The 72,089-nt window shown below is 30.8% G+C and overlaps 5 protein-coding genes across 9 annotated transcripts; 4 read left to right on the top strand and 1 right to left on the bottom strand.

Moving 5' to 3' along the window:
- Nucleotides 1–2,336: 2,336 nt before the first annotated feature.
- On the top strand, nucleotides 2,337–7,794 carry LOC118043560 (type I inositol polyphosphate 5-phosphatase 5). Its single transcript, XM_073410340.1, has 9 exons — nucleotides 2,337–2,405; nucleotides 2,602–2,698; nucleotides 4,309–4,367; nucleotides 4,494–4,624; nucleotides 4,803–5,382; nucleotides 5,758–5,951; nucleotides 6,045–6,153; nucleotides 6,642–6,790; nucleotides 6,878–7,794. Exons 1-9 carry the CDS (start codon nucleotides 2,337–2,339, stop codon nucleotides 7,098–7,100), a joined length of 1,611 nt encoding a protein of 536 aa, XP_073266441.1. The 3' UTR covers nucleotides 7,101–7,794.
- Nucleotides 7,795–16,161: 8,367 nt separating this feature from the next.
- Nucleotides 16,162–26,758, top strand: LOC118043561 (uncharacterized). 2 transcript variants are annotated; one of them, XM_035051579.2, is made up of 5 exons: nucleotides 16,162–17,978; nucleotides 18,136–18,213; nucleotides 18,423–18,628; nucleotides 25,423–25,646; nucleotides 25,979–26,758. In XM_035051579.2, exons 1-5 carry the CDS (start codon nucleotides 16,883–16,885, stop codon nucleotides 26,631–26,633), a joined length of 2,259 nt encoding a protein of 752 aa, XP_034907470.1. In that variant the 5' UTR covers nucleotides 16,162–16,882; the 3' UTR covers nucleotides 26,634–26,758. The 2 variants fall into 2 exon arrangements, with proteins under 2 accessions (XP_034907470.1, XP_034907468.1); XM_035051577.2 differs by having other exon boundaries at nucleotides 16,163–17,978; nucleotides 18,414–18,628.
- A 1,990-nt stretch (nucleotides 26,759–28,748) lies between these two features.
- LOC118043562 (acyl-coenzyme A oxidase 2, peroxisomal) lies at nucleotides 28,749–33,151 on the bottom strand. Its single transcript, XM_035051580.2, has 7 exons — nucleotides 32,641–33,151; nucleotides 32,055–32,170; nucleotides 30,626–31,506; nucleotides 30,131–30,310; nucleotides 29,870–30,036; nucleotides 29,665–29,788; nucleotides 28,749–29,449 (listed from the first exon to the last, which is right to left on the bottom strand). Exons 1-7 carry the CDS (start codon nucleotides 33,084–33,086, stop codon nucleotides 29,294–29,296), a joined length of 2,070 nt encoding a protein of 689 aa, XP_034907471.1. The 5' UTR covers nucleotides 33,087–33,151; the 3' UTR covers nucleotides 28,749–29,293.
- A 5,364-nt stretch (nucleotides 33,152–38,515) lies between these two features.
- On the top strand, nucleotides 38,516–43,702 carry LOC118043563 (uncharacterized). Of its 4 annotated transcripts, XM_073410378.1 has the most exons (6): nucleotides 38,516–38,726; nucleotides 38,931–39,841; nucleotides 39,954–40,007; nucleotides 40,134–40,318; nucleotides 40,577–40,667; nucleotides 43,284–43,702. In XM_073410378.1, exons 2-5 carry the CDS (start codon nucleotides 39,103–39,105, stop codon nucleotides 40,664–40,666), a joined length of 1,068 nt encoding a protein of 355 aa, XP_073266479.1. In that variant the 5' UTR covers nucleotides 38,516–38,726; nucleotides 38,931–39,102; the 3' UTR covers nucleotide 40,667; nucleotides 43,284–43,702. The 4 variants fall into 4 exon arrangements, with proteins under 4 accessions (XP_073266479.1, XP_034907472.1, XP_073266477.1 ...); XM_035051581.2 differs by lacking the exon at nucleotides 43,284–43,702 and having other exon boundaries at nucleotides 40,577–40,919; XM_073410377.1 differs by lacking the exons at nucleotides 38,516–38,726; nucleotides 43,284–43,702 and adding an exon at nucleotides 38,759–38,859 and having other exon boundaries at nucleotides 40,577–40,919.
- An 11,263-nt stretch (nucleotides 43,703–54,965) lies between these two features.
- Nucleotides 54,966–56,930, top strand: LOC118043564 (ethylene-responsive transcription factor RAP2-4). Its single transcript, XM_035051582.2, has one exon. The coding sequence runs from the start codon at nucleotides 55,488–55,490 to the stop codon at nucleotides 56,601–56,603; it is 1,116 nt and encodes a 371-aa protein (XP_034907473.1). The 5' UTR covers nucleotides 54,966–55,487; the 3' UTR covers nucleotides 56,604–56,930.
- Nucleotides 56,931–72,089: the final 15,159 nt, after the last annotated feature.

The raw sequence follows: 72,089 nt of genomic DNA on the forward strand, positions 1-72,089 counted from the left end.
TGCCAATCAATCAACTCCTGCTTGCACTAATATTGAGTTAGTTTATTTATTTATTTATTTATTTATTTATTTATGTGGGTGTTCGGACCAGCTTACGTACATCTCGATTAATTTCACGGGTCCTAAAATTAACGACCATGTAAACCTCTAGTAGCCCTAGAGTTTATGAAACTCGAACTAATGATCTCTAGAAAGTAAAACTAGAATCTGACCAGTTGAGTTACACCCTTTTAATATTGAGTTTATTTACTCCTAATAACGTGGTAAAGATTTTCTTGACCAAGAAATCAAAGTGGACATTTTGGTAGATAACAATGAAGCACAGTGAACAAAGATCACAGCAAGCTAAGCTCAGAAATCTTAAATTTTGTTAATATTATCTGGGATTTTTCTTTTGTCGGGGTACGAAGGAATTTATTAATCCGTCAACAATTTGGTTAAGCAGAAATTAATTGAAGCTGTCTACAGTTGAAATCCATTGACAGGATAGCTGTAGAATTTCTTGCCGCTAGTCACTATGGTTATGGGAGCTGGTAGCCAATTGAAGCCTAACAGTAAATTTATTTTTATTTTTATTTTTTGCCCCGAGATCAAAAATTTGTTAAGCTGCCAAAGGGGTGTTTATGATTTTTCCATGATCCATGTACAGTGAAAACATGTTTTTAACCTTAGAAAAGATTTAAAAAAAAAAAAGAAGTTGTCTATGAGGCTATTTTAGTATTTTCAAATTGGTATTTTTTGTAATTAACATCTTCATGGGTATTTTAGTATTTTTCACGTTTTCTTTTCGAATTTTTTATTCAAAAATATGTTGGAATGTGTTCCAAACGAGCTAGTAAGTGGGTGAAGTCTACGTAATTCAAGTGACACGTGTGACACCATTTGGTAGCCAAATCTAGACATCCGTCATCTCACTGGATACGCAATCATCTTCCCTTCCACATGGTGTAGCGCGTGTAGGAGTATGGTGGTGGAATTGTCGCAATTGATCATTTGTTTTTATTTTTTTTTTCTTTTTGCTCTCTCCTGATAACTAAAGTACATCATTGTCCTTTTTGTTGTTTGATTTTCAATTTCAATCCTTCTTCTTTTAATTTTCTAAGTGATGTAAAGTGTGAGTAGAATACATAAACACCTAAAATATAATAGAAAAGAACTAATAATCTAAGATATAGCAATCTCTCTCTTGTAAAAGGGTTTAAAAGATTTTTTATTAGTGATTCGCATAAATTACTATTAGAGATCGAATATTTAGATGGCTTGTAGTTTGCGACAACTCAAACTTGAAGCAATTATTCAAAACTGAAAAGAACATCTTATCTTCAAGTAATTTTTATATAAACCCTAAACAATCTTAGATTTGTTTAACATGATTATTGGGAAAAAAAATTAATTTATTATTATGTTTCGAAAAATTCAATATGGGGAGTGTCTATGGGCTAAATAAAATTGGATAACATGGAATATTTATGTATACGTAATGCGGAAGGGAAGGAAGAGTACAATGAAATTTGCATATGTTTTGCGACAGACTACACGATTAGAATTTTGCAAGACGCATTTACGACTGAATAATACTGAAGTACTGTACTGTTTATTGTCGCTGGATGTTCAACTAAATTGTTTGATGCTTCTTTTCTTGTAGTTTACCAACTTTGTTCTTCTACTTGGTGGATTTTAAGGTAGTGTTTGTGGTTTTGGTAGTGATTATTTTTTAAAATATATTTTTGATATTAATATGTTAAAATGATTTAAAATTATAAAAAAAATCGAAATATTTTTTAAACATGAAAACAAAACATTTGAATCTGAATCCCACATGACATTTTTTATATCTTCACTGGTCTTCTAGAATGGTTATCTTGCTGACTTTGATTAGTTTCTTCAATAATGAGAAAAGACCACCTCTCCATGTAGCCCAAGACTTGTCGGAACTTTCAAAAAAACAAAACAAAACTAGACATGTAAAGTATGACTCAAATATGGTCTCTCTTTTAGACAGTCTTTTAAGTTCCCCGAAAGCATTGGCGCCAAAATCTCATTCTTTATGCAAGAAGATCACAAAACTTCATTTTGCCATAATTATTTTTTTATCTAAATAACCAAGAATCAAGGAATAAATATCGACCAAAAATCTTCAGAATTCATGATTTTTTCCCCTCTTAGAATCTTCAATCAACAGTTTTTTTTATATATATAAATATCTTTAACTAATTCATATTAGATTCTTGTTATGTTTTAAACGAGAATATTTAAAGACATTGACCCAAAATTCCAATTCGTATCTATGTATTAATAAATGATTCAAAGTCAAATAGACAAGCGCAAAGACAGAGATGAACAAAGCCAAAAGCCCTAGCAATGTCACCTCTGATGATTCTGTCAAGATTGAAAAGAAAAGGACGGTATGGTTTCTTTCATTATTTCTTCTCTTTTTTTTTTTTTTTTTGGTTCCTTGTATTTGATTGTTATTTGTTGATCTTCTTAAGCTTGTTCCCTGTCATAATACATTGCTCTTGTTCATTAATTCTCCAAGTCTTTGAGCAAACTAGAATAAAGGTTTAACGTTTTTTGTTGCCTTCAACAATTCTTTTGTTGCAGTCTATTATTCCAAAGATTTTCAGTTCAAAATGGATCAATAGAAATGCTTCCAATGATGATGATGTAGTTGGATCAGATGGCACTGGTATTTCTCTTGGTATTCTTCTCTTTCTGACAGAATCATATACATGCATATATATATATTCGATTCATGCATATATAAGATGCATGAATATGCTTCATGTCTGCATGCATTAACGTGATTTTTTTATCTGGGTTTGGTGGGTAGATGTGGAAAAGAAGATTGCAGGAAGGAAGAAAACATTCATAGAGCCATCCCCCCTGATGAGAAAAAGTTACACAGGTTTTTATAAAAGTGAAAGATGTTTTAGTATTTACCCATATTTTCCATGCTATATACGTTAGATGCATCGTATTTTATTTCCGGTGCCATAAAATCAATTGAAAGAAAACTTGTATATATTACATTGATAGTAGCTGGCTAGGGTTGTCACTTTTTATTGAATCTTACATGTGATGAGTGGAAGCCACATGCACATCTAAATAAGATGTTGTTTGGTTGTGTGGCTGTTGGTGAACCTCACCCACAACCATATATTTTAATGTTTGGTAAAGAAAACAAAGCTGATTTTACTTGGTAGGGCCCATTGATTTTTGTTGCCCAGCCGCACTTGTGGTTATTTTTAGCTCCGTTGTTCAATGTTTAGTTTTTTTATAAAAAAAAAAAAAACTAATGAGAAAAGTTTAGTTCTTTTTTTCCCGAAAAACCAGTGCAGTTAATCGTGAATAATATTTTAAAAAATATATAGTTTAAAGTGAATTAAATTTACTCATACATTAATCTTAATTTTATTCCTGATAATAATTTACCTAATTTTATTGCACGCTCAAAAAATCATGAAAACTGTAGTTCTTGTCGAATGATTTTGTACATAATGAAATTGTAAATTTTTTAAAAAAAAATTATGTTTTACTCGAAAAACTAGTATTTAATATTATTTAATAATACTACATAAATTAGAAAGATATTGCATGATGATGTAGCATTTGTGGAATTTGATCGCAATTCCAATAATAAAAATATCACATTCTTTATTATTTAATAACACTACATAAATTAAAAAATTCAGTTTTTGCTGTTGTGCACTTAAGAAACCATGAAAAATATAGTCCTTGTTGGATAGATTTCGTATGTAATGACATTGCACATAGTTTAATAGAATAATAAAAAATATTTGATATCAATATTATTTATTTCATGATATAATAACAGTAGTTAAATCTACAATATTTAAATTAAAAATCATTAATATATATTAATTATTTTATAATCTCAATTTGAAAAACATTTTTTTAACCAAACACATTAAACTATTTTTTGTTCAACCTTAATTTTAACTACATTTTTAACCAAATATATATTTTTCAAACCAACCTCAACTAAAAATATTTTTTATAAAACATTTTTTTTAAAACCACAACTACAACAGCAATCGCGATACCAAACACACCTCTCCAAGTTAGCCTTATCTCTTCTTTCACTTTCTTCGTAGCTAACCTAACATTAATGAATTTTGATCATTGGCTAGATATTTGTAAACTAAAGAGTAGAAAATGGTGATACGGGGAAATTTTTCATGTATGATAGTGATCTTCCAGTCCTTATCACAGGAAAACCATGATTTTAAATTCAGGATTTGCTCGAAAAGTAAACCATGGTGTTTGGTATTTCTTATCTACTTGCAGAAAGACGGAATAGTCCAGGGATTGAAGGCCTAAACTTATCAAACTTTGATCACTCTATGGCACCAGAAACAGAAATTAAAGAATTTAGGTGTGGATTCTTGTCATTTCTTGATTGAGTAAATATTTCTTTTACTAACTTCTGCTGCTTTTTTATCAGACTCATGTTGTCCGTGCATATCTTATAGAAAGAGTTGTGGTTGGATTTCTGCAGGATATCTGTTGCAACATGGAATGTGGGAGGCAAGGCACCCAACCCTGACCTCAACCTTGAAGATTTCTTGCAGGTTCAGGGATCTGCGGATATTTATGTCTGTGGGTATGATAAACACATTAATAAGCTCTTTAGCTTTTTTTCTATGGCAAACATGCAATTTAATTTGATGACAACTCCCATTGGAGTCATCAATACATTCTTTCTTTGTGTTATTTTCTGATTCGGAATCATTGAGATGAGATCTATTTGGTGCAACTTGTCTAAAGTTCATCCTCCTCAGGTTTCAGGAAATTGTTCCACTCAATGCTGGAAATGTATTGGTGATTGAAGATAATGAACCTGCAGCAAGATGGCTAACCCTGATAAGCCAAGCACTTAACAAACCACTGCATGATTCTACAAACTATTCTTCTGACTCGAGTCATGGTTCAAGAGGTCTGAACAGCAACGATAATAAAGACTCGAGGTCACATAACTTATTTCACAAGCCTTCACTGAAAGTCCTTGGCAAAAATTACAGAGCAGATAGTAGCCTTCTCAAGATCTGCAATTGTCAGGAGGAGTCCCAAACACGAGACAGGCAGGGAGAAAGAAAGCTTAGGGACCCCATCCACAAACTAGACTCAGCAAAGGAAACAGATCGTTTTCGTCCGTACAGCTCCGCCGATGGCATGCTCTATATGCCTGATATACCCTCCTTCCCTTCCTCACTGACCGACAGGACCTATAACCTTATTGCAAGAAAGCAAATGGTTGGAATTTTTCTCTCGGTGTGGGTTAGAAAGGAATTGGTTCCTCACATCGGTCATCTCAGGGTAGATTCTGTTGGCAGAGGAATAATGGGTCGTCTAGGCAACAAGGTAAGCTGAGTGTAGTAGGCATATTTCATCCTTGAACTGAGTTTCCTTGGCCAAGAATAGCTGGACCAAATTGCAATATGAAAGTTGCTTCAATCATTTTCTTGGAGCTCCATCATAAATTACAGGAAAGAAAACAGAATTTTCCATCTTCATCCAACCCTCCCTATTGTACTAGTTGGACAACTGTCATCGAAATTTCTTGATATTATCATGTGTTCGTAAGCTTGGTAATTTTGATTTAACAAAATGGCACACAGACTAATAGTTTGAGAGGCTTGAACTTGGAAAGATACGGGGGAGGAGAATGAAGTATTATTTTAATGGAATCAAATCTTGACTGTATAATAATTTGATTCATGTGGACCAACATCGCAGGGATGTATATCAATAAGCATGTCATTGCACCAAACGAGCTTTTGTTTCGTGTGCAGTCACCTGGCTTCTGGTGAGAAGGAAGGTGATGAGCAAAAGAGGAATGCCGACGTAGCTGAGATCCTCAAGAGCACACAATTCCCCAAGATTTGCCAACATAGGCCTTGCAGAGCCACAGAAAGAATAGTTGATCATGAGTATGTTATACTTTTTGTATTATTTTTCTGCCTTTCCATTTCTGCAGGTTTACTGATCTTTCCATTTGCGGCCTTCTGTTTTTAATACTGCAGCCGTATAATTTGGCTAGGAGATTTAAATTATAGAGTAGCTTTGAGTTATGAGGAAACAAAGGTTCTGTTGGAGGATGAAGACTGGGACACCCTGCTGGAGAAGGATCAGGTTTGTTGCTTAAAACTATTTCTCAATCTCTTGAAAAAAAAAAGCAAGCAGTGCTTGTCTGTCGTTGTACTCAATGTTCTTGCACCATTAATTTACTGTTGGTAGAAACCTTTACATTGGGCACCTTTTCTTGACTCCTTTCTGAAACTACACGTCATGTTCAATCAGTAATTGATTAATTGCTGGATCATCCATTCAAAGGTTGAAGAAACAATTGGACTGATCTTTATCCTTTTACTCTAGAAGGAATATCAAAATATCTAGAGGTCACAGAAAGAAATCGTTCTTGGTGGCTAGTCGTTTTCCGTTTTGCTGGCTTCATATCATCACTATGCATTATGCAATGCTGTGGGGATATTACGATTGCTTAATTATAAACCTTTTAATAATAAAAAATATTGAATCCCAAGATTATGCATATAGTTTAGTGCGATATTTTTCATTAGTATTTGACTTTTTTAACTTTTTTTTTAATGCAATGACCTCAGTTGAATATGGAGAGAGAAGCAGGGAGAGTCTTTGAGGGGTTCAAAGAAGGAAGGATCTCGTTTGCTCCTACTTACAAGTATACACAAAATTCAGATTCTTATGCTGGAGAAAACGTTAAATCCAAGAAGAAACGTCGAACACCAGCATGGTATTCATTCACTCTTCTAATATTAACAGTATAAACTAAAAATGTAGAAAAAACAGCAAAAATTATTGCTTGAAGTTCGCATTTCAGGTGTGACAGGATACTATGGCGCGGTGATGGCATTGAACAATTGTCCTATTTTCGAGGAGAATCAAGATTTTCAGATCACAGACCAGTTTGTGCGGTGTTTGCAGCAGAGGTGGAAATGAGGAAGAGAACCAACAACAGGTTCAGGAAAGGTTACTCATGTGCTGCTGCAAAACTGGAATTTGATAACTGCATACCACAAAGGCACAGCTTATATGAGTTCTAATGGAAAACCAAATTGTACATTTCATTAGGTTTCTCAGGAAACCACTTGTATTATTTTCTTACCTTACTTGTTTTTGGGTCATTTTTCTGGAAGAGTCGGCCAACATAGAGAAAATTAATGGCTAGGAGTTATAACTCGGAAATTACTAACTGCGCTTCACATATTAGTGTAACGAGGATTTGTTTAAACACATGAACAAGCAAAAGAAAAACAGATCCAATGAATTCCTTAAGAAGCTATCCCCTCGTTATTGCAAATTCAAACATGTTTCGTAGGCTTTTCTTTCTATTTCTTTGTGCAAGAGCAGAGCAAGAGTGTTGAAAAATCATAGAAAGAGCAATTGCTTTGTTTATGCTCGGTTGGCTATCTAATTTGCTTCCTCGTATCCCAAATCCCAGATTGAAGTCATTCCTCGTTAGTTCTCTTGTGGTGGATTTGGATTCAGGTCCATGTTTTCTATATATCTGCCCATCAATATGCTACATCAAGTGCTGCTTCATGAATTCCACTGCACCGGCAGCTTGAGTAGTCTCCTGATTGGTTGCCAGACGCCTCTCCAACCTCTATTCTATGTTGATTTCCATAAAAATTAGCCTTTTGCTAGCTTCATAGTTGCCCAATCAGCTACAAGACTCATTGTCGGTGTTATCCGTAGTTGCAGTTCCAAATATCCGAGGACATATCAAGAGTTGATCATTCAAGGGGAGAATGTTTGCAGAAGAATCAGCGTCTCAATCGATATTTTCTTGGCCTGGTGTATATGACATGTAACTAACTAGGTGGTTGCATGTAGCACACTAGTATTATTTATGTAAAATATATATTTTTACATGTAAAGACATTTTTTTTATTTTTTATTTATATTAAGTTTGATTGATAAATTTCTGGTAAAGACAAAATTTTCGTAACAAAAATAATATTTTACAAATAACATTATAAAATAGTTAGAATTACAAGGATTTATATCGTTAAGACTAGATATCAATTAAAATTATTTAGACTAATATATATTTGGTTTTTTCATTTATGAACTAATAAATAGTTGCTTGTTTCACGTCAAGTATACTAAACTAGCCCATAAAATTTCATATAGGGAAAGTATTTGTATCTATAAAAATAATTACCTGATAATTATATATGTGATCTTTATATTAAAAATTATTTATTATATTAAAAATATTATATTTTGATTCTAACTACACATTACCTTTAATCAATTAATAAATAAGTAAATATTAGATATAGTTTAAACTATATAAAGATATTTAACGCTCCGTTTGTTTGCAGGAAAGTGGTTTCTTTTTAGAAAGTGAATTCGGGGAAAGTATTTTCCGATATTTGACAGTGTTATGGAAAATGAACTGGAAAACACTTTCCAGTGTTTGGTTGTGTTATGGAAAATGAATTGGAAAATAATTTATTAATGAATTAATTTTTTTTTCAAGTTTATCTAATATATATAAAATATTTAATCACTTACAATAAAAAAATGAAATCTAAAAAGTATTTATAATGATGAATTTTTTTTATTATATTTTATATTCATACATAGCTTATTAAAATAATGAGGAACAAATCTTACAAATTAAAAAAGTTGAATGAGAATGAAATTGAAAAAAAAATATATAGTTTCATAAATTATCTCAAATAAAATAAATAATAATCAAAATAATAGAGATTAAATCTAAAAAATTTTAAAAAAAATGAAAGATGAAGAAATTAAAATAATAATAATCAACATTTCATAAATTATTTCAAATAAAATAAGTAACAATCAAAAGAAATGAGGACCAAATTTGATAGATAAAATTTTTTAATAAAAATATGATAAGGAAAAAGCAAATAGCAATTACAAAAATAAGAACCAAAGTTAATATAAAAATAAAATTTTAAGAGATGAAATTGAAAAATAAATATTCAAAACAAAATATATATACCAATCAAAAGTTTGAGGATTAAATTTAATATAATCAGCAAATAATGACATTTCTAATTTTTTCACAACTTCCGGAAAGTGTTTTCCCCCCAAATTTTTCAGGATAACACTTTCCTGAAAACCAAGCCAAATTTTCCTTTTACCGGAAAGTGTTTTCCATTGACCAACTTTCCTGCTGGCAAATAAACACAAGTTGGTCAATGGAAAACACTTTCCAGTAAAAAGGAAAATTTGGCTTGGTTTTCAGGAAAGTGTTTTCCTGAAAAATTTGAGGGGAAAACACTTTCCGGAAGTTGTGAAAAAATTAGAAATGTCATTATTTGGTTATTATATTAAATTTAATCCTCAAACTTTTGATTGGTATATATATTTTGTTTTGAATATTTATTTTTCAATTTCATCTCTTAAAATTTTATTTTTATATTAACTTTGGTCCTTATTTTTATAATTGCTATTTGCTTTTTCCTTATCATATTTTTATTAAAAAAATTTATCTATCACATTTGGTTCTCATTCTTTTGATTGTTACTTATTTTATTTGAAATAATTTATGAAATGTTGATTATTATTATTTTAATTTCTTCATCTTTCATTTTTTAAAAAAAAATTTAGATTTGATCTCTATTATTTTGATTATTATTTATTTTATTTGAGATAATTTATGAAATTATATATTTTTTCAATTTCATTCTCATTCAACTTTTTAATTTGTAAGATTTGTTCCTCATTATTTTAATAAGCTATGTATGAATATAGGATATAATAAAAAAAAATTCATCATTATAAATACTTTTTAGATTTTATTTTTTTTATTGTAAGTGATTAAATATTTTATATTAAATATTTTGTAAATATCAAATAAACTTGAAAAAAAAATTAATTCATTAATAAATTATTTTCCAGTTCATTTTCCATAACACAACCAAACACTGGAAAGTATTTTCCAGTTCATTTTCCATAATACTGCCAAACATCGAAAAATATTTTCCCGGAATTCACTTTCCAAAAGAAAACCACTTTCCTGCAAACAAACGGAGCCTAAAGGGAAAACACTTTCCTGAAAACCAAGTCAAATTTTTCTTTGGCTGAAATTGACTGGAAAGTGTTTTCCGTTGACCGGAAAGTATTTTCTATTGACTAGAAAGTGTTTTCCGTTGACCGGAAAGTGTTTTCTGTTGACCAACTTTTCTAATGACAAACAAACACATGAAAGTTTGGAAAATGGTTTCCTGGAAACTACTTTTCGGGAAACAAACATAACCTAAGTGATCGAAAGAAGATTTATTATTCTATGTAAATTAGAAAAATATATATATAATAAAATTTTTTTTATTAAATTCTGTATTTTTGATATATTTTATATTAAAACTTCAACTAACCATAACTAATTCAGCTCATATCTAATCTATAAGGCCAGGTATGATCACAAATAAAAATGTAAATTCCGATTTCATACACATCTTTATATAAGGGTACATTGAAGAAAAGGAAAATCATATATGTGGTAGTGGATTGAAGAAAAGGAAAGAAAGAGAATTTGCTTACATAGAAACATCATCGGAAAAGGATAATTGTTGGGAGGGGCTCCAGAATGAACTGTACGTCTTAATAGGGGTGTGCAAAAAAACCGGAAAACCGAATAAATCGAGAAAACCGAAAAAAAATTAACCGAAAAAACCTAACCGGAAAAAAAATCCGATTAAACCGATTATAATAGTTAGAAAAAATCCCGGTTCGGTTCGGTTTTCGGTTTTGTAATGCAGGAACCGGTTAACCTGAACCGAACCGAACCGGTTCAAATAAAAAAAAATAGTACTATAAATACCTTCCAAACCCATCTACAGTTCTCATTTCAGTCTCTTCTTCTAAGTTTCTAACCTAGCCGCCGCCCCCCCTCACTCCCTCCTGATTAAATCTTCATCTCCTCTATTCTCTCCCACCTTCAGTCTCTTCTTCTAACCTAACAAACCTAGCCGCCGCCCCCCTCACTCCCTCTTGATCAAATCTTCATCTCTATTCTCTCCCATCTACAGATCTGCTTTGTAGTTTTTTGTTCTAACCCTAGCAAATCTAGCCACCGCCCCCCTCTCTCTTGTTCAATTTCTCGTTTAGATCTTCATCTCTCCCATATAAAGATCTACTTTTTAGTTTATTCTTCCAACCCTAGCAAACCCAGCCACCGCCCCCTCCCTCTTGTTCAATCTCTCAATCAAATCTTCATCTCTCAATTATCTGTCTCTAAATCAAAACTAGCAGTCGTTCCTTCAAGTTCTTTGCCTCTCCAAGTCAGATGAAAAATTTGATGCTTTCTATTCATTTCTAATTTTTTTTTTTTTAGTTTTTATCAGTTTATATTAACCTATTTTGTTAAACTTTTCAGGTGAACTATTCAAGAGAACAAGATGCACTTTTAATGTCCATGCTTGCGCGCCTCAATAGTTGGTTTTTTTCTTTGCAGTTTCTTCTCACTTGGTTTCTGAGAAAATACAAGCAATAAAATGTTGAAGGCATTTGGTTTACTTAACAATAATATTAAAACAACAGTATCTTTCCTTTTGTTTTGTTTTTGTGAATGCCGTGAGAGAGATAGTTGATGCGTTTTATTTCAATTTCAAGGACTCCTGCAGATTGTATTTCTTTAATTTTATCTGAGGCATTGTTTTCTTGGTTTGTGTTATTTGATGTATAATTTTATTTTGGATTTTGATTAGAGTTGATTGGTTTGAGAAAACCACTGGGTGCAAATTAAAAATATTTCTCCAGTCATTTGAGATAAATCCTGGTAAAGGAAAGTAAAACAATGAATATAGGTTTTTTATATCGATTATAAATTTACAAGCCTTTTAAATGACCCCATCAAAAGTTATAAAAAAGCCAAAAAAATTGAACTGGTTTTTCCGGTTTTTCTCTTTAATTAACCGAACCAAACCGAACCGAAACTGGTCGGTTTGAACCGGTTTCGGTTTTTTTTTTTCAAAAAAAAAATATTTGATTTGGTTATTTTTTTAGAAGAAAACCGGACCGAACCGGAAATGCTCACCCCTACGTCTTAAAGATTAAAAGAAAAGACTGCTTTGGCATCAATGAAAAACAAGGGAATAAACAAAATCTGAATACGAAAACCTTGATTAGTCTGCAGACTACAGTGTAAGTCATTTTCTTTCTTAACTTTACCTTTTCTCTTTTTGGTAAAAAGTGTCAAGCATGGAGGGCAGGCAACGACTTCTTTTTACAAAGGAGCAGCTCAAACATCTCAAAGAGGACTCGAGACAGGACGCGGATGGATCCACAAAACGGGACCTTGGTTTGTTCACAAACATTATCCCGCAACAAGAACAAAAGAAAGAGAATCAAAGGGCGCATCCATACTGTCACACTTTAGTGGATACCTTTTTTCTCTTTTGAAGTTGGGAAATGAAGCATGTCTATGGATGATTCTACAGATCGCAGTTCAGTGGTGGTAGGGTTTTCTTTCAGTCATGTCCGGGGAAATATTCTGGCGAGCTTAAGGCGGCGCCTGTGATTGCAGCGATGGACTCATAGTTTCCTTGTCATTGCAAATATTGCATCCCATATTGTTTTCTAGCGTAGAGACATAAGCTAATTACTTTTAATTAGATGCTTGCTGCATAAATTGTTGAGGCCTTGGGGGTCTTCTAAGTTCTACAATGCATGAAAATTCAAAAATACCTTCTAACTTTTCATGTTTGTTTATTTTGCGATTTTTCATTAGTTTATCTTCAAATCAAACTCATCATTTTAACAATTAAAACACTTCGAAGTTCAAACAACTTATATTTGTGATACTAATAATTTTCTTTTATAGATAAGCCAAAAGCATAACTATAACTACAAAATAAATCTAATAAAGTTATTCGAGTCTTAATTTTAAGAAATATAGCTTAATTGATCAAGTATTGAATTTATTTTCTAAAGATCACTAATTCGAGTGTTATAAATCTTAGAATTACTAGAGACTTATATGATCGTTAACTTCAAGACCTTAAAAAATTAATTAAAATGTAAGCTAACTCGAACAAGCTCGATTAAAAAAAAATTATAATGTTTTGTCCTCCAAATAATGATATAATTAGCAAATATTTTAAAAAAAGGCAAATGTTTTCAACAAGAAAAAATTATAAAAGAATCATCTCAATCCAATAACTTAAGTTTTTAGATGATATTCATAATATAATTTATATTATTTTTTAAATTCAAGAGCACATATTTCTCATTAGCTGCTTAAAGTTCAAGCTTGATTCTACTAAAAATATAAACTTAGTTTCGATTATATCATATAAAGTAGACCTTTTATTTTTCTTTTAAAAAAAAAGAAAAAGCAATGCCTTTTGGGTTTCATGGGGATCAATCTTATAGTTATATATGCGAGGAACTCCCTTGAATTATCTTGATCTATAAGTTTTATTTGCAGGGGATCAAAATTGGGAAGGAAAAGACGAGAAAAAGGAATGACAGAAAGGTAAATAATCAGAAGCCGAAGGGATGTTACCCAAGCATCCATTACAAGTAAAAAATCTTTTCATACGAAGAGAAAATATTATATCATTCCTTTCCTTTTCCTTTTCATTTTCATTTAATACCTTCCTTCTTCTTTTTTTCTTCTTTTTTTTTAATTCTCATCACTTATATCTCCAAATAAAATGCAAAAGATAAGTTTAAGAAACTACACCAACCAAAACTACAAACAAATCGTGAATCCCCGTGCGTACACAGATACCTTATTTATTTAGTTTTTATTATAATTTTTATTTTTATGAAACTGATCAAACCAAAAGAAAATATTTGAATAGAATTAATTTAGTTTATCTTATTTACATACTGTTGCAGTCCCCTAATTGTTAGAAACCGTGGATCAAATGAGTTTTTAGTGTTTGATGTCAATGATTATATTAATAATTAATTTTTAATTACTCAAGCATCCATTATCAAACACAAGAAGTGGATTATAGGTCTTAAACTTTTACATAGGTGTCTAGCAGAATGCATGTACACCACGTGCATAACAAGTGTCATCAAACTTTTTTTTTCCTTTTTCTTTTTTAAAATTTTAAAATAATATATTTTTGGCTTATTTGCCGAGGACCCATCCCCTCCTTTTGAACATGTTCTGAGGAGCTAATAAATTTATGCAAAACGCCGCGATTGAAAATGAGCAGAACAATAAAGCCATCAATTGCTAAATGACATTCCATGCCCCCGGACAACTTTCCTGTTCATTAAAGATTCTGTCCCAATTAAAAAAAAAAAAAAAAAAAAAAAAACAGCAATGAACATTTAGACAGTCACTTTTTTTTCTTTTTTATTCTATGTTCTTGAATATTCAGCCACTAGATCCTTAAAATAACAGCACACTGTGTTTTTAACAGTATTATGAGTAATAAACCTAGCTTTTGTTTTTATATTTTAAAAATATTTTTTTAAAAATATGATTTTTTTACTTTAAATTAATATATTTTTTTATATTTTTAAATCATTTTGATTCGTTGATGTCAAAATTAATTTTTTTTAAATAAAAAAATTATTTTAATGTATTTTTAAGTGGAATTTTTTTAAAAAAATTATAACTACATTTTTAAATACCTCCTTAACTTCAAGCCCGATATAGTTGCGGTCAGTTCTTTTTAGATTTGTGGGGATGAACCCATCTTTATACCCATTTTTTCACCAAAAATAAATTACTTCTTATGTATTTTGAGACCCATTATTATTAGCTAGTCAAATGAACCCAACAAAAACCTAAGCAACAAATAGGCAAAAAAAAAAAAAAAAAAAATTTTTAAGATTACTACCTTCAATCCATGTCTAGTGACTCGTGGAGTGCATGATGTATCCACTTTTTAAGATAAAACTATCCGCCATGATTTTACTGCAAAAAATGGGCATATGATGCCCTAATGACTAATCTCTCGCTCCTGCCAAAAAGCACCATAGAATTTCCTTAAAAGAAATCAAATTGTATCTGAAATAGAGCATAGTTTTTCAATACCAATATATGTTTCACAAGGAAAAGGTGAGACAATTCCCTAAAAACCGGTTTTTTAAGGAGCCGTTAGAAAGTTCCTCGGGAAAATCTAAGGGTAATTCCGTTAATATACTTCACATTTTCCAATAAAAAGCAAGAAAATACGGGTAGTTGGATCTATTTTTAAATTAAATTTATATAAAAAATATTTTATTAAAAATTTTAATATATTGATATTAAAAATTAAAAAAAAATATTTTAATTTATTTTTATTCATTAAAAATAAATAAATAGTTTTAGAAAAACTTAAAAATGTCCCCAACTATGGATTTTATTGGGATTAAGATCCTATTTATTTTTGTATTTTAAAAATATTTTTGAAAAAAATTGATTTTTTTTATTTTTTATTTTAAATTAATATTTTTTATTTTTTTAAAATCATTTTGATGCGCTGGTATTAAAAATAATTTTTAAAAAATAAAAAATATATTATTTTAATATATTTCTAAGTAAAAAGTATTTTTAAAAACAATTATAACTAACATTTTAAAAGAACACTCTAAAAAAAATGAAAAATATTTTTATCTGAATGCTTAAAAATTCAAGGAATTCCATTTTAGTTTTTCATTCCATCTTTCCACAAATTTTTAATAGAAAACTACTTTTCCTAAAAAAAAAAAAAAGTCATTTCTTTGTAAAGTAAAATTTGGATGAAAATAAAAATGGATGGAGAGACTCAATTGAAAATTTTTGAAACATTGAAACTGCAATTAAAACCAAAGTTTATTTGTGGACTTATCAAGAATATCTAGTAGGTTTTTTTTCTTGTGTAAACCTATAAATAAATAAAATAAAATAGTAAATGATACTACCATCAAGCTTTATTCTTAATTAAATCTTTAAATATTAAAAAATCCCAAAGTAAATATTCTATCCAAACTCTTCACTTTTTTTTAATAAAAAAAATTAAAAATTTTAAATTAAATGTAATTGATATAATTGTTTTTTAAAAAAAAATACAAAATTTGGATGGAATTCGTTCCTGAAAATTTGTGAATTCAATTGAAATAAAATTAGTTTTTGAGGACTAATCTATACCACCTATAGCCTTGGTTTTCTTTTTACCACCACTAGTACTACTCTTAAGCACACAAAACGAGGCTTGCCTTCTCTTCTTCCCTGTATCAGCTTTTGCAGATTCCTCGCTCTCTGTATTTGCTTTTTGTGCATTTTTCATCATTTCAGTTTGTTTCTCTCTCTCATTCTTACTGTACAAAATCTACCCTTTTTGAAGTTCTGTGACTGATACGCTTCAGGGCCTTACTTGCATTCATTGCTTTCAATAATAATCTTTCAGGTTTCTGTTAATGGCTTGATTTTTATGACTTCCCAACTACTCCTCTTTCCTATAAAACAACTACTCGTCTCTGGTATTACCCTGTTTTGTTTTCTTCCTTAAGAAAAGTAAGTTGAAATTTTTCTTCTTCATTTTCGTTTTTCATTGCCCGGGTCTTGTCTCCAATCTTGTAATTAAAGCTTTATTCAAGCGGGTTTTTCGTTTCTTGGAGTAAAACCCTTTTGTGTTCTTGTGGCTTGGAAAAGTTTTTTTCTGTTTTTGCTCTATTTCTTGACCAAGGCTGTGTGGTTTTAAGGTGAAAGGTTAGCTTTTTCATGTTCCCTCTGTGTCTTTCGCTTCCTTAGATTCTTGGGTCTTTCCAAGTGTGGTTCTTAGATACCGTGTTGCATTTCTAGTGCAAAGTTTGGTTTATGTGGAAGCCATTGCCTCATTTGAAGAGATTCTGTTGACAGGCTTGAGAAATGGAGTTAATTTTATGAACTGGGTTTTAATATTTTGGCTCAAAAATGGGTTCTGCCGGCTCCAAAGTAGACAAAACTGAACCTTTGGCTCTGTGCAAGGAACGGAGGAAGTTCATAAAGCTAGCGATTGATTCAAGGTACAATCTTGCAGCAGCTCATGTTTCTTACATAAACTCTCTTAAAAACATTGGTGTAGCTCTCCGACGATTCGCTGAAGCAGAGGTTTTGATAGAGTCTTCTCTGTCAACAACCTCAGCTACTGAGCTTGACAAGTCTCCATCACATTCCTCGTACCTCTCTCCCTCTCCCTCTCACAATGCAGAGGTCTCAGATTCACCATTGCACTTTGAGAGTCCTATTTCACCACCAGTGATGAACATGAGTTATATGAGAGCTGGTGGAGGTGGTAATGCAGTGACTGTTAAGTTTAATTTGAATAATAGTGGTGGTTTTGTAGAGGATGAGACATTGGGCTTCTCTATGCCAATGCCGCCGCCGCCGCCTCCTCCTTTTGAGTTAGCTGGTTCATGGGATTTTTTTGATCCAAGTGATAATGGTGAGAGTTTTAGATTTGTTAGGCATAGTGAGTTGGATATTGATTTTGATAATATGAGTGAGTGGAGTGAGTTTAGGGGTGAAAGGGTTGGTGTTGAACAAAGTGTGGTAGATGCAAAAGGAAAATGGACAAAAGCTGGTTTAGATGGAAAGAGTCAAGTACATGAAGAAACTCTGACGCCTGGTGTGGAGCAAAAAGGGGTTGAAAGTTCTGGTAATTCATTAACTCAAAATGGCAGTTATAATTCTAGAGTGAAAGGCACTGCCCCCTCGTTTAAATTGAGAGGAGTTGAAGGTTCTAGTAGACAAGCGTTTGTTGGTCAAGTGAGGCATGTAGAAGAGGGGCAAAATGCTAGTGTTTCCACTCTTGAACAATCAGGTTCAAAGAGAGAGAAAGCAGTAGCAGTGAACAATTTGTCTACAGAAAGAGAGGATCCATCGGAGTTCATTACGCATAGAGCTAAGGATTTTCTTGCAAGCGTAAAGGATATAGAGCATCGCTTCTTTAGAGCATCTGAATCTGGGAAGGAGGTCTCCAGAATGCTTGAGGCAAACAATATCAGGGTTGGATATTCTGAGGCAAAAGGTTTACTTCTGACTTTACATGGCTGAGTTACAGTTGGCATGTTTGTTTGTCCACAGCAATTCCAGTGCCATGGATGCTTGTTGGTGCTTTTTTTTTTTTTTTTTTCCAGTTATTGAACATTTCTGCAATCGTTGTGTAACAAGTCCAATTCTCATAGGAGGGTCATCTGCCTCAGCAATTTTGGTGGCTGTAAAATTTGTTTGTTGTCGAGGAAAGACTGCACTTGTTTCTCATGGTAAGATTAGCTTCTGTTCTGTGAGTCAATGTTTAGGAGTTTTTCGTTTTTGTGGGACAATTCAATCTTTAGGTCTAATATTGAGGAAGAATTCACGAATTGTCTAGTAGAACCTGTGGTGATTTTGATGACATAAACAACTCTCTTAATTTGTTTCTCATATTTATTCCCATTATGTTGAATCTCCGATGCTTTTGTAGAACCTGTAGAACATATGACTAAGATCATTACATGGAAACGGACAACATCTTCAAGGTCATCTTCATCAAGAAATCCTCTTGTCACGGCAACAAAAGATGATGCCTCAGATAGTGGTAGTGATTTTGTTGAAGAGTTCTGCATGATTGCAGGGAGTCATTCCTCCACCCTTGACAGACTGTATGCATGGGAAAGAAAACTCTATGATGAAATAAAGGTACTTTTTTAAGCCTTTCTTCTTGCATACAATTTCTTTCTTCTTGATCGTCTTGACTTTGTTTGTAGTTTATCATACATGAAAATGTGTTTTGACAATGTTCAGGGCATATCAATTTAAGGTGTTCATATCATATCAAATTTTTATGGGCATGTTTCCATAATTAGATGCTGATTACCTCATAGAATCTTTATTGTGTGACGTAGAAAATCATTTGAATGCATATGACAATTTTCGTAAATATATGTTCATAGAGTAGTATATCTAAAGGAAAATTGTGTTACTCTATCGATAGTAAATAGGTAGAGAAGAATGGATTGAATATGACAGACAGATGCTTCAAAGATCACTACAAGTTACTCAATCTTCTTTTTTCATAGGAAAATGTCTTTTGTAATTTTCCTCTCCACCCCTGCACCTCTTCTCCCTCCGATGGCTTTGTCTCGCCCTCCCACCTCCAGGGGCGGAACTAGAATTATTTATTAGAAGGGGCCAAATTTAATATAACAAAATATATATTTGTTTTAATTTATTATATATTAGTTGTAAAACAAAACCTGTATAATTTAGTTTTATTCAGATAACTTACTATAAATATATAATGACTTTATTATAATATAAAAGGTTTGGAGTAATACTAAATTGAGTCAAAACAATGAAGTTAATTTCATCTTCATAATATATCCATTACTTTAATGTTGTTGGTCTTTATATATATTAAATAACTTACATGTTTATTTTAATTGTGCTCGTTGTTCTTTCATAAAATAGAAATCATTGATTATCATATCAATTATGAATCTTTCAGCAATTTTTTTTATATATAGACAATCAAATAATTTACAAGAAAATCATTTTTCATCCGATTGCGAAGTCTTATTTTAACAATCTTTATCTCTGAAAAAATTCGTTCAATAGTTGTTGTCAAAACAGGAAAAATCAAAATAAATCAAATCAACTTGTCAACTAGCAGATAAATTATTGATTTTTCTGTTTCAACCAATCTTTGACATAAATCAGTAATCAATGACATGTTTTTTAACTTTGAATGATTGGGTACATGATTGGATGACATGTTCTAAAATCAAAACATATATCGTGAGAAAAAATTGGTTATTTTGGTGGCTTTGCTTAAAACAAAACATATAAAAAAATCTAAGCATAATCAAAACAAAACAATAAAATATATCTAATTAATTAAAAAAATCACCATAACAAGAATTTAAAAACACAATTGGTAGAACTAGCAGATTTGAGGAAAAAAAAGACAAAAATGGTAGAATTATATATATAAAAAAAACTCATCAAATTATTAACAAACATCTCAAAATAAAACAAAAATAGATTTTAAATTTAAGTTACCTTGTTTTATTTGATAAAAGATAAATTAATCGGTGGCTCTACTTCAATCTTTTTATAGAAAAATTTTGTTCATAATTTGTGTTTTTATTGGCTGCAATATTTATATTAGGGCTACATAAGGTAATGACCTTATATTTTTTTCTATTCACTTCGGTCAAGAGTAAATAAAAAATTAAAAGTGAAGTTACATTTAATTATTGTTAATAAGGTCATCTTTTTAAAATAAAAAATTCTATCAATCAAATTTTGTCATGTCATTTTTATTTTTTTTAACATAAAAATAAAATAAATTTATTATAAATGACTTGGAAAATAATTTGTGAGTGTCTGGTTAATGAAAGGAACCATACACGGAACGCAACCACCCGGAAGACAGAACAAATGCAAAGATAAAATTTAAAAAGCAATCCTGTTTGGCAAGGGAAAATTAACACTTCCAGCTCACACTTAATTTAATTACCTAACGAAAAGTTTTAAAATGTCTTGGGGGGGCCCGGGCCCCTGCTTGCCCCCCCTTGCCTCCGCCTCTGCCCACCTCCACCTTTTTCCTTGGTCTAACCCCTGCTTTTGTCCCTAGGAAGTAGGACCTACAGTTTCCCCCTCCTGAATACTATAAATGTTTCCAGTTCTTCTTGTTGTTTTCAAAATAAACTCATCCATTACACTTGGGCTCCTCCACCTTGAAGGGCTATTTGAATGGTGTTTTGACTGTGATAAGTTGTTGCAGTTTTAGGTTGATATATGTATGGCTGTTGTGCATGTCTGAGAGGTCTTGATCTAGGTAGCTTATTGTTAGGATTCTCAGATGTGGGCTTTTGATGGGAGCAATTTCTGTCTGCCCTCGAACGTTCTATGAGGTGGATTTTGAATGGTATAGGAGATGAAGCTGGTGAAGGAAGCTGGCATAAGGCCAAAGGGGTCACGTTTGTGGGTTTAGTGGTTCTCTATGTAGAGCCTGGTTTACCATCAATTTTCTGGTTCTGTCTAGCTCCTTTTTCCTCTTTTGGATTATGGCCAAATCACCATTGCAGTCTAAAAAGATGTGGCTTAACCTCTGGCCCTCCTCCATTGATCATTGATCCCAGAGACTTCTTACTAGGCTGGGCAAGGTGTGGGTTGGGCTTTATAGTCTATTTTGTGGCAATTGGAGACCTTAGTCTAAACTAGCCTTTTGGCCTGCGCAACGCCACGGACTGGTTATTTTTTTCAACATAAAATAATGTTATGATGTTAGGAAGTCAAAAATTTGATGTTTAATGGCTGAAACACTTTTAAAATATTGAAATGGTGATATATTCGACGATATATTTTTTTTGAAAAAAAATATTGAGACAGCAGGCATATTGGATCGACCTGAGCTAACAATGGTGAACTTGTGAAACCCACGATATGAGGTGTGAGATTGTGATAAAACTATAGAGCCCATATCAAAATAAATTAAAAAGCCTAATTATAATGAAACAAATATCGAAAGCTGAAAATAGAAAAAAATTAAATTTAACTTATATCAGTGGCTAGTGCAACGCCATGAGCCATGCCAAAATTTTCGGACATAAAAAGAACAAAGTTAAGGTGATGCTGAGATTTCTAAAGAAGTAAAAGAAATTCGAGACTTCGGTCATTGAGTAGACTGAGTTTAATAAGTTTAATTAATTTAATAACATAAAATAAGCATCTTTATGTCTGAACCAATCAAACCTAGGTGAATCTTCTAAATTTGGGTTAATATTTCAAAATCATAATCCTTAAATCAAAAGGTTCAATCTCCAATCAATTTAATGTTGAAGGGTAAATTTGAGAAGAAAAAAATCAATCTAAAAAACTTGTCAGAGCAAATAACAATAAAAAAAATAAGGATAAAACCCAATGGAAAAATAATGGAGGATAAAATCGGAAAAAAAATATTAATTTTATAAACCATCCTAAATAAAAAAAATTAGCAATCAAAAGAATGAGCGTTAAATTTGAGAGATGAAAAAAGTGAAGGTGGATTAAATTGAAAAGAATTTTTAATTTGAAATAATTTTTCAAATAAAAAAATTGCAATTAGAAGAATACGGACTAAATCTGAAGGAAAAAAGAAAATTAAGGGCTGCTATGAATTTTGTAAGGAGGAGCTACACGCAAATTGAGTTGAAAAGAGAAATGAAGGGAAAAAAAGAAAATACAACCAGTGTCGCACCACTCGTGAAGGAAGAGGATGTCGAGACAAATCAAATGATGTTACATAATAACAATTTTTACCACTAAAGTCAATTGCACTCGCTGCCCGAAGGTGGTATAGTCGCATGCAACACGTGTCGATAGCTTTTTTTGTTTTATTCTATTATTTAAATTACAATATTGCCCCTAGGATCAAATAAATATTACAAAAAAATACCTGAACCCATGCACTGAGAATTTTGTTTCCAAGGGTAATTGGGTCATTACACCAAAAGTGTCCCTAGACTATAGTTAAGTTTTTTTTTTTTTTTTTTTTTGCTTTTTAAGGGTGTTCAAGTAATTTTATTGTACAAAAGAATTGTGAAATGACAAGATACATCCTAACAATTTTAGAAGAATGACAAATGAACCACGTAAAAAGATCATTTTACATCACGGCCAGTTACACTATTTTTTTTTAAGGGCAAAGACATAATTTAACTGTTCCAATCCACATTGAATCACGCCTTTGCTATTGCCACGCCGTTTAGGTTTTTGGTTAATTGGTTAATGGGCTTGGGGTGAGCAAGCCTCATTGCATCTTGCCCGTGGGCCTTTGTATCAGTCTATGAACTACTTTTATTCATCTGGTTGGAAAGGAGTGTGGTCTGCAGCTTATAAAAAAAAAAAAAAAAAAGGAGTGTGGTCTGCATGATGAAAAAAAGTGGATGCAAATGACTAATCCGCTTACCAGTTGGTTGTGCCCAGGTAGTTTGGATTTAATCTCCCACTCTTTTAACATCTTCACATTGGAATAGCTCTGAACTGTTATTAGTTTAACAACACTCTACAATGTTGATAGGTGAGACTGTTGATACGTACTATAAATGTAATTGCATTGTCTCTGGGGATGACGTCAAGCTAGGCAGTTAAGGGGAGGCTTAGTATACTGTTAAGGCAATTAAAATAGATGATTATTTGATAGGAGCCTCTTGGGGACTTGGACAATCATTTCTGTGGCAGTTAGGATCTTCCATTGTTTCCTTCAAATCATCACTATATATGTGTATGTGGTATCATTTAACAACCCATGCACACCTTGGAGTTGTAATAGCAAGTTATTATCTGAACTCTAGTTCTCTATAACTTACAACATGTGAATCCTTCGGGGTCGCATTCTTATATGTGTCTGAGCTACTGTTCAGATGTCTTGAAGGAATTTGGTGCTCTCCCACCAGAGAATGCTGTTTTTCGAAAGGTGACCTCCCTGATAGACCAAGCCTTGTGCACAATTCTAAGCATTATTGTTTGAGAATTATGTTTGTGCATGCTTAAGTGTGCATAAATTAAGGCCCCCCCCAAAAAAAAAAAAAAAAAATTGGGGTTTGCCATAGTATACACCCGACCTAACCCTTTTTCAAATGTCACAAATATAATCTGAAATCTGTCAGCCAATTGTTATTACAGAGCAGTTTAGATGAGGCCAAGAAGAATGGCTAACTTGGCACTAATTTCTTTCAATTATGAGAGAGATAGACACAAGAGTGTCTGTATCCACTGTGGCTGCATCTGTCTTGAAGATTGGGTTGACTTAGAGGATCCACACTCATGCTAGCCAAACCCAATCCTAAGCTATAATAGCTAGTGAAAGTGAAAAAAAGCAAAGCATCATTGCTCTCTACTTGGCTAGTTATTCTAGCAAAATGAAGAGGGAAAGGGTTTACTATGGAAGCTTTGGTGCTCGTTGGGTGTTGGTTTTGGTGTCAGCCTGGAGGCAAAAAATCACTCCTAGTTTATCAATTTGTTAATTTTTTTACCTGAAATTGAGAGAATTTGTTTGGTTCTAATTGAAATAGCTAGAACTTGTAAAATGGTTAGCCTAGGGTAGGAAGAGCAATTTGGGTCGAATTAGCATCATTTACTGTGTCGATCAACTAGATTAGATAGTTAAAAAACTAGGATTTTTTGATAGGGTAGGAAGAACAATCTGGGCTGTATCATTTCAATGTAATCCACCTGAAAATTGGTAGGTGATTAACTTCATTTGATTTTTGTACCAGTTGCTTCCAAAAAGATTTGTAATAAAGTACAGGAAAGATCTCTGAGATACGGTAGTGTTCATGATAAGTTAGTCAAACTAGGTGTTCTGGTTTTTTTTTTTTTTTTTTTGTGATTCAAGTACTGGGTCTCTTCTGTTATTATCAATTCCTCTTTCTTAAGTTCACCAACCATTGTTAAAGGTGTAATCTTTTGGTATAGTTGTTGAAGTTGGATGGTTATTGGGTCCCTTTTGTTTAATGTTCGAGATTGTTAACAAAACTTGTTGAAGTCTAATTTTGATCAGCTTATTGAGTTTGCAACTAAAAAGAAGACTGTAGCAAATGAAGCATGGGCAATGTCACAGCTTCTTATTGAGGCAGTTGGCTCCTACAACTTATGATTTTCAGAATCTCTGCATTCTTTTTGTTATGCTCAAGAATTTGCAGCTTTGTGTAAATGTACTGCTCTCTAAAACCGCATTAGAAGTGACGTTAGTGTTTACCATTTTTTCTTTTCTCAATTCAAATGAAACCAACCTTGGATTAACCAATTACGCCAAAAATACTGACAAGTGACGATGCTAGTCATTGAGGTATCCTTGCTGTTTAATCATTTAAAGGCATGTTGAACTGTTCAACGACTCTTTTATTTTAGACGGTGTTATGAGTCTAATGACTTTGCTTCTGTTAGTTTAATTTTCCTGATTTATCAGTTGTCCATATATTTTCTTTGTCTACTAAAAATGAATGTTTCATCCTAAAAAGGGAAGGATATAGGTTTTATGGAAGGATTTTATTCCAAGTGCATATTTTACAAACACATTCTCAATATTTTCATTGTCAACTCTGTGATATTGCTGGGAACTATCTTTGCCGTGTGACTTTTGTCTACGGGTCATATAATGCTACTGTTCATAACAAGTAGCTGGAAAGTTTGTGATGTTACTGGGAACTATCTTTGCTGTGTGACTTTTATCTATGGGTCGTATAATTCTACTGCTCATAACAAGTAGTTAGAAAGTTTGAGTTAGTGTAGCTAGATTTAGAGAGCATGAATGTAATGATTTTTTTTTTTTATCTAGCTAGCTAAAATGATATTTTAAACTATTTTAGTTGAAATTTAGCTAAAATTTAAAGAGCACGAGTGTGGACGCTCTTAGCTATCCTTGATAGTTTCTTAGTTATTAAGGCTGTTCCAAGTTTACTGCTGCCTCTTTTATGTAAATCTCACTGACAATTCTGTCTCTATAGGCCAGTGAATCTATCAGGAGAGAGTATGATCGGAGGTGTGACCAGCTTAGACACCAGTTTGCCAAAGATCAAAGTGCTAATGTGATTGATAAAACCCGTGCAGTTGTAAAGGATTTACATTCACGCATAAGAGTGGCAATTCACTCTGTAGATTCAATATCAAAGCGGATTGAGAAAATGAGAGATGAAGAGTTGCAGCCGCAACTTCTAGAATTAATTCAAGGGTAAGTATGCATTTAATTTTTTAGAGCCTTTTTTTTTTTTTGCTTTAAATTATTTTTGTGTTTTTAGATTGTTTTAAAGTGTTGATGTCAAAAATAATTTTTTAAAAATAAATAAAAATATATTATTTTGATGTATTTTTAGCAAAAATTATTTTGAAAAGCAATCACTATCACACTCTTAAATACCTCCCAATATAGTTAAGCATGGAGCTTTACTGTAGCCGCATCTCTTGTTATCTTAAGATGTGTAACTCTTGAGATTCATTATGAACTAAATGTGTTGATTAATCTCTATTCTCGTTAATATATTAATGACCAGTGAGCCTATGCAGGTTGATCAGGATGTGGAAGACCATGCTTGAATGCCACCATGCTCAGTACATCACAATCTCATTAGCATACCATTCAAGGAGTATAACAGGAACTCCACAAGGAAACACCCGTAGGCAGATTATGGGTCAGCTCCAGGAGGAGGTTGAATGCTTTGGCTTAGGCTTTGCAAACTGGGTTAACAGCCATGCATCCTATGTGGAAGCTCTAAATGGGTGGCTGCAAAATTGCATCCTGCAACCACAGGAGCGTTCCAAGGGTAGGAGGTCACTCTCCCCTCGCCAACTCTTGGCACCACCTTTATTTGTTCTATGTCGTGATTGGTCAGCTGGGATCAAAGGTTTGCCATCTGAGGAACTTAATAATGCCATCAAAACCCTCTTATCTGATTTGTACCACCTAATGGAGCAACAAGAAGAGCAGTTGCACAAGGAAGAGAAAGTTGTTGATGTAAATAATGGAGAATCAGGGGGGAAAGAGAATGACAGGGATGATGATGTGGCCTCGAACATGTACTGCATACACGCCAGTTTGACAAAGGTTCTTGATAGACTGAACAAATTTTCTGAGGCTTCATTGAAAATGTACGAGGACATCAGACAGAAAACTGAAGCAGCTCGAGTAGCGTACTTGAATTGCAGGCCCCTTAGGTGTTAACTATTATGTAATTAGAACATATAAGCACTTCTAAGTTTGTGGTTGGAAATAGAAACTTGTAAAAATGCAAAGTGGTTTCAAAGCGCTTTTGAGAAGGAATGGAATATTTCTTGTTTTGGAGTAAATTTGCAACTGGAGAAGCGCTTGTTGTTAAGCTCCTAGCAACACTGTTCTGTAGTTGAAGCTGTTGACTGCTTGCAACTTCTTTTTTCTGCTGTTTCTGCCAAGTTCCAAGTTGCCTCACCTTGGTTGAGGGTGCTAAAAGAAAGTGAAGGTTAATCAAGTTCATTGCCTCAACTTGGCGAGGCTTTTTGAATGTTTTTTTTTATTATTATTTTAAATTAATATATTTTTTAATATTTTTATCAGAATTCTTCATTACCTGCGTTTTGCTGTTAAGGGAACTCCTTGCAAATGTGGGGAGTGAATGATGCCTATCTTTTTTACAGTACGGACAGTTCCCCGTTAACTCCTTTGAAAATTTAATCAGCCTTGCAAGAGAGAAGGTACAGCTGAACGGATTACAACATCGTATGGTTTCAAGTAGATCCTGACATGAATTTTTACCACACTCTAATTTCATATTAAACTATATGAATATTAATTTAATGCGATTTAGATAACTTAATAGGTGAAAGGATAGACCAAATAGCTGTAAAAAAATATTAAAATAAATTTTTAAAAAATACTAAAATTATAATATATTAAATCGATCCAAATAAATTTGTTATTCTAGCTATCAAAATTATAAATCTAAATAGATTTAATAAGTTTATTTTTTAAAACCAATTTTTTTTATGTATTTACATTATTGCAAAAATAGGTGATTGTATAAAAAAACTGCAAAAAATTCTACTAATACTAAAAAAATGTTTTTATTATTTAACTCGAAAAAAAGAGTAAAAATTAGATGGATTTTAATAAAATAATATCTAAAATATATTTTTAATTCATTTAATAATTTAAAAAAATAATATATAATATATTTAAATTAATTAACTTTTAAAAGATAAAATTAATTAAAAAACATTTAAAAAACAACTTAAACTTACAAGCCTAACCTAGGTGGCCTAACACACCTAGAAAATACAAAAAAAAGCTAGATGGGCTTTTTTTCCCTCAAAATTTGGCAAGCATGTTGTCCATCCAATTTTCTTTTACGAAAATAACAAATTGTTTACAAACTTAATTTTCAACTACCAGACATGTGGTAGGAAAATTGAGCAGGGTATTTATTTATTCAAAAATCTAATTTTTATATATTTTCTACTAAAAATACTTAAAACACTCTTATACGTTGTCACTACTAATTTCTTAACTCAAAAAACACCAAAATCAATTAAAAACAATTATAAAATCAAACTAGAAAAAAATCTCTCAATCTTAATCCTTAATTTCTAATGACTTGGAAACACAAAAATATCTTAAAACATTTTTCTTATCAAAACAAGCACTTCAACATCAAATTTGTTCATTTTTAAAAGAAATCTAACTAACCAATATTTTTCTCTTTAATTCACTTTTTTCAGTGATTCATTCTCTTCTCTCAACTTTAAAAATTAAAATGTGAAAAAAATAAAATTTTAAACTAAATTATTTAATTGTTAAACGAAAAGAATCAAAAAAAAGATTTGACAAAATCCCAATACAAAATAAGGCAAGAAAGTGCCAACATAATTTTTTTTAAAAAGTCTCTCATTCTTTCTTTGTTTTAATTTTTATCTCTTCATTTTTAATTTTTCTCAAACAATAAAATTAATTAATGTTGGGAAGTGTTTTTTTACATCAAGATAATCATATAAAAATTACATTAAAACAAATTATTAACTCTAAATTCTGACCAACACAACTTAACATAACTTTAAAGGATAAAATTAATGACATAAAATAAAAGAACAAAGAGGATTGAAGTTAACACCATGATTAAAAAAAAAAATCTTTTTTTTTAATTATTTTTCTTTGTTTCAAATTTGATCTTTTTATTTTCAATCTCTTACAAATAATTTGTTTTTTCTTTTCATAAAATCAAACATCAACTTAATATAGAATAATTGTTTAAAATTATAATAACTATATAAAAATAAATTAAAACAAATTACTAACCCAAAACTCAAATAAAACAATACTGATAAAATTAAAAAGAAAAAATTCATAACATGCAAACACCACGCAAGTTTATACATAAACCTCTTGTTTTTCTCTCTTTGATTTTGAACAAATTACAACAATGTATAGTTCTTTCAATGGTGACCACATTATTCATATCCACCTGAGTATAAGCCAACTTGGCATTTCTGAGAATCTTTCAACCTTGACCCAAAAGAGATGAAATGAACCACAAATAGCAACCATTATGAATAAGAAAACTCACAATTTCTTCCCCTAACTGGGCAGTTGCAATTGTTGACTTTGGCCATGTTTAGGACTGCAATTATAATACTTTTTCATGATTTTTTCCTAAAAAAAATTATTTTAAATTAATTTTTTTATATTTTTAAATTGTTTTAATATATTAAAACCAGAAATAAATTTTTAAAATAATATATATATATAATATTATTTTAATACATTTTCAAGTAAAAAATACTTTCAAAATAACATCCACCACACTCCCTTACAAGCTCTCTCTATCCTTCACCGCCGTTTACTTTCTAATATAATCAGAACCCAACATACTGCTTGTACTGAGCATATGCTTCCGACTGCATGGCAATTGGGGCCCTTGTAACGTGATCAGGAAGATCAAATGCGTCTACGAGCTCCTTCGCAATATTTCTCACTTGGAAACTTAGGTAATCTGTGAGCTTGTGGATTGCCTGCACAAGGAAAAAGTAGAATGAATGAAAACCAACCAAGCATACCTCACATATACTTAGATTTTCTCCCAAAAGCATACAGAAGACCTCCATGTTTTCCTTGAGCCAACTCATATTAATGGTCTAAAATGCAGAAGGAAAATGCCGTAACACCCATGTGGCACTAGGTTCAAAACATCCTGATTTTTTTTCTATCCTGGAAGACAATTGAATACCTTAGCTTTGTTTGGCGCCACATAGTCAACGTTTCGATAGGTTCCTATGTCATTCCAGATTCGATTCAAGGCATAAAGATCACAGACAAGTTTCAAAGCAGCCTGCGAATTTGGATCAGGGCATCTGCCACATAAAATGGGAAGTTAGAAACTAATTAACTGTGAAAAAAAAATGGAAAGTTCTGTAGATGAGTTTGGGAGGTACTTCTCCACAGCTTCAATGAACTTTGCAAGGATGACAGACTCGATATGGGACTCTGCAAGCGTGAGAAGGTGATTCAAGCATCGATTCCAAGCTCCAAAGCCCCCGAGAATTTTAGAGTGCTTGCGAAGTCGGACAGCAGCACTTTGAAGCAATCTAGATGTCCGGTACTGTAAGAAGAAAAATCACAGAAGTTAAAAAATACAGAAGATTGCTATGTTTATGCCTGTGATTTTTAAGCAATAACCAATGATAAGAGCTCACTCTGAAGGCATCTAACTGGAATTTAGGGTCTTGCAAGTGTTCTGCACCTTCCCAACGGGATGTTACAGGATTTGGCTGAGAAAGGTATGTGTTCATCGATTCTCTCAAATAGTTCCAGGTAACAGCCAGAGTCCCACCTTGGAACTTCTCCTTGTATTGTTTCAAGAGATCAGCTGCTACCTGCATCACGTAAACATTCAGTCAATCTTTCATCCCAAGAGAAACAGTGCTTGGTAATCTACAATACCAGAATTCTTTCTTAAAATTCTAGAGATAGTCTGTAATGTTCATAATAGTTCTTATTTCATTTTCTCAATAAATGAACCCTATTGCCACTCTAGTGACAAATGCATCACATGGCCAGTTCTTATCTTTTCAACTTCTCCTAGAGTTTAGCACCATGGATTTCGGTGTCAGGATTTATGCAACTAACAACCTAGGAGTTTGAATTGTGAATTTTCAAGCAAGGACCCTATAATATGAGATGTGTGCAACCTGTTGTAGAAGTACAGTGTTGTCCCCTTCAAATGTCTGGAATATGTCATGATCATTCCTTAAGGTACCAAACCGGTTGACAGCAGCATAACCATGGCCTCCGCAGGCTTCCCTGCAGACACTCAATGATTTTGCTGTATAGGAGGTCACGTAAGCCTTGATGCCTGCTGAAAGTGCATGGACATCTCCAACCAATTGTTCATTATGAGTTATTTTCATTTGAGAATATATGTCTACCAAATATACAGTGGCAAAATGAAATGCATAAGTTGAAGCCAGCATTGGCATGAGCTTGTGCTGTTGAGACTGATAATCAAGAATACTAATTTCAGGTTGCTTGGGAGGGCCAAACTGCTGGCGCAGTAAAGAATATCGGATGGCAATTGTGTTAGCAATCTTGAGGACACCAACTGAAGAAGAGGCAAGGCCAACCCTTCCTCCTACAAGTTCCCCTAGTGTGGCAGCAAATCGTTTGTTTATGGTTGGAAGACTACTTGTGTACTTCCCATCTCGGGACACATCTCCAAATCGATTAAGAAGATTATCTCGGGGAATTCTTACTGAAGTGAATCTCAATGCTCCATTATCTACCCCATTCAGGCCAACTTTGTGGCCACAATCATGTATTTCAATTCCAGGAAGTGCCTGGTGGGTCTTCAAATCCCTTAGTGGAACAATAAAGGCATGGACACCCATATCAGAGACACCTTTAGCATCATGAGTAGGCAACATCAGCTTAGCAAAAACAGAGGCAAACTTGCCATGAACTGCCGCATTGCCAATCCACCATTTGATGGCCCCATCATTGGGTGTGTTAATTGTGAATTCATCTGTAATGGGATCAAATGTTGCAACTGTTTGGATGCCTTGAACATTTGAGCCTTTGAAGCACAAAAGTTGAGAGTTTAGTTAAGGTATGTTGATGTTGTAATTATAAAATGAAAAGAACATGCGTTTGAAACGTTAAGTAAAACACAAAAAAAAAAAAAAAAAACAAGCAGCCACACGACACACTCTCACAGAAAATAAAAACAAAAAGTTAATGACTACAATCTATAATTTGTTCTCTTGGGTTTTGTGATTGTTTTTTAGTGATGAGTTGGTTCTACGTCATAGTCATGACTAATAGAAATGAAATGAAAACCTACGACAATGCTTAGATGGCCTCCGCATAAATCATTACGAGATCAGCCAATTGCAATTCAACTCAACAGGGTCTATCGCATACCTAGTTTCAGAAAGTTCCGCAAATTATGAGGCAACACATTTTTCTGCAGAAAACCTCATCTACTCAAGATAATGTCTCAATATTACAAGTCACATAAATGTAAATATTATGACTTGCAATCTTAATGAACTTTGCTAATAGTATAAATAAGAAAAAGTTGCTGTACTTTGTTGACAAAATAGTACAGATGGAAAAGATTACCATGATGGAGCTCCGTCATAGCAAAACAACCTGGATACTCCAAACTGTCGATCTTTTCAAAATACTTATCCTTGTGCTTTTTCGTTCCTAGGTTAATCACAGAGCCTCCCCATAGACTGCAAGTTTCAAAAACATTCTTTTAAACAGATGATAAACAATTCAACAGAAAAGCAAAGGACGCAAAATTAACTGTTTTCGTCATTTCTAGGTCTCAACATCAGAATTTCAACACCGTGAAAGAACCAGAAATTTCAAAAAACAATGAGAAGAAACATAGGCCTTGACAAAATGCTACGACAACAAATGAAACAGAGTAATTGGCATGAACATGGGAATTAGACAGGCTAAATGATCCAAATACCCTCAGCATCAAATAAATCATACGGGAAAAAAAAACAACAAAAATTATATAAATACATTTCAAAAAATTGATTCAATGCCAAGTACAGAGAAACCAGAGTTCAAAATAAATTTATGACAAGCAAGCAATACAAAACAAAATCCCATTTCAAAACCCTTATAATTTAACTATTAACAAGTCAGCAACCCCATCAAAAAAATAGAGATTGAAGAAATGATGGCTCACCTATACTGCACTCCCAACTTGATACCAAGAGAGATATCAACAGCACCAATAGCCTCCACGATGGCAAAATACTTGGCAGGTTCTTCAACAACATATTTTAAAGGCCTAATGCCAGCTTCTCTAATCAAACCACACATTTGTCTCCAACAGAGCTCTCTATGCTCATCTTTTGAAATCTCCACCGGTGTTTGCAACTCTGGCCTTGCGTTAAAATATTCATAAATTTTTTCTTGTATATCCCTGTATTTCCCTCTCATATACACCGACAACTTCTCTGTCTCCACCTCAAGCTTTTCTCTTCTTGCACAGGGTAACAAACCTAGGTTGCTGTCATGGTCATGCAGAGGACGAGGTATGGGTGTTATGTGTAAGGAGATCCGTTGGATTCGTCGAGATACGATCTGGGTTTCATCCTCTGCCTTTGGATTTTGCTTCTTTTGCTCCATTTTTTCCCTTATGGCGGTGGTGATCAAGAAATGCAGGCAGAGAAGCCTAGAAGAGTGACGTGCTGACCCGGTTGGGTTCTTTGTTTATACGGGTGAGAGAGAGAGAGAGAGTGACGTGGGGGATTGTACGAGTGGACGGGTGGCGAGAGGTGATTGGATGAAACCTAGCTGTAGATAATGGCGCGCCTTTCAACGTCTAGATGTATACGAGGGTGTTTGGGAGTGTGGTAGCTGTTGCTTTTCAAATAGCTTTTCGTGCCAAAAAGCATGCCAATAATGTTTTTTCATTTTTTAAAAATTATTTTTGATATCAGCACATCAAAACGATCCAAAAAGTACAAACCGTAATCAATTTTAACAAAAAAAAAATTCAAAATTTGTCCAAAAGCAGGTTCGACCTCAACCCCAAACAGGCTCTACAAGTGACGTGGGGGAAAACATTTTTTAAATTAGTATAATTAAAAAGGTAATTTTTAAATTAACATTATTTAATTTGAGACATGTGCATTTTATATGCGTAATTTTTTTTCTGGCTTATTTTTTTTAATTTAGTTGATTAATTTTTTAATTTAGTTAACTTTAATTTTATAATTATGATCATTTTATCATTTGTTTTTTTGCAGAAAAAATTAATTAAAGTTAACAATTATTTTTTAATGAAAATGCTAAAAACAATAATTATTTCTTGAAACAAGTTTAATATACAGATAATCATAATAATTATTTGTTTATGCATTCCTTGCAATGATTATGCTATTATAAAATTGTTGTTTTATGTTTAAATATTATGTTTTTTTTTAATATTTATTTAAAAATGTAATTGTGATTATTTTTTAAAATGTTTTTCATATTAAAATATATCAAAAAAATATTTTTTTATTTTTTAAAATTAATATATTAAAACAATTTAAAACATAAAAAAATATTAGTTTTAAATAAAATAAAAAATTAAATAACCCGCGTTTACATTCACTACCATGCTGCTGCTGAATATGTTTTTGCAGGTTTGGCTACCAGTTGCATGTTGCTTCACATGCAACTGCAACTGTCGATGGTCGCCTCTTCTTCGCTTTTCTGTACGTTGTTTTACACATTTCATTAGATTTTTTCCAGCCAAGTTGTATGATATCTAAGTGTCCATGATGCTTCATTCTCGTTTATCTGGTTTGAAAGACATGTTATAGGTAACTGTATAGATTTCGAACAAGTCTTGCACCCTAAAATTTGCTGGTTATGGCTTTAACAAATAAACAACTTGCATTACTTTAATTTTTTTTATTATTATTAATGTAGATGTTTAGGTCAGCTTACGTGTATCTCGAATAATCCTATAGATCCTAAAATTAACGATTATATAAGCCTTCAGTAACCTTAAAGTTTGTGAAACTCAAACTAGTGATTTCTAGTAAATAAATCTAGAGTCTGATCAGTTAAGCTAAACCACTCAAAATTATATTAACTCAATTTTGTTTGTTATGGCAGGTTACAACTATTTTTTTTTAGTCCATCATAGATACTTACATTTTCAGTCCTTGAACACTGAAATTCAAAGCCAAATCTAAAACACTGACATATGCTTTATTTAGCTGTTGATTCAGTTTGAGCAGATGACTTATAATTACTGGTGCATACCACTTATTATTCTAATCAGACTAAAAATTACCTTTATTGGTTACCCTAGTAACTTGTTTCTTCACATTCGAAGCCCTCTGATAGGCTTCTGAAACTGTCCATGAATATAGTAAACACAAAAGTCTTGGATGGAGTATTGTAATCCACGTAGGTACTTTGCAGCTAACTACTATTTCATTTTTGATGAATCATTAATTGCTGTTGTATTCATTATTCATTAATAGTCCTCCTACTTTATTTCAATATATGGAGTTATCGGTACAAAATCAATATTGGTCATAAATACTCCTTTTAAGATCATCCACCTAATCAATTGTGATTGATCCATAACTTTTCAGAATTTATTTAAAAGTATTGTTATAGTTATTTTTTAAAATATTTTTTCATTAAAAAATGTATTAAAATAATATTTTTTATTTATTTTAAAAAAATCATCAAAATGATCTAAAACATCAAAAACATATTAATTTAAAAATAATTAAATTTTTTAAAAAATACTTTTAAAACACACAAATAAATAGTATTTTGAACCATATTCTTTAGCAAAACATGATCTTAGCCTTGATGAAGCGCAAGGTGACTTGAAAAGGTCCACGAAGTTTAAGAATAAAGATCCAAAGTAATATTGATGTTTATAATCCTTCTATTCCATTTAATAATTATACAAGTCATTAAACAAAAACACAAAAAAGCCCCTCACAGAGCATCAAAGTACAGAAACTAGGAAAAACTAGCAGCATCTAAGCACGTTCAATGTTAACAACAACAATGGTAAATGAGTTATATACACTAATGACCATAACATAGCAGAAGAATCAAAACCTGAAAAAAGAAACTTATTATACCTAAAATTGGAGAATCACTCTCAGAACCCTTCACAGATTATGCCTCGCCTGTCTGCTTAGCCCTTCCAACTTGGAGAATCGATGAGATTTCGACAAAAAAAAGGACCCATCTAATAAAAATTGGATATTTATGCAGACGGGCGAAGGGCATCAGATTCCATTGTCAGCTACAATCTGCTCCTATTAAACGTCAATGGATGCCACATTTTTTTCTTCTACATGAGGAATTTAGGGGTTACTTTTGCTTCCACTCACAGCTCAAATATAAAGGCAAAACTTGGGAAGTTCGCAGGAAAGATCAAACAAGTCAACAACTCTGGGCCAGAGATTGCTTTAAGAGAAAAAAACAAAGTTGGAATTAGTTATATACTAGGTAAATGGCTCATACTATGAAATGAGTTATTTTTTTGTCAACATATTAATATTTTAAAATGAGTAAAAAAAAATTTAAGATTTTAATAACTAAAAGAAGTTGCATGTTTTATTAGGACAATACCTGGAAAATAAACAAAAATAAAAAACCAATGAAATGAGCATAAGAAAATAAAAATAAAAATAAAAATCACAAAAATAAGAATCAAATCTAAAACATCAAAACATAATAAAAAAATTATAATATGTATAATTTTCCAACGTGTTTTTTCACATGAAAAAACCTATATATAAATTGAAAAACTTATATGCGTGTCTAGCTAAATAAATCAACAATTATTTTGTAAGGAAATGAAAAACAAAATTATCAACAATAAAAAAAAAATGAAAAAAATATAATTTTAAAACCTGCCCTGGCGAGTCGACCTAGGACCTGGCCTACCAAAGGTTAGAACCGGACCGAGTTTAAAAAAAAATAGAGGAAGTCAAAACCTGGTGTGACTCAGTAAGTTAACCCGGTGACCCGGCAAGACTTGATAAAAAGTTCGGTTGCAACCTGTTGACTTTTGTTTTTTTTTTGTTTTTATTAAAACGATATCGTTTTGATTTTTTTTTTAAATCAGAATTGACCCGAGCGACCTAGTCAAAACCTGGGACCCAGACCATGGGTCAGGCTGACTACCAGGCTGGGTTTAAAAACTCTGGAAAAAACTTAGAAACAAATGTAAATCAAAATATTTAATATCACAACATGGATAATTTACCAGATTGTGTTTAATAAATTTAAAAACCAACACATATATGAAATTTATTGAATATATTAAAAGAAAAAAAAATACTATGCAAGTCAAAAAATTAATTATACAATTATTCAATCTTAAGAAAAAAAAATGTTTTAGTAATTTTAACACGAATGTTTTTTAAAATAAGAATGTTGCCACAAGTAACCTTTTGGAATAATTTTTAAATTAATTATACAATGATAAAAAAAAAATACTTGTAAGAAAGACACCAAATAATAACATTATGGAGAGAAAATGCATTTTTTTCATCAAAACCTCTTTTCTGATTTATGTAGTTTTTTGTTGTTTTGATTAAAAAAAAATACCTTTTTTTATATAAACAGCATAGTTCATTAAATAAAATTTAAAAGGAACTAAAATAAAATATTTATGAAAACTATAATGATTTGAACTTTCTTTTCATAAAATATTCAGGATTAAAAGCTTCAAAAAAAATCCACATGGTAAATTTTATATATAATAATTAACAAAATGATTGTTATTATAAAAAAAATGAAACAATCTTATTGAAAATAAATTTCAAATTGAGTGGTATCTAATAAAATAATATATATTAAGTATAATTTTAATTATTTTATTATAGTAAATTTTGGTTGCATCCTTTGATTCCAAACAAAATAATTTGATGGTGTAATTTTTTTTTAATCTATTTTTCATAACAAAAAAATATAGCTTTTGTGTGCTGGGTGCTTTATTCGATAAAAAATAAAAGTGATTAGAATAAATATAAAAAATAAAGAATTTAAAATAAAAATAAAAAATATCTTTTTAATTATAATCTCTTTATCTTATTAAATGTATTTCCTTTTTTTAGAATCTTTCTCACCAGAATATTCATTTTTCTATAAACAAAAGCTTATTAGAATCGTAAAAGCAAGTTTTTATATAGAAAAAAATGTTCTGATAATTATAATGCAAATGTACCAGAAAAATATAAGAATAATAATTTGCTGGCGCTATGTCGTGGTGAGTTTTTTAAAGTCTATAATTTATTTAATTACATAATACAAAAAAAATGCCCAAGAAAGCCAATGAAAAACATTTAAGAAAAAAATCAAAATAAAATCATGAAGGGCTATACAAAAAAGTGCTTGTTAATATTATAAAAAATGGTATAATCTTATTTAAAAACTAGGTAAAAATAGAATGATGTTTTTTAAAAAATAACATCCTTAATATATAATTAATCTATTTATTTTAATGAAATTTAATTAAAATAAAAGATAAAAAATATGAAGGCTTAACCCACAAAAAAAAAGATCAAATGCCCGAAATTAGATGAGACAGCGTGCCAATATCAAAGGTGGCCGGCTAGGCTCGTGCACTCAACTATTACTTTTTTTTAAATAGGTAGATGATACACCACCCATCTAATATTTTTTTAATAAATTAAAATAGATAAAGCATTATCTATGATGACAAATAATACATAGTTTGTTGGTTTATATTCCGATCATTCGAAAGAAAAAGTTGGGTCTTCACCTAAAAACACAATTAAAAAAAAGGTTTTCTTAACATTGATCCTTTTTTTTTTCAGTAATATAAAAAAAAGCTTAAAAACACATTAATGGAAGTTGAAAGAAAAAAAAAAGAGAGGCAAGAAACTGATCTGAAAATGTATCGTAGTGGTTAAAAAACGACTAAAAATGAAAAGAAAGGAGAAATATTGGGATGGATTTGAGTGACAAAGGTCCAAACTCCAAAGCTTCACGCTGGATAGTGGATACAGTATACAAATACAACAACTATGGTTATGGTCCCTCCCTCCCGCCCGCCCGCCCGCTCCAAAGCCTAAATAATTCAAAAGGGAGGGTCAGGGCCCGAATTGAACATGGTTCCCGCCTCCTCAACCAAATTACTTACACCTTTTCATTAAAATTAAAAGTAAAAGAAAAACTAACGCCATAACCAAAAATTTGCAGATCTTAATTAAATCCAGTTCCCCTTTAATATTTCAAAAAAAATCACTTGATCTTTCTTTTCTTAAGGTCAGTCTATTCCTTTCAACTTCATGTTATTCTCATCAATCTTTCCATATTTTTTTTTAGATTCTTTTCTCAGTCTTGCATAATATATATGTCCATATTGAACATCTTGCAAAACAAGGTGTATTCTTTTTTGGTAAGTTCAGCGTTGTTTGCGTAGATCTATGTTGACGAATTGAAACTCATTTCTTGGTTTTTGTTTTTTAGGTTTCGTAAGATTAGTGGGTTCGCTGCAAATGTCGTTGGTTTTTAGCTAATCGGTGAAGTGGGTTTTGTCGTTTTAGCGAATTTCTGAAATGGGATTTTATTTTTTGTGATTTGGAAGTTGATTTCGTTTCTGGGTATTTTTCACTTGTTGCTTGTTTTTGTTGGATTAACGATGAGTGGAGATAATTTCACCTCCAAACCGCGTGCCGCTTTGGGAGATGTGACTAATTTGCCAGAAAAAAGGGGGTTTTCATCGATTTCTGATGATTTGGGGCTTAAATCTAGAGGCGGGTATAGTGGAAATGGGGATTCAGTTTTTGCAAAACAAGTTTGTTTAGGAGTTGAAAATCTGGTGAGAAAGAAATGCGAAACCAAAACTGGAGATGCCAGTGGCAATGATAAAGGTTGCGATTCATTGACTACAAGTAGCAAGACTCGTGCCTCAAAGGAGAATGTAGCTGTTGTGTCTGTTGTCGCAGATAGGCCTAGTGATATTAAGGAAACATCTAATTTGATTGATGGTAGTGTTGATTTAGTTAAGAGCAGCGGTACGGGAACACAAAGTGTTGGGGAAGTTAGTTGTGCATCTAGTGGCTCAATGTATACAAGCTCTGGGCTGTGCGTGAAAGATAGTGATGATGAAGGGAAAGTCACTTCCAATGTTATGCTTATCAATCCAGTAGTTCAAGGGTTAGTTGGTGGTGCTTCTACAAGTGATGACATTGTTTCTGGAGTTGGTAGATTAGCTAGTGACAAATGTGGTTCTGTTGAGTGGTCGAGGTTGCCCAATTCACAGGGTTTGAAATCATTTGAGTTGGAAAAGTGCACGACACTCAAGGGTGATGTTTGTGCCAATCTGAATGCAGGTGCTGACATGCTCAAAGCTTGCTCTTGTTCTTTTTGCTTGAAAGGTAATTGAAAGCCCTGCTTTTGTTGTAATTTCTATGGTTGCTATTGATTACAAAAATGTACTGCTCATATATGTATCTAAATAGAGTGTTTTGTTTTGCAATCTTCAATCAGCTGCTTATATTTGGTCGGACCTATATTACCAGGACATCAAAGGTCGACAATCCGGTATGCTTGTTGAGAACAAACCAATTACTGCAAGAACTGCCATTTACATTTCTTAAAAATGCAATGCTTTGATGATGGTGTGGCTTTTCTGGTTATTGAGTTCTTGTGATTTCCTTTTCCTCTCAGCATTGAAGAAGAGTCAGAAGGAAGCGGGAATCTTGGTTAATAAATATTCCAGGGGAAAGCAGACAGACATTCATAGCCAAGTAAACTCCAACAAATCCTTGAACTTAGAATCTGACCTCACTGATCACTGGAGGTCTCTTTTTCGACACATGGAAGACATGTTTGCCAATGAAAGCAGCCAGCTTGTGAGTGTAAATTTTACTGCTTTGTTAGATTACATTTCTCACGATGGAAAATTTGAACCCTTGCCCCTGGTTCATCATTAGGATTCCCAATTCATATTGCTTGCCACAAGTCTTTCCTTGAAACCCTCTATATCGTATCTGCCTGATTTTTTAGTTGGGGTGGCTCTGCTAGAGTTTCAAATCAATGCTCACTTATTTTGATTACTCTTCTTATCATGAACTGTGAATTTTGATCTGAATCTCAAATCTTCCTTGCAGCAAACTGGATATGTGACACTAAAAGATTTGAGGGACAACTGCAAGATTGATCTGGAGAGGATCACTGGAATGCCTTCAGACAGACTTTAGGGTACTTCTGATGCATTAGATGATTTTAGGCTGTCTTATCACTATAGTTCTTGTGATTTCAGCATACAGTACATGTACTGTACCCATGCATTTCTGCGTGATCTTGGATTGTCTAGAGAAGTTCTCCAATGTTTACTATTGTCATTAAAAATGTATTTTATATCTGCACCATTTGTACGATCTGTTGTTGCAGTTACTTTCTGCATGAGCAAAAACTAACGTGACAGAGAGTAAAATCTCTGCTTTTCAGATACCTCTTTTTATGGTGGTTGTCATATTGGTGTGCTCAAGGTCTTTTTCCGGTTTGCTTATTGCTGAGTGGATGGATTTCTTAACAATGCATATGGCTTGAGATTTTTACCCCTTTGTCAGGTTCCAGGTCATACAAAACCTGTTTCGCTTGCACTGTTAGTTCTTATAGTGATTAGCCTTCCTGACTTTTAGGGGACCAAGTCCTTGCACAACAAATGAAAGCATAAATAAAAGTCTTCTTCACCTTTTATTATATTAGGTTGTGCTTCTATGCGTTTTTGGTGAAATGAAGACGTAGATAATCAAATTGCTCTGTTGTGGATGTGATTTGGCAACATAGTCTTGGATAGCTATATAAGCAGTCATTAGACTTTTGTACATCATAGAAATTTTCTGGTATGATATGCTTGTTCATAATCGGTTCAGGAAATTGTGATTGGACTAGTTTTCCCAGGCTTCTTCTATAGTTCTATCAAAAGATAATGAAAAGGCTATTCGTAGAGCAGGAGCATGGGAATTGTAATGAGATTCTATTTGAAGATATCATGCCTTGAAATAATCTTAGTTTATGCAAAATACAATAAAATAGTTTTGTTTTAACGTAGGAATTCTTAGTGGTTTGGTTTTAGGTGTGCAGTCAAGCCTGTTCGCTGCTTTTATGGTGGGTTCTGATACTGTTATTACCAAATAACTAGTGCTCGGTATAATATGTTGGACCTTTTCTTTTCTTTTATTTTTCTTCTCCTTTTTGCAATTTTTTAAACTCGAAACGTCAAGGTTGATTTCCTACATAGAAACTCCAATTATTCAAGGTTGGATCTTGGCATAGTGTGTTGGCTGTACAAGAACTTAGCCGGGGTATCTAGAAAGGCATTTAATCATTTTTTAACCTGTTACTGACGGAGATCATGGTCAGATATCGACATAATTCAGAGAACAAGGAATGTTTTCTTAAGCGAAGTTTTTTTAACGAGTCGGGGCTGGAGTTTTCCTGTTTTCAGAGCTTTGCGTGTCAGCTATATTTGATTTTTATGTGAACTGATGAGCAATAGTGAACTTGGAGCTGTTGCACCATTGATTGCCATAATACTGCTATTATCACTTAGCCTGAGTGAGGTATTATTTCAAGCTCTAAACTAGCTGACCTCAATTTCTTAATTGTTTTTATTATTTGTAATTGAATAGTGTGGGACAGGAGAACGGTGATTTTCTAGTAGGCTAAACTAGGCTATGGAAACTGGTGTCATGATATTGGGAAAAAAAAAATAATGATGGAATATTTTGGGTGGGACATCTCATCCAGATGCTTTCTGCCTGCATGATAGGCGAGAATCTGATTTATCCTACTATCAATTAGGGTTTCTGAAAGTAATTTTAGTTGATGATTACGAGGAAGAATATTCTTAGGTGCAAATTGTGAATGAGGAGCAAATTTCAAATTTTAATGGTCAGTGATAAATTTTGCAGCGGAGCGAGTTTAGACCTTTGAGGCATGCTACTGCTAAGCAGTCAAATGTAAAGCTGTATGGCTGCTCAGGGAAGATAGGTTGAAATGAACGTTGCAAAATCAGTTTCACACGGGAGGAACCATCGCGGCGTTGCCTTAGTTTTGTATCAGGAGGCAGTAACCATGTCACGAAAGTCTTGTATTTGTTCTAGAAGTCCTAAAGTTGGACAGCTTTTTTCTCCATTTTCGGGGAAGGGGTAAGGGTTCTTGTCTAGGATGGCAATTTTATTCTTTTCAACTATTCCATCTTGCTTGTCTCTTTCTGCTCCTATTAGTCCAATATGGATCCTTTTCATGGCCAGTTTTTCATAGCCTACGGAATTGACCTGGTAGTTGTTCTGAGTTTGATTTCCTTGGGTTGGTTCTAGTCAATTCAAAAGTGTTTTTTTGTGCTGTGGTTTTTTCTTCATTTTAAAGATGGTTCTTGCCATGTTATTACAGATTCATTTGGTTTCGTTTTTTAACCAAATGATATCACATCTTCCAGACTTTGGTAGGCTGCTGATTTATGGTAAAGTGCCTAGTTTTTTGCTTCTTGTAATGATCAGCCGTGAGTTGCAATGAAGGCAGTCAAGGCTATGAATTTTATTGATCAATTATGGATGCTGTTTGCCTGTTATTTTATTCCATCCAAATGATGCACATGCTAGTTCTTGGGTGAAGCCATGCTTGTGTATTCAACACCATGTATTCGTCAATAAGCAAACACAACTCATCATTTCGATAAGTATTATGCGATGCTGCTTTGACCTTTTTATGAATAGTTTAAAATTAGAGGAGCATCTTTCTGTTCCTTGTATTAAGATTGGTCAATTACCCATGTTTAAGTTCCAATAATTGCAGCTATTTCCTTGGCAGGTGGGGGAGGTGTAGTGCCGGTTCTCAAGGTCAAAAGGTTCTAGGGTTAGTGGACAGATTCCGGCGATAAGATTCTACTACTTGAAAACAACTATGGTGCTACACAGATCAAAACCCTACCATTCAAATCTCTTATGTGCGTCTGGGCGTGCCACGTTTCAGCCAGCTGATTTCTTTACGATTATCTTTGACAATTATTGGTGATACATTGAGGTTGACATTTGTGAAGTCAACTAGTTCAATCTGCGACGTGGATATGTTGGTGGCCTGAAATTGTTTTGAGATTGTGACGGAGCATGAAAAAAAATCACTTACAAAAATGAGTCGATATGTTTTTTTATGAGTTGTGATCGGTGCTTTTTCAAGGGTGGTGGTCCGAGTCACCATTAGAGGGTCGAGCATTAAGGTTTTATAATATTCATCAGCAATTCCATAATCTTGTATCAAATTACTATTTATTTCTAGCATGGTATTGGTTCTCAATCTAAAATACTCTCGGGAGAGTTGAGTGGAATTACCCTAATTTTGATCTCGATGAAGACAAAAGGGATAGAATTATGATTTTAAGAATGTTGTGCTTAGTATGAATTATTAAAATAAACCAATGATCATAAATTTTGAAGTAATTCTTAAACCTAATGATAAATCCCAAAATAATTATATTAGAATCATGATTACTACTAATTTTATTCTGGTGGGCGTAGAATTTTTTTTTTTTTTGTGAAATAATCCTTAAATTCCAATGATAAGTTTTGGAAAATTTGAGACTAAAATTAAAACTCCGGGTGTCATGGTCTCTTTGATTATATTCTTTTCATTGGTCAACTTATCCGTACATTTATGTTCTTCAAAAGAATAATAAAAAGTTTAATGTGAATGCTAAAGAATCTTATTATACAGAGAGAGAGACATATTTCTTCACAATTATGTGAATAGTATATATATAGAAATTAACGAGGCAATAACGAAAAAACAATAAAAAACATTAATATAAAAAGTATCGACTTCAATTAACTTTTTTATACATGAAAAAATTATGAGGGTTAAAATTAAACAAAAACATTTCACAAAAATCTATAATAGAAATTGACATATACATATAATTTATTGAATAAAATAAAAAATATACTATGCAAGGCTATATATCTTAAAAATCTTATAAAAAAAATATTTTTAATTTTTTAAAATAAATTTAATCTATATTAAAAAATTATAGATGAATCATACTAACTTTTTAAAAAATTAAACACACTAAATATAATTAAAAAATAATCACAATCTAAAAAAGACTAAATCAAATAAAAAAAAATCACTGAAAAGAGGTATTAATTAAAACATAAACTATAAAACTATTTTGAAAAAGACATAAGAAAAGGTTTTAATTAAAAAAAAATAAATAAAGAAATGATGTTAGGACGCTATTGGGTCTTATAAGCCAGGTCAAGCACTTGACCCATCAAAAAACATCCCGAGTGTGGGCCTTTAATTTTTCTTTAAAATTAATGGGGGCGCAAGACAAGTTATCTGCCCTAATCATTTAAAAATAAAAAAGACAACGTGTTATTTAAGGATTCCTAAATTTCGGCCACTGTGGTGGCTAGAAAAATAAAGTTCCTAATGTTTTCACTAACAAACTCATTGTCAACCCATTTCTAACCCAAAACACCTAGAAAATAGATTAAAAACCTTGTCGAACCAAAAAATCATCTCAAAACCCAAAATTAACCCGAAACTAAAAATCTTTATGAGCTCAGATCTATTTTTTTAGACACTTTCAAGATAAAAAAACATTTAATCTGAACTCTTCTTATCATATAAAATTATTTGACATAAAAAATCAACTATTTTGGCAGCTAGAATCATTGGCAACGACAACTTTCTTTCTATGTAGAAATCCAACGAGTTCCTTTCTCTTTTCTCTAAAAAAGAGAACTAAAAAATAAGGAAAATGAGGCTCGTTACCAAAATCATATTAAAAATTTAAAGGGAACGGTAGCTTAATAGCTAAAAAAGATATAAGATTAAAATGAACTTTTCAAATAAATTTCAATTCTACCACCTGTTTTACCAATGTTTTTCACTTTAGTCCTCTGTTTTTCAATTTAACCCTTCCTCCTAAAAAATATACAATTAGGTGTTAATTTAAGCTCAAAGAGCTAAATCAAGAAAAAATAAATTTGATGATTAAATTGAAAATTAAAAAAAAATTATTGTTCTGATTCATAATAATTTTTGAGATGATGAATATTATAACAAAAATGACTATTTTAATATATACAAGCCACCAACCTAACTATTTTAACAGTCATGCACTTGAAAACACACAATGTAATTTTTTTATGGTGCATAATATTTAATGTTTCATCGATGAAAGAGCCCAGCAACTATTCTTCAAAGCCTCCCAAGCCAGCAAGTCAGTCATTCATTTCATAATAAATAATGACCAGATTCATTGGTCAACACCAATTACAAAAGAGCTCAGTACACTAATTATTACTATTCACCACTCACACAAATGAGATCTTATCTTTCCCACCATGCAGCAAATAGCAAACATAAATAGTGCAATACAGTGATCTTACACAATCAACAGTAATCCACTGATCAAATTTAGTATTTTTCTTTTTAATTTATGTTTAGTTATCAGACTAACTTATTTACATCTTAACTAATTTTTATGAGCTTTAAAGTTATTGACTAAATAAATTTCAATAACTATTAATAATTTCAATTATAGAACTCAAACCTAAGATAAAAAAAAAACAATTTTTTTAATCTCAAACTCTTATTATTAAAATATTTATTAAATAATTAGATTTAGTTTTTTTAATTAATGATCTTGCTCCCTCGAACAATGTTTTCTATATGAATTGTTTGGCTAAGCTAATAAATTGAAATATAATAATTTTGATTTTGATTCGAGGAAAATAGAAAGATATCATGTCGAAAAGTTACATGTTTTTACCTGGTCAGTTATGACCCGATTCAGACCCAGTAACCTAGGTGGAGGTTAGAGTCTATGAGATGGTCAAATTACATTTTAATCCTCAACTATCAAATGCTATAATTTGGTCCTTAACATAGAAAACATCTATTCAATTAGATCCTTGAACATGCATGTCCATGCAAGAGGATGATGCTATCTGTATATTTGAAATTTTGAACAACTGAATCCCTTCGTGAAGTTCCATCACAATTGAACTAAGGAGGTTATTCGATTATTTTGGAGTAAATTACTTTTTTTCAAGACAAAGTTCCATCACATATATACATGCACGTACCTCAACGTTTTAAATAAAAGTAATGTGGAACACAAAACGAGGCAATAATTGAAGAGAATAATGAAAGGAAAACCTTTATTTTAACTGTTTTCTTATATTAGTATGATGCTTATGGAAATAATAATAATAAAAAAGACTTGATAAATTAAAGAAAAATAAAAACTATAGAAAACAATTATAGGTAAGGAATCTAGACACATGATGAACTTCGAGTGAATCACATGAAGAACCCACTTTGTGTTTTTTAATTGGAAAACGAATATTCAAACAAAATTACATGAAATGTGTTTTTTTAAAAAAAAAATTTAATGATTGAGTTAGTTTTTGCATATTAAATAAATCAAAAATTCCTATAAACTTTCATATACCAAACTACCAAATTTCTCTTGAATATATTTATTTTACAAGCTTCTCTAAAAATGTGTTTGTTTTTACGGTATAATAAGCTTTTTCAATTACTATTTTACTTGAAAAAAATTAAATTAATATTTTATTTTGATATATTTATATAAAAAATAAATAAAAACACTTAAAAATATATATTCTTAAAAAAGTATTATGCATCACCAAAAACATATTTAAACACGAGTTCAAAATACAAAGTCACTTGTATTGTGTTTTATTTTTTTATTATTATTTAAGAGGGATGAAATATATATTTGATATTGTAGCATATTTTTTTATTTTAAAATATATTAAATATTTTTTAATTCATCAAAATCATTAAAAATATTAAAAATTAATTTAACACCTTTTTAAATAAACACATTTTTGAAACATTAGAAATTTTTTTTGAAAAAAACAAAAAAGAAAAGAAAAAAGAAAGTAGCTTTTGAGAGGTCGGAGAGGTGGATTGCAGAGTGGAGGGGTTAACAAGTCAGGAGTAGCCGTCACCAGACGACACCTTTTTCTATCTCAAACGGATCTTCACGTCTTCCCCAACGTGTTCACATTAAATTTTCTTTTCTTTTCTTTTCTTTTTTTGTCTCTTCTCGACAAGGTTCATGCACACCCCCTCCTCTCCCTTGGAAAAAAAGGTAATGCTATATATAACCACTTATCAAGAATCCTTGTGTTTTTTTTTTTTTTTTTTTTTTTCTAGTTTTCGATAATTAGGTTTCTTTTTTTAAAAAAATATCCACTCTTAAATTCCTCCATCATCAAGTATTTTTATTAAAGAATGAGAGATTCAGATATATAGATCAACCTAATATATAACCGTGTACGTCCAGTTTACACCAAGCTTTAAGAAATAAATGGAAGGGTTAGCAGAAAACATCATTATCTGGCTATCCCCAAAGCTTTATCCTTTCTATTTTTAATTAAGATCCTAAGCTAGAAAAAGAAGAAAGCATTGAGCTATTTATTTGATGTTGGCCCTTGCTTCATCAAATAAACCATTTGAATTAAAGCAACGCTCTCTTTTTGTATCCTTCTAGCTGTAATAATGTATTTAAAAGTGTACCAGCAATTTTTTAAATTTTAAAGTATTTTTTATTTTAAAATATATTAAAATAATATTTTTTATTTTTAAAAAATTATTTTTGATATCAATATATTAAAATGATATAAAAATATTAATTTAAAATTAAAAAAAATAATTTTAAAATATAATGTTAAACACATCCTAAGGCTTTGTGTAGCTCCCAAAATTGCAGACAAAATGCGTAAAAGACAGTGTTTTTTAGGGACTTTATTGACGAGCCAAGTCATGGGAAGCTTTGCATCTTGCAACCGTGGAGCCACATCACTTCTATATTTTAAACCACTAGAGTTGGATACAGGACAGGTACGAGAGAGATGGGTACTTTCTACCTTGCTTGGCTTCTAAGTGATGTCCACGTAGGAAATGACGTGTAACATCGTCAACGTAGGCCCCCATTGTACATATCGAGGGTCCCACACGATGAACGAATAATTTGGCTTACATCTTACGCTACCTTAAAGCCAATCTTTTTGGCGCATCACGCACATCCCTCTCATTTCTCAACGTTTTTGACTTGAGAAACTAACCATGGTTAGCTTAATGTAGAGTCCCAAAACTTAAAAAAAATATTTTTTTCATATTTCATTCAATGAAGGAAGAAGGTGGATTCTTACATATGCCTTGTTTGTTTTCAGGAATTTATTTTTCTGGAAACTATTTTTTTTATTTTTATTTTTTCATGTTTGACAAGCATTTAGAAAATTGGTCAAAAAAAACTTAATTCCAATCAACGAAAAAATTAAAACTTTAGAGGAGGAAAGTGTTTTCCTTTCTTTATTCTAAGAAACATACTTTCCTTTTCTTTACTAATAAAAATTATTCTGTGTCTCAAAAAACCAAATCCTAAAAACTCTCTCTCAAATAATTTATGCAGATCAACTGCAAGCATCTCATCTTCCAGGTATTTTTTTTTCTCAAATGTCTTTTTATTTATCTTGTTTTCATCCTCTTTATTTTTAATTTGTTGTTATTATTATGGCATACAGGTAATTTGTTCCTATCACAACGAAGAATTTGTTGAAAGGGCTGTAATTTCTTGGCGTGCTCTGAGGAAAACACAACATCTTTCGTCATTGTTGCTATCACAGCGAAGAATTAACAGAGTCACAGCAAACCGAAACTCATGGGAAAGTGTTTTCCAGTTCATTTTTCATAACACTACCAAACATCGGAAAATACTTTCCCGGAATTCACTTTCCCCGAAATTTATTTTCCAAAAGGAAACCACTTTCCTGCAAACAAACGGAGCCTTAGTTTTTACTGGAATGTTATTATTAATTATGGATGATGGGTTATATTTATATATACTATTTATATGACCCGCGTGATGTTGTAAGTTATTTTTTTACATAAAAAATATAAAAAAAAACTAAGATTTAAAAGTTTTTGGTTTTTTTACAAAGCTACACCCAAAAATCTTGGGTTTGGCTGCAACGCCTGACCTAAGAATAATATTTATAATGTTAATAATAACATTAAACTTGCATGATCCAAGTTTAAGTGAGCTTAATTGTAGCACCGGACCCAAGAATATTAGATGTGAGTCTGATTATTAGGTCGTGTCATAAAAGTGTGATAATTAAATAAATTAATTAAAAAAAACAAAGAAAAAAATCATCTGGAAGAAAAAAACTAATGAAGAAAAGGAAAAAAAAATGAATTAATTGGGTTAACCCATCAAACCAAGTTAACTCGTCAAGCTCAGGATACGTGTCATGAAAGTCTGATAATTAAATATAAAAAAAATTAACTTTAACAAACTAAACTAAATGAAAAAATTAATTAAAAAAAATCCAGGTTAACTCGTCAAATCAGGTTAACCCATCAAATCTGGGATATGTATTATGAAAACATGATAACTAACTAAAAATTTTTTTAATATTAATAAACTAAATCAAATAAAAAAAATTCATTAAAAAAATTAAAAAAGAGAAAGAAAAAAAAAACAGTTATATAATATAATATATTAATAAGTGAATATATTAAAGATGGGAAAGTGAAAGGCATGGGAAAGCTACAGTAGTTTTTCCACGCCTTATATATATATATCTTCTTTTCTCTTTTTTAATAAATGAACAAAAACAAGGTGATAATCTAGTATTTTTTAACTCAATCAAGTACTAAACTATGACATATCTAAGCCTTGTAAGTTGTCAGACCTTCTATTCATGGGCTGATAATCTGTAAGTTGTCAGACCTGATAATCTAGTATTTTTTAACTCAATCAAGTACTAAACTATGGTATATCTAAGCCTTGTAAGAAGAAGAAGAAGATCTTTTACAAGTATCAAGTATGATTCACGAGCTATTTTGGTTAGAGAGAACATATTAGAGCGTTAGAATCAAAAGATTAATCGTTTATTTGAGATATCATCTTGGTAAACTCAAATCTCATCAATGGCACCTTTTGTGAGAATCTGATAAAAAAACTATCGTTTGTTCTTTCAAGAGTCAGGTTATTGGCATCCCTAATCACTCTCAAATGTAGATTATCAATGCACTATTGGAATGAGATGTATCACAAACTTTCTTATGGTCGTTGGCACACTTGCTCCACCAGTGCATCAACAATCCTTCTTTACATGGGAAAGTCTATACAGTAATTTGATCATTTCGAGTTAGAGGAGGATTTCCTTTTACTTGCCCATGGATTTAGTAAGGTGAAAAAACTCGAGTTATGCGTATGATAACTCCACGAACGTTGTTAGAGCCTCGAGAGTTTAGAAAATTTTTATTAAGTACAAGTGGAGTGCTGGTTCAAATCTTACAATTTGAAAAGTTTATTCGGCAACCGCTCATAAGACATCTACTAGAAAAACTCCATTTTCTTACCTTTTAGGATTGAAATTGTGATCTCAACAGAAATATCATTAAAATTGATTATACCTGAAGGGAAAATAGAAATTTATTATAGTAAATGATTAAGAATGTAAGTTCCTTTATATATAAGTTAAATTGTTCAAACTAATGATGCTTTCTATTCTCTAATGAAATTTCAGTATTCTTTTTCATAATATGCAACGCACACAAGACCAAACTATTAAGGTTTACAATCAATCAATTTAATACATTTTTTTCCCTAGAAGTTACAATTACAAAAAATATTCTTGTATATAATTTCTATGCAAGACATATCTCTTACAAATGAGATAGAATTGAATTAAAAATTGAAAAACCATTGAGTATTAGTTTATAGAATTGTATGTATGAATACAAGTTTATAGGTTGGAGATAAAATTACTCATATAACATATAATCACAATAAAATAAAACATAATGCTCTTGATCTTTTGAAAAATTCTATAACACAGCATAATTATTACCTAGTATGTAACCTTCTATACTTGTACAAATAGTTATTATCTTAACAAATATTATCGATCTTAATTAGTAATATAGAGATAAAATGACTCAAATATACTTGTGCAAATAATTGTTATCTCTTTTGCACCAAATAATTACCAACTATATAGGTTATTGAATACAAGTGATTAATGCTTTATTACTAATTAAGATTTCAGTTGTGCAAATAATTATTATCTATAATATATTAATAAAATAGTAATAAAACATAATAATCAAGATGATATTTTTTTATAGTAAACTCTTAATTACTAAATAAGATCTTGGTTTTAGTATATAAGGTCATGAATTATATATATAAACTATGGTTTCTTTAACTAGACTTAGATCATAGGCATGCGTGAGGAACCCAAATTGGCCTTTCACAAAGCTCTAGAATCCACCTCCATTTCTATCCTCTTGTAAATTCCGTGTGGATGCATGGGGCGCCGCAATTGACTATTCTTTGTCCATCTCTCACTCTGGGGTATTTGGAATAATTATAGAAAATATTTTTTATTTAAAAATATATTAAAATAATATTTTATTTTTAAAAAAAAATTATTTTTTTATTATCATATCAAATAATAAAAAATGTAATTAAATAATTTAAAAATAATAAAATAATAGTTTAATTGCTGCGGCAAAGGATCCCTTTATCACATGATTATCACGCCCCCACCACATCAAATTGCCAAGCTTTAACCATGGTTGGTTTCTATAAAATCAAAGAATTAATCATGCTTAAGTTTATTATAATTATTATTTTTTCAAAGCATGGGTAACACAAAAAAATCAACTTTAGCACGCGCTACCCAATCAAACTAATGTAATTATTAATCTATCGGGTCATATGTAATTATCATAATCAAACAATGGATTTAGTAATAATGACCATATTAAAATAAATACCCCATTTGATGTAATGTGTTGGTTTGGATAAGAATCATGCATTTAACTATCCACGAAATTGCATCCGAGTTTAATTGTGTTTCTCTTTTCTTCATCGTCATCTTCTTCTTTCTCTCTTTTTTTTGATGTTATTTTTATAATAAATATTATTTTATGGGTATTAATTTAATCTACTTAGTAATAAATATTTGATTTGATTTTAAAAAAATGATTATCATTCACACCTTAGTTTTTGATTTGAGATCATACATGATATAATAATCCCGAGAAAAAAAAATTGATTTATACTAAAAGTATTACTAGCATCATGTTATGTGTAGCCAACATATGTATCTATTGCAATTATTAGAAAATTAGTTATTGGTGATTAAATACCGGAAAAAACAGACAATTTCAAATTTTTATTATTTAAGTATATGATTTGAAAAAAAATATCGTTTTTCCCTCATGAAACTAGTTGATAACTAGATTTCTGGACAAATCAAAATTCAATAACTGCATTAAAAAAATGCAACCATTTAAGTAGTGTATCATATCAATTTAATTAATTATGATATGTGTTAATAAATAAATAAAAAAATTAGCAAGGCTTGAATGACCTAATGGGCAAGAGTAAATTGGTAGCCTTGTTCAAATGGTGTCCCATTTAAATTTGTTTTACGTCATTAATGTTTTAACCTCTAGCTTAAATGTGAAACAATGCACCGTTAAAAAATCATAAGAAAATAAATTAGAAAGTGAAATGAAAAGATGGTGATACATTATATTAGCCAATGTTAATTCGTGAAATTAATAACTTAGATAATGGACACGATCATAATAACCCAGTTGGACAATCTGCCTCATTCCTTCTCTCCTTTATTCTCCTCTTAGTTGGTTCTTGATCGAATATCAATTAGTTTCGAGTTTGATTGAAAAATGAAGACCAAACTTAAAAAATAAATAAATGTTTAAAAATAAGACTAAAAAAAAATTAGTTAAAAAAAAGAGAAAATAAAACCAAGCAAATCCAAACAAATTCCCTAAATTTATGTTAATATTTCAAACAAATAACTCATGAAACTCCATATCTGGGTTCAATCAAGAAGTTATATTCCTAACCAATCTAATATCAGATAATAAAATAAAAAAAATATAAATTAAAAAGGTTATGATAGCAAAATGAATTGCAATTATAAAAATTATCTAAAATAAAACATATAACAATAAAAAAATAAGGATAAAATCTAACACATAAAAATTTAAAGAAGATGAAATTGAAAAAAAAATTCTAATTTTATAAACAATCAAAAAATAAAAAAAATATAATAATCAAAAGAACACGAACCAAATTTAAAGAAAAAACAAATTAAAAAAATACTTTAAAAATCTAGGGTGGCCATATAGAAATTAAGGTGTAGATATAAAAATAAAGAAAAAAGTCCACTGACATTAAATTGAAGATCATTTTGTTACACGTGTTGCTTTAATATGGAGGGCCGCCGAGACGATTTCAACCACACAAAAAAATCAATCATTAACCTTTGCAAGACACTGTATACGCTTACAGGTATAACACATGTTAATAATTATGTGTAAAGATAAAATAGCCCTTGAAAATCAGTTTATTATTTTTTGCTTGCTAAGAGTATTTTTATCATTTTATTATGATAATTGTAATGAAAAGTTTAAACAACTTTTTTTTTTATTTCAAGGATAATATAATCATTTAAATGTAAAAAAATTATAAAAAAACCCTTAAATCCCCACAAAGGTCAAATATTTTTTTGTTAGGATGAAAAAATTATAATTTTGTTGTCACTCTCCATAATGCATAAGGCATGTGAGTTTACAACTATATTATTTTATCACTATTAAAATCTAGCTCCTGTTTTAGTTGTTTTCTATATAGTAGCTATAATTTTTTTTTAAATTCATTTTTTTTTGTAATTATTACAATATTTAACTATAATTAATTTACATATTTAATACATTAATAAGTATTCTAAGTATATTTATTAGCCTTTTTATATCATTTGTACATTCACAAAACTCAAAAAATTTTGTTTTCATAGTAACTTTAACTAGAAATTGTGCACACACAATTTTATCAAAAAACAAAAGTCTGATGTGAAAGGATTTAGATAAGTAAGCATATATATATATATATATATATATATATATATCTTGGAACTTGATCAGTAATAAAACATTAATTTCGCAATATCAAAATGTTCATTTCTGTCCACGATTTTCTTATTTTCGTGCTAGTACCCAAACACATGCCCACAATTTTTTTTTTATAAATTTGACGTGGCAGAGCAGAGGGTGCTGCAACAATAGTAAGGACAAAACCCCCATAAACCTCCACAAAAGCAAGATAACCGATGAGCCCATTATCTTTCAACTAAATTCTTATCAAATCCAAGGCAAACACGTGTAAGGCCACTGCTCATTCATAAACACCTGCCAATCACTAAGTTTCAACATGTACCTACGTGTCATTCACCCATTGGATATTCTACATCGGATTGAGGTATTTGGAAGTTGACGACTAACGAGGTGACTTGTGCAATAAAAAAACACAAAAAATAAAGAATCGATAAAAGAGTGGTTAGAATTTAGAAATTTATTAGAAAACCAAAGGTGAAACCATGGGCTGGAGGGCTATATAAGCAGAGATAGGGAGAGGTCAAGAAATGCAAAGAGTGTAAACACACTACAGAGTGAGGCCACAAAGAAAAGAGTGCTAAAATCTAGATTTTTTCAGCAGTTTCTTAGATATATATGTAAAAAAAAATCATCTTTTATCTTCTTCAATTCAATCCCCCCCTCTAATACCCCGCTTCCCTGTACCCCTTTCTGTCAATCGTCTGTCTTTCAAAGAAAATCTAATTCGGGGCTTGCTTCTTCTGTTTTGGTGATTTTAAAGCTGAAATCTTTGTTTTAGAAAAGAAAACAAGCAAACCCTTGAAAAGGGTGAAAGCCAGGTGATTCAGAATAGAGATCCAGGTTGATTTTCTTTATCCTCTGTTTCTTAGCTTTTTCTAATTTCATCAACTTGACGGGTTTGTTTTTGGTCCCTCAAGGTTGGTTTTTGTGCAAAAAAAACCTCTTCTATTATCTGGGTTTTTTTTCTTTTGTTTACAACACTTGGTAATTTTGCCAGTTCTTTAGTTTTGTTTCAAGTACTAATCTACAGGTATGGCAGCAGCTATAGATATCTACAACACAACAGTACCAGTTTTTTCAGATCCTTGTAGAGGAGAACTCATGGAAGCACTTGAACCTTTTATGAAAAGTGCTTCACCATCACCAGCTTCTACTTCTTATTCTTCACTATCTCCTTCAACTTCTTCTTATTCTTTCTCTTCGTATCCTTCTTGCTATCACAACAATAGCTTCCCAGTCACTTCTCATCCCAACTTGGACCTTAACTTTTACACTCCAACGAGCACCCAGATGTTTTCTAATGGGTTCTCGGGTTATAACCAAATGGGTTTTGAGCAAACAGGTCCAATTGGGCTTAACCACCTCACCCCTTCACAAATCCTTCAAATCCAAGCCAAAATCCACCTCCAACAGCAGCAGCAGCAAATGACAAATCATGCTCCCACATCACAGTTAGTCTATAACCAAAGGACTAGCAATTTCTTGGCTCCAAAACCTGTCCCTATGAAACAACAATCTGCTTCTTCTCCTCCAAAGCCAACAAAGCTTTATAGAGGAGTGAGGCAGAGACATTGGGGAAAATGGGTTGCTGAGATTAGACTTCCAAAGAACAGAACAAGACTCTGGCTTGGCACTTTTGACACGGCTGAGGAGGCAGCTTTGGCTTATGATAAGGCTGCTTATAAGCTGAGGGGAGAATTTGCCAGGCTCAACTTTCCACATCTTCGCCACCAAGGAGCTCATGTGTCAGGTGCATTTGGTGACTACAAGCCTCTCCATTCCTCTGTTGATGCGAAGTTGCAAGCAATTTGTCAGAGCCTGGGTTTGCAAAAACAGGGGGAAACAGGGGAACCCTGTTCTGTTGCTGATTCAAAGAAGACCGTTTCAGCTCCTTTGCAGGTGAAAATTGAAGATGATTGTTCTTTGCAAGGAGAATTGAAAAGGGAGTCTGAGAATCTGGGAGTTGAGGAATTTAAAGTGGAGATCCCATCACCCTCACCAGCGCCATCTGATGAGTCATTGGCTGGTTCTTCGTCACCAGAATCTGAGATTTCTTTCTTTTTCTCTGATTCTTTACAATGGGACGAGTTTGAGAATTTTGGTTTGGAGAAGTATCCTTCAGTTGAGATTGACTGGTCATCTATCTAAGTTCTAAATTATTATTATGTAATCTTTATTTCCTTTTTTTCTCTCTCTCTTTTTTAGGTGTCTTTCAGTAGCTTCTGCAATGAAGTTTTTTAGCATTTGCAGAAGTGCTGCTAGGGGGTGAGTCGGTCAGTTTTAGAAGTTTTTATTTATTATGCTGTTAATATGTAAAGAGTAGGGTCGTCTCTTTCTATCTTTGGTCTAGCTGGTACTTTTTTTCCTTGCTTGGCCATGGAGGAGTTTCCATGTCTGGTTTGTATTTTTAGGTCAGTCAGTGTAATTAAGCACCGGTCTTTGAATATATCAATCCAACCTTATTTTCTGTAAAAATATGATGACCATGTGATGATGTTTTGGTTTTACTTTGTGGTTCTCCTCAAATGTTTTTATGCAAATCTTCTTTCCTTTCAACAGATTCACATGGTACGTGTAGATGGTAATGTTTAGATTCTTGCCACCTTTAGAAAAGGACTCTTGGTGAATTTTAAGGGAAAAAATGGTAAATAAAATAGAAATTGAAAGTTCTTAGGAATATTTCATTAAAATTATGCTTTTAGCATAACAATGTTAAGAATCTAGAATATATTTTTTTTAACTAATATTCCTTTTCTCTTACGAGTCTTAAAAGAAATTATTTTTTTTTTAACAATTTATTTCTTAAATTAGATGAAAATAGTATTTTACATTTACTTATGGATTCAATGCTTATTTCTCTACAATTATTTGTACTTTTTTTTGTTTCAAATTTTAAAGATAGATAAACATTTTTTTTTTTTTATGGTATGAGATATTGGATCAATATTTTTTTTTAATTAATATTGGTGTTCGGGTCGGCTTGCGTGTATCTCGACTAATTTCATGGGCTTTGAAGTTAATGACCATATAAGCTTTTAGTGACCATCATATTAGCAATCACATGGTTTGAATCTAAGATCAGAGAGAAAACAAATTTCTTGGTCCCAAGTTTTTACCACTTCACAACTTACTAGATGATTGATACTGGACCAATATTGATTCTCCGAGACATGGTAATCTCAATTATGTTATTTGGTGTTCGATTTTTATGTTGCTTTAGATTAGATGGTTCTCTAAAATTACCGAAAATTGTTAACGCATTAGTTATCATTTCCGAGCATTTATTGTCTTGGGACAAATGTGTTGCTGTCGAAAGGAAAAAAAACAATAAACAATATTAATTTTGAGATATTTATTTTTGTTTTTAAATAAGGTTGAGTTTATTTTATAATGATATAATAAAAAAGGACTACCGTCTAAAATTAATATATTTTGGATAACTACACCATACATTCCATATATTTTTAGATATGCAAGATATCTTAACTCAAAATAATAAACTTCAGCCTTCAAAGCACTCACTAAGAAACCTATTCTCCTTTCATATAATTTAGAGATAAAATATAACTAAATAAAGAATGAGCATCACAAACTTAACTTGATGGAGCATGTCAAAACATACATAAAGCTCAAAATCATTTTATTAGACATACAAAAATATGATTCTTTCAAAGAAGACTCGAGTATCAAAATATTGTTTACAAATCATTCTCAAACTTCTAACAATTCAATTTAAGATCAATAGTATCAATCAATGATCTCAAACTTTTAAATACAAACATTTCTCAAATATTTATTTTAATCATTTTGAACATAATCATGGATTGCACTCACATTAATAACTAACAATTCATCTCTCTAGTTATTTATACCAAATATATTAAAACATATATATAGCTCAAAACCATTTTATTAAATATTTAAAATAACGATTCTTTGAAAGAAGGTTCAGTATCAAAGCATCATTTATAAATTATTTTCAAACTTTTATCAATTTAATTTAAGATCTAAAGCATCAATCAATGATCATAAAATCTATTCTCAAACTTTTAATCATTCAAATTGTTCATTTTAAACACAAAAAAATAGATTTCACACTCATTTTCAAAGTAAGAGGACTACAATTAATTTAATCAGAGCAACAATGACTTATATTTTGCTATGCAACTAGACACTAAATTCTAAATATAATATTTTTTTAGGTCTCAATGTATATCCCCTATAAGTGCACAACATAATAAATGATTTTTATATTTGGACCCATCCAAAACATTCTATTCTTATTTAAAACAAATTCACAATTATAATCAAAAGCTTTAATGAACACTTGATATACTTTCTCATTCATTTTAAAATCATATTCATAAAACACACTTAAAATCACATTTAAAATATATTTATATTGTTTATAATATATCTAACATGCTCGGTCTTGCTATTTTATAAATAAAATATACTTGAAACAAACACACACATAAACACTTCTAATAACAATCTAATCAATAAAATGAAATGTTACTAACACCATACACAAATCCAAAAGATCCTCAAATTGAGTAAAATTACTCCTAACACTCTTAACAAAAGTGATCAACATAAATCATAGGTTCTCAATTCATTCAAAACCTAAAACTACACTTAATTTTAACTAATTAACTACATATTTTCTAGTTAATTGATCATAGCTCAACATGAATCTCATTCCAAATTTTAGTTTAAAATTTAACTTTAATTACCTTCCTATTCATATATAATTTATCTAGTAGTCTCCATATATAAATTATAATTAATCTTGTAATTACCTTTAAAGGTTGTTGTCAAACAACCTACATTTCCTTCAATATTTTAACTATAAGTAGCTCTAAGAATATCATATTAATGCACTATTTATGACGATATAAACTTGAGAAAATTAGCTTTTTATTCATACAAGATTGACACAAAAATACAACACCTAATTAGTACAATATTAGAGTCCAACATAGACTCTTTACCAACTTCTAAATCAAAAATTTTAGCTTTCATGTTTACTTACTGTACTATTATTTCAAACTATAAATCAACTATAAAACATTATTAATCCACTTTTTTATGATATATTATATATTATAATACTTAGATTTGATTATACATATATTAATATTTCTTTAAACTTCTTGACCTAATATTATTTTCATGAAGTAATCCCTAATCAATATATTACATGTTTTGCATACCAAAATAAAAACATGTCACTTATCTTAAAATCAAGAAATTAGCAATAAAACTTATTTATTTATTTATCAATTATGCCTTATATCATCCTCATTGTCTAAGAAATAAATGAAGAACTCTCAAGATTTTTTTTATTTCAAAACTATCATATTTGTTCCAAAAAAATATATTAAATAAATTCTCTCTACCATCTTTTTCTTTTTTTAAGCACTTATAAGTTATTAAGTTATAATAAGTTTAAAGAGCATAATAATACTAGCTAATTAACTATAATATAAAAAAGCTAGATATTTCACCTAACTCCATTATAGCACTACTCACATTGCACTGTTGATTACACTGTTCATACGAACATTCATAATTTTTTTTATTATTATTTTGGTTCCCAAACTTTAAATCTTTGTAATTTCATCATCCCAAGTTATATTAATATGATTTTTTTTTGTTTACATTTATTTGAATTTATATTGTAACATCCTCAATTTGTAGATGCAATTTTTGATTCATTTCCTTTTCAATAATAATTTTTTAGTGTAATGGTCAACCAAATTAATTCGGCAAATAATTTGGTTGATGAGTATCTTCCGTAGCTCTTATTTTTACTTACTGGTTGATCAATTGGTCGATCATTTCCCTAAATGGATTGAGACAATAGCGATTTTAACTGTTTATTCCATCAAACGGTCGACCAAATCAATTGGTAAACTATGTCGGTCGACCAATTTGAGCAAAATCATATATTTTCATTGTTTATCTTTTTTTTTTTTTTTTTAATGTATCTTCTTCTAAAATTTTGACAGAGTTTTCTTATAAATTTAAGATACCAAGTAATCAACATCATAACTTGTAATATGATAATCAAATTTCATTGGCTCAGTCTAACCTTTTTAGACGTTATCCTTTTTATTCAACCAAATCAACCATATATCCTTTTTCATTCACATCACCCTAATAAAAAAGATAATATAATATAATTATAAAATTTGAATTATATTAGACTATCATGCACTATCATGTAATTTAAAGAAACAAAATAAATAAAGGAAATATATGTAATAACTAAAAACTTTGTAATATGCTTAAACTTCCAACTTCATTAAAAAATATATATGAGATTAAATTACATCTTAAATTCTTTCATTTATACAAGTACTTTCCTATATACAACTAAATTATATTAATAAGTTATGTTACAAAAGATTCCCTTAATATACATGAAAAAGGACACTAAGCATATCTATTGCACCACTCAACTATGTAAAGGACTTGAAAATTTAAATCATTCATTACATTAGAAAATTTAAACAAAAACTTGAATAAAGTTGAATACAAATTCATTATTCTTCCAAGTTTTTTTTTTTTTTTTTTTACAAATCACATACATATTCTCAAAAGCATATAAAGATTTGATGTCCTGGTCATCTATCAAACATATGCCATTAGCTTTAACTAGTCTAATATAATATATTGGTTGCCTGAACACAGACATCACTAGCCTCAACTAGTTTAATATACTATCTTGATCACCTAAACACAGATATCACTAGCCTCAGATAGTCTAAACAAATATCTCGGTCGCCTGGACACAAAAGCCACTAGCCTAAGCTAGTCTAAATAAATATTTCGATCATCTGGACACAGACGTCACTAGCCTTAGCTAGTCTAATATACTATCCTAGTCGCCTGAATACAAATTCCACTAACCTCAGCTAATCTAAAAAAATATCCCAGTCATCTGGAAATAGACGCCATTAGCCTTAACTAGTCTAAAACTATTTTTTTTTTTCTTTTTGCATAATTTACATTTACAAGAAATGATACACATTTAATGAAATTGTAGTCAATAAATCTTTATATTCCTAAAAGTGTTTAAGTGTAGAACACTTACTCGATGTCTGTGCTCTAACTGCAGTCCCTTGATGTTGAATAGATCTTCTAACCTCTCTTGTACCACAAATTTACAACATCATAAACTAACATAAGAATTTCACTCAAATTTTAAATCATCACGAACAATTCCATACACAACAATTTCATGCAATCATTAAGAAATTCTTAAAATCGTATACTTTTCATTTTCTTTCCGTTAATGGCCAACACCAGCACTTGTTTTAATGCTATGATTCATTTTCAATTCTTAATAAAAAATCTTCATTTACATGAGAAATCAAGCATTATACAAACAATTTTACCTTTACATGTAATAATCTTCCTCAAGAATTCAAATTTGTAACAACATAAAAATTCAATCATTTAATACAACATAACTAAATTTATTTATAACCATCTTCCACACAAATTTATGCATCAATCTAACACAATTTACTTGAATAAACAAAGTTCCATCATACAATAAATTTCCCCTTCTTTGTCGACTCTATATGTTTTATTTGAACCATATGTTTTCTTCTTCATGACTTCTTTCTAAATTATCTTCCATTATAATATACTATACCCCAATCTTTATCATCACAACAAATTTTACATTTCGTCCAAATTTCTATCATGAATCTTAGGCCAAAATTCACAAATTTGACATCAATCCTTTTCCATTTAAATTAAGCTTGTAGAGTTAGGTTTAGAACCCTTTACCTAGTAATAAAATGAATTTTGAATGCTAACCAGTTGAATTTTTTTCCGCTCTTCCTCTTCTCTCCCTTTTTTGGCGTTGCTTCTCTCTAGTTTCCCTATTATCTTTGATAAATAGACATTGGGGTTAGCATATTGATAAAGATAGACAAAACATGCCCTAGTTAGATTTTGGCGCAACAAACTTTAATTTCATCGTTAAAGTTTTACTTTTCTTATCATTTAGTCCCTATTATCTTTGCAATTCATACTTCATCACCAGTCTTTTTTTTTTATATATATATATATAATTCAATCCTTGGATGTTGAGAGAAGATAGAGAAAAATATCAAGAAACTTTTAAAAAAGAGAAAAAATCTCAAATGGCCACATTTTGAGCATCAAAAGGGTGATATTTGTTTCAATGAGTTGGTCATTTTAAGAGGAGTTCATGGACTACTCTCATTGTATTGTGGACTACACTAATCATATGAACAATGCAATTTTTTTTTTAATTTCAGTCATCAAACTTTTAATCTTTGTAAATTAATTTCCCAAGTTATGTTAACATCATTTTTTTTGTTTACATTTCTTTGAATTTATTTTATCTTGCAAATGTTGAGTTTTGGGGGGTATTCAAAGATGAATTAATTTTTGATTTTGTAAAGTTAGATTTTAACTGGGGTTAAAAATAGAAATTAAGAGAACTAGAATCAATTTTGTTAAGGATTAACAAAACATGCCCAAGTTAGATTTTGGCACAACAAACTTTAATTTGATCTCTGAAGTTTTATTTTCCTTAATGTTATTTTTAAAATAAAAATAATAAAACTTTTGCTGATGCATGTAACTTTTTTTTTATTATTTAGGAAAATTAGTTTCTTTTAATATTTAATTAGTATAACAACTCCTTTTTAATTTATTAATTTATTTTATAAACCATAAACAATATCTTTTGTTTTTCAATTAAAAAAATTATAATAAATGAAAATTCATCTACAATGTAGTTGTTTCTTTATTTTATGTTGAAAATTAACTTCAAATTTTATTGGCAACATAGCACGAGTCGAGGGCTAGTTCAATACTATTTGAGATAGGTATTATAATCATGTAGTCCAAGAAATTCTTGATTTTCCATGAGTAAAAAGAAAGAAAGAAAGAAAGAAGCAGAACAGGCTGAAGAATTTTATGGGAATAAAGAATGACCAACCTTCTACGACGCCATCAGCATTGAATTAGCAAATTTATCATTCCCTTTTTTTCATACTTTTATAGTTTAGCATCGTCTCTTCACAAAGCGGTCAAGTTTTTGGTTCCAGTTCCCAATAGACTTGCTTTAGACAAATAGCTACGGTTAAAATGATTTTTTTATTAAACTATATATATATATATATATATATATTTAGATTATTTTGATGTATTAATATCAAAAATAATTTTTTAAAAAAATATTATTTTAATATAATTTCAATTAAAAAAACATTTTAAAAAATAATTTTTACTACACTCTTAAAAAGATACGAATACAAATGGATTAAATAAAGATTTTTGAGAATTAGGCTTTGCAGCTGATATTTTATGTTGCATAATCTCCTAAAGTTTCTTGAATTTGTATTTTTTTAAATTAATTTTATGTGTTTTTAAATTATTTTAATATATTAATATAAAAAAATAAATTAAAAAAAAAAAATATTAATTTATATTTATTTAAATAAAAATTACTTTAAAAAATAAGTACGTGCTATTAATTAGGTGGTTTACCCACATTTAGGATCTGAAAAAAAAAAAAAAAATAAAATTGTGGCCGACATGTGCCTATTCACATGGAGGTAAAAACGTTGGAAATAATATATATATATATACAATTTAGAAGAATTTATTGGTCCCGTGAAATTTCAATCAATCTGTAGTCTTCTAGTATATATTTCAACTAGAAGACTACACATTGATTGAAATTTCACGGGACCAATAAATTCTTCGAAATTGAACAAAATTCCAAGTGGGGTAATGAATAGAATCCAATTATTGTTGCTCAATTAATGCTGCCTTTGAATTTTAAGGCATGTCCACTGTCAAATGTGAAGCTCGCCTAAAAGTGCTACCCAGAAACATCCAGCAACAGTCGCGAAAATAACAAAATTGCATTATTATTATTCCCCAATTCAGTGATCCAAATTCCTCTTGAAAGTGTTCATGAGTCTTCTCAAATGTCAATCAAATTGAACTATAGGGTCCCATAATTGCTTGTTAATCCATTGACTTTTGAAGGACTTGATGTCCCAAATTACGGATTACTCATGTCTCCATGTTCAAGCGTAGGTCCGAAGGCAATTTTATACACAAATACGGGGCAATGGGCCACTGACAAAAACTTAGAATGCATGAGATATTTATCAAGCCATTAGTATGAGAGAAAACCCTAAAAAAAACACATGCAGTGGAAGCATCTGGGATCTCCCATCACTTTAGGAGGTTCTACTATCTTCTTTATCTGCAGGCCTTGATTGACAGGAGAGAGCAGCAAAACCACGGGTTGCTAGCTAGTGTAACTTTATGGTAAAGAAATAAATAAATATATGCACACACTTGCTTATCCCTTTAGGCATCAGATAAGGAATTTTGGAGACCACCATTCCTCAAAAAGATCATCATATATTCTTATTCTTTCTTCTAAGCGTGCCAAGACAATTTCACACACTGCCAATAAACAAATTGAAGGAAGATAGAGACCTTGAAAAGCCCTCCTCACAAAGCTTACAACACAGGGCTCCTCATCCCTCCTTTCTTGATTCTTAGATTTCTTTTAGCATATGGTTTTAAATATTGTTTGCTTTGCCTTGCAATTTCTCTATAGCCATCCTATAAAAGGCCAGATGAAGTGTGAACGGGATCCAAACTTTGCATCCTAAAGAAATTCAAGGATTGTTTGGAAAAATAGAAAAGTAATTAAGGGATTCCTTTGAAGGCAGAGAAGGGTCAGAAACCAAGTTGCTCGTATCTCCTTTTCAGGTTTTCATTACGTGGCATTGAAGGGTAGATAAGAATCTCAGCATACTTCGTTTTTATAGCAAGCTACAATCATAGGGGATGGCCAAGGTTTGCTGGGCCTAGGTGGCAATAGAGAGAACTTTGCCACCACGCGGAGGCAAGAGGCAAAAGAATTTGCAAAAGTGAAAATTTAATCAATTTACAAGTCATAACAAACAAAGAAAAAGAAAGCTTGGTGCGTTGGAAACAGGGGCGAGGAAAAAATGTGTAACAGAAAAAAATCAAGAAAACAAAAAAAAAATTAATGAAAAAAATCAACCCACAAAAAAAAACCAGTTTAAGAATCTAAAAAAAATAAATTTGGTTCAGGCTTTGATTTCTAACATTTAAAACTGAGTAAACTGAACCGCACTTAAATAAAACCTAATTCACCCAACATGTAAAAAAATACCATAACCCATACTGCTATTTTTATTTACTATTGCTTATTATAATTAAATATTAATAATAATTATTTACTATTGTTTAATGGTTTCCGTTCCATGGCCTCGCCTTCCCTCTCATTTCTACAAAAAAAATTAGAGAAATTAAAGAAGAGGGCGATGGAGCAATACATAAGAATACACGACAATAACACTAGAAAAGAAAGAGGGAAGAAGATGAAGAGACAAAGGAATTGTTATCAGTTTCAAAATTAAAAGTTTTAGATCGGGCATGTTTTCATCCCTTTCTCTCTGCTTTTTATTATTCTATTACCATGACTTGTGACATCTTCAGATCTACAGTTTTTTTCATGAGAATTTTACGCTCAGTTTCGTTATTGTTGATTTTTAATTTATTATTTTATATAGTTTTAGCAATCATTTTGGTGATTTTTATCTACAGTTTCTTCATTGCTATAACATGTGGACAAGGGATCAATGAGACTGGGTTTGGAAGAAAAAAAGTCGAGCAAAGCTAAACCGGATGGTCATTTTGAACAAGTTGTCGATTTGATTGATTTATAATTTTAAAAATTAAAAATTTTAGTTTGATTATTTTTTTTAAAGATAAATCAAATAAAAAATACTCACTCCTAGTAAAAAGTGATAATCTATTATAGATTCTCTTGGTAAATGATCAAATTAAGGTGTAATGGAATTAGAAAGTAGTCATGGCCTCATTGGCAACATGTGGACATATTCAATAAAACTATTGTTCGTCATAATTAATTATAGTTAAAAGAGTGTTTTTTTTTTTTTATTCAATTGGCAGTTAAGATGTTAGGATTAAGTTATCTAGAAATTCCAAACAAAAGCTAGAAGGCAAATTTTGTTCTTAGTTAATATAGTTAGAATTATGATAAAAAAAACTAGTTTGTCGTTAATATATTTTATTATTGAATAAAATACTTTGACAAACTTAAAAAATACTATCATCTCGTTTTCATCACCGAATAATTTTTTTATATCAAATTTATTCTCAAACTTTTAGAAATTCTCAATTAAGAACTCTCATCCATTTTAAGGCTTTACATCTATATTTCAATCCAAATTAACAACTTATGTTAAATGATTCTACATAAGTTTTTAATTGAGAAATTAAAATAATTTAGAGGTGTAATTGAATCTACCTACTAGATTTATTTGATGTTTATCTAAAAACAATCTTCAATAAGATTATTTAGAGTTTCTTAAAAGGTTTTTAAGGTGTATCTTGTATATGGTGTCAATTTGTTTTTTTGTTGTCCGTTTTATTTTGCATAGTTACAAGTCTCTCAAAAAGGTGGTTTCGGGTGTTGTTTTTGGTGATTTAGTTATAAATTTTATATTGATTCATTATTATAAGGTGTTTTATTTGGTTGTGATTACTTCCACGTATCTTGATATGGGTTTTAAATTTCTTTCAACGCAAATAAAAACACAAACAATAAAACAACAAGCTAGAAAGATAAAATTGCTGAATAAGGTTGCCACACACAACTCTGATGTAATCTGCTTTTCTAAGAGATTTACAACTCCTTAAATAAACTAAAAAAACCAACCTAAATAAACTAGAAAACCTGAAAATAAAGGAAAAACAATGAGAGTCCTAAACAAACTAGGAGAAATAAAATCACCAATCTCAATATTTGATTTCCTAAACTAAATAGAAGAAAATAAATAAAAACACCACAAAAAATATTTTCCTAAACTAAATAACAAATAATAATCACTAAGAAAAGTAATTGCCGCCTAAAAATCCTCCTGCACTAGTCTCCTCGTCTCTCTAGGTAAGAAAGAACTTGTTCTCGAATTCAAATTGCTTTTACCCTTATCTTGTGGTTGTCCAATAAAATTTTTCCAATCCATTACGTGCTTAGCCTTTTTATTAGAAATATTATAATTGTCAACAACATACTCAGCCTCCCTCACACTGAAATTAATCTTAAAGTTAGGAGAAGATTTGAAAATCTACTTCATAACTTTTATCTAAAATATAAGAACATCAACTTTGACCCTATTAATTTCAAAATTCTCTTCAAGCACATGTGAGGCACATCTTTCGTAAGGTGCTTAATCAAAAGTCATCTCCAGAATCACATCTAATTTGGTTACCTTCTCATGGACATCACAAATTAAGAATTTTAAATCTAAGTTTTTCATCCAGCATCATCTTTATCAGATTTTGCTGGTTGATTCCAATCCATAAATGAACTAGAATCATTAAACTCTCAATTTCAACATCATATTTATCTTGATCAAGAAGTTGCTTCTTTTGCATATGCCTTTGACATGAATTCTCAAAGTTAGCCATGAATTTATGATTACTCTTCTCACGATCCTTTAGGTCCTCACCTCTACTAACTAATAGGTTAGTTTTGCAACTTGTCTCCATATGTCTTTTATCACCATTTTTTAATACAATTTTTCAATTATGCAATATGTCTATGCATGTATTCTAACACCATTTCCTGAACATCTTTTTCTTGATGGGGAACCTCCTTACCTCCATCTACATGAGCATGTCCTTTTCTACTACTTTTTCTAGCCATAGTTACTTTAGCACACAACAAGCAAATAACCATTAAGATCATTGAGTTCTGATATTAATTAACATAAATGAAAAAACAAACAAAAAAGTAGCAAGCTAGAAAGACAAAATCAAAGCCAAATAGGATTGTCATATAAAACCCTAATTCATATTTTTATTATTGAATAAATAACAATGATGTAGTCTACCTCTTTAAAAAGTTTACAACTTCTTAAATAAGAAAAAAACCTAAACAAACTAGAAAACTTGAAAATAAAGGAAAAATAATAAACGTCCTAAATAAACTAGGAAACATAAAATTATCAATTTTAATATTTTATTTTCTAAAATAAATAGAAAAAAAATTAAAAAACATAAAAAGATATTTTCCTAAAATAAATAGGAAATAAAAATAATAAGAAAACATAAATTTTCCCTAAAAATCTTTCAACATCAACTATGTTTTTTATTTGTAAAATTTGAAGTTTATTTTATTTATTTATTGTTTGTTTTGATAGTTTATTTTTGTTTTGAGTACCTTTTGGGCATAATTTAATTTTTTTTTTCTATATCTTTTGCTTTTATTTTGTTATTTATTAGTTGTTTAGTTATCTCATAGATTGATTTAAAATTGTAGAATTTTAGGATTCATACATCTATACTATACGCATGACAATTAATTATGTGTTATGATTTGGTTAGTTTTATTCTTTTTAATTTTTATGTATATCTCTTAATTGTATTAAATTTGTCTTTCCACATAGCACACACAATAATTATAGTATTAACAATTATTAAACAACATGGACATGCTTTTGCAATACTATAATATATGACATGACTAACATTATATATGTCCATATAATTCATGGTTTTAATTAATAGCATTATATACCATATCATATAAAATAGTATGAGATATATAAAGGAACTATGCTTGTTATAGAAATAAGCTTGTTTTGTTATGAAAAAAAATAAAATCACATGTATTAGAAAATATCATTTTGAAGGAAAGAAAATACATTTCTATTCCATATGTTTATTCAATATATTTCTTGCAAGTAATAATTTTTATTATCATATGATAAAATAAAAAATAGATTTCAAAACATAACGTTATTTAACTCGATCAGGCTCTTGACCTGGGTCACGAGTTGGGCAAGCTAACATGATTTGACTTGAGCCCATCCGAAACTTTGTCATTGCAATGTTTTTTTAATTAATAAAAAACTAAATTGATGTCTTTTTTAATAATTTTTAAAATTAAACTGAGTTTTAATTTTGTCGATCAAGTTGCAAGTGCACCAGCTAGGTTGATTAAGCCTAAGCTAGAGCTCAGATGATCAAATCACCATGTTAACTTGCCGAACTGGGACAAGTTTATTGACACTTTCAAAGAGTTCTCTGCGACAACACAGAACTAACTAACATTCTTTATAAAATTCCTTTTTTATTTAACATATATTTTGATCAAAAAAATTTGGTTGAGAGATGCCAAATAGAAGAACATGCTTAATTCTGTTAATGTTCTTGTTAATTATAGATCTGAAGGTTGCGAAAAAAAATAGTTCAACTATAATTTAGTATTTGATATCTAAAAAAGTTACATTTTAGTCCTTAATTTCTCTTGAGAGTTCAATGTTGTCCTTGGAGTTAATTTTAGAATTTTTGAATCTTCACAATCATAGATTATTCATGTTTTAAATTATAATTTATGGTCATTGTTGAGAGTTAAATTCAAGTTTCCATAAAAAAAAAAACAATTTTGATGATATTAAAACATTGGAATTGTAACAATATTGAATTGTTTGATTAAAAGGGTTCCAGAAAGATTATGTTAATATGTTTTTCGGGTTATTGGAATTTAAAGCATAGCAATTACCATTGCATTAGTTAAGGTTTGGCCACTAGTTTTGGAAGGATCTTCTTTTATAAGTTATGCTAATTTACTTGATATGATAGTAAATATGCAAAATAGTTAAAACTAGTTTTGTTGCTTGCGCTGCGCTTCATTACTGGTATGGTTTCAAGGTGTAACAAATGGACTTAAAAGCATTTCTTTATATAAAAAAATGATGTAAAACCATAACATATAAGTTGACCCCCTATTGAAACCTGATATAACTAAAAAAAAAATAGGTCAATGATTGTTAAACTCTATTGATCATGAAAAAATCTAAAAAATTAGGCAGGCTGTACGGAACTCATTAATAATGTTAATAAATCTATGCAAGTGACCAAACCTTAAAAAATCTTGACCCAATTTCTTTCCCAGGCCAAGCTTCAAATTAAATATATGGGAGTTGCTACGATGTGAGCTAATTGATTTGACAGGAGCAAAGCCAACTCAAACGACCAAAAAAATTATGGGTTTACCTAAAAAAATGATTATGTTTTTTGTTGTTTAATATTGAGATGATAACATATTTAATATCATATGGTTAATCATTGTAAATGTCAAATAGGCGACCCGAGTCAGGGACACCATCATAAAACACTAACTCGATTGGTTATATCTCTTTCCTTTCACTTTTCTTTTTCCACTTAGGCTTATTTGGGCCTAGATAAGATGAAAATTGATTTAATATAGAATAAGGGGATAAATTGAAAGAAGAGAGCTTGTCTTGGGTAGGGTGAAATTTAAGCCCTAATTGAAGAGTCATTATTAAATTAGATATTATATTGAATCAAATTAGGTCCCTAATTAAATATTTATTAGTGAAATAGGGATTAAATTGAACAAGTTAAATGATATTTAGGGATTAATTGAAGAGGTATTATCAAATTAAAGACTTAAGTGAGCAAAAAAAGAAAAGAAGGGCTGGTGCGTGCAATGAATGGGCCAGCATATGAAGATCATTGTTACCTTCTAGAAGCATGTGTGGAATTATGTTTCTCAAAAGGTGGATTTCTTTGGTATCCCTAGAACTGTCTTAAAGTACCCTTCATGCCAAGATGGTGCGTGTATACTAACGCTTCATGACGTGGCACCAAAGATCATTTTCCTCTCTCTCCTTCTTGGATTCTGCAATCTTATTTTTTTTTTCTTCCTTTACAAACTTTATTCCCCTCCTTTTTTTTTTATATCAATTTTAGTCTCTCTAGTTTAAATCTCTTTGAAAATGAAAAACCCAACCAATTATTTACATGATCGAGGACAAACCTAATGATGGGATATTTTTTTGACTTTGCGAGGTCACATTGAGAAATGTAAATGAAATACTAAGACCAGTTGCAAAATAGATCAACGCAAAAGGATTAATTCAATAAAAAAATTACATGAAAAAAGCCAATTACACTGTGTGAATCTATAATGCAATTGAGTTTCGTGCTATAACAATTGAAATAGTTAATTGCCAAGCATAATTAGTTTTTGTTAATATGAGTTGATTATATTGTGTAAGTAATTAACAAAAAACTAAAGGAACTAAGCAATTGACTATTTCATTATTGCAACTACACACTCAATTGCATTGAGGATTCGTACAATGCAAATTTTTGTTTTTATTTTTTAATGAACTTTTTTTTTATGTTGATTTAATCATTTCATATTTATTTTATTCATTATTGGGTCTTGATAGTTTGTTTTCATGAGATTGTTTTGATTTTCTCTAGGGTAAAGATAAAAATAAATCTTGGCACTAGGTGGAGACTCGATTTTGTGAAAGATTGTTTGGATTTTTTGTTTTTTTTATGGATTAAAACAAAAGGGTCTGTAATTGACAATTAGCAAACATTACAGCCCTTCATGAATAAAAAATCAATTGAAAAATCCAATGAAGGAGATAAAAAAGAGAAGAAAAATTAGTCACTGAAGCCACACGAGACTTGAATATCCCACACATGGTGCCTTGAATGAAAGCCCTTGCCGAG

This window comes from Populus alba, chromosome 7 (genome assembly GCF_005239225.2).
Source record: "Populus alba chromosome 7, ASM523922v2, whole genome shotgun sequence".
NCBI lineage: Eukaryota > Viridiplantae > Streptophyta > Magnoliopsida > Malpighiales > Salicaceae > Populus > Populus alba.

What these genes read in the sequence shown, in the direction of transcription:
- LOC118043563 (XM_073410378.1), top strand. Translation starts at nt 39,103, where the DNA reads ATGAGTGGAGATAATTTCACCTCCAAACCGCGTGCCGCTTTGGGAGAT. An exon ending in CATCAAAGGTCGACAATCCG is followed by an intron (nt 40,008 to 40,133) that starts GTATGCTTGTTG and finishes TTTTCCTCTCAG; the next exon opens with CATTGAAGAAGAGTCAGAAG. An exon ending in CCAATGAAAGCAGCCAGCTT is followed by an intron (nt 40,319 to 40,576) that starts GTGAGTGTAAAT and finishes TCTTCCTTGCAG; the next exon opens with CAAACTGGATATGTGACACT.
- LOC118043561 (XM_035051577.2), top strand. Translation starts at nt 16,883, where the DNA reads ATGGGTTCTGCCGGCTCCAAAGTAGACAAAACTGAACCTTTGGCTCTG. An exon ending in TGGATATTCTGAGGCAAAAG is followed by an intron (nt 17,979 to 18,135) that starts GTTTACTTCTGA and finishes CAATTCTCATAG; the next exon opens with GAGGGTCATCTGCCTCAGCA. An exon ending in GACTGCACTTGTTTCTCATG is followed by an intron (nt 18,214 to 18,413) that starts GTAAGATTAGCT and finishes ATGCTTTTGTAG; the next exon opens with AACCTGTAGAACATATGACT.
- LOC118043560 (XM_073410340.1), top strand. Translation starts at nt 2,337, where the DNA reads ATGAACAAAGCCAAAAGCCCTAGCAATGTCACCTCTGATGATTCTGTC. An exon ending in GAAAGAATAGTTGATCATGA is followed by an intron (nt 5,952 to 6,044) that starts GTATGTTATACT and finishes TTAATACTGCAG; the next exon opens with CCGTATAATTTGGCTAGGAG. An exon ending in AAACGTCGAACACCAGCATG is followed by an intron (nt 6,791 to 6,877) that starts GTATTCATTCAC and finishes TTCGCATTTCAG; the next exon opens with GTGTGACAGGATACTATGGC.
- LOC118043562 (XM_035051580.2), bottom strand. Translation starts at nt 33,086, where the DNA reads ATGGAGCAAAAGAAGCAAAATCCAAAGGCAGAGGATGAAACCCAGATC. An exon ending in TCCAGTTAGATGCCTTCAGA is followed by an intron (nt 30,037 to 30,130) that starts GTGAGCTCTTAT and finishes TTCTTCTTACAG; the next exon opens with TACCGGACATCTAGATTGCT. An exon ending in TGGCGCCAAACAAAGCTAAG is followed by an intron (nt 29,450 to 29,664) that starts GTATTCAATTGT and finishes TTCCTTGTGCAG; the next exon opens with GCAATCCACAAGCTCACAGA.
- LOC118043564 (XM_035051582.2), top strand. Translation starts at nt 55,488, where the DNA reads ATGGCAGCAGCTATAGATATCTACAACACAACAGTACCAGTTTTTTCA.